Source organism: Micromys minutus (genome assembly GCF_963924665.1).
Source record: "Micromys minutus genome assembly, chromosome: 24".
Taxonomy (NCBI): Eukaryota; Metazoa; Chordata; class Mammalia; order Rodentia; family Muridae; genus Micromys; species Micromys minutus.
Genome location: NC_137959.1, coordinates 13016423 through 13088293, shown reverse-complemented (window position 1 = coordinate 13088293; position 71871 = coordinate 13016423). Strand labels below are relative to the sequence as shown.

Here is a 71871-nt window from a genome sequence, read left to right as displayed (position 1 = left end):
ACAGGAGCTGTGAGGCACCAGCACAGAGGGGCTCATGTGCTGAGGCAAAGCCATAGCCCCAAACCTACCCACACCTCCCTTAGATTACTGTCTCCGAGGGGCCAGAAAGACAGAACTTTATACCATAGCCCATTTTTCTTCCCTACATCAGTCACTGCCCCTACATTTTTGCCTTTTGTGACCAGACTATGAAGAGATTTTGGGGGATGGAAAGATGGCTCAGTGGTTAAGAACACTCTTAAGAACACTGCTCTTCCAGAGGTCCTGAGTTCAATTCCCAGCAACCACGTGATGGCTCACAACCATCATAATGAGATCCGATGCCCTCTTCTGGTGTGTCTGAAAACAGAAACAGTGGACTCGCATACATAAAATAAATAAAATCTTTGAGAGAGAGAGAGAATAAAGGAGAAAATGATCTTTCTTAAATTTCTATCTTTTGTTAACCTATTTGCATCATCCATAGTTTTGTTTTTTGATTGGTTAGATTTTGGATGAACCTCTTAAAAGGAAATTCTAGGACCCAAGGAAACAGATCAAGTAAAAACGCTTGCTGTACAAGACTGATATCCTGAGTTTGGGTTCCTGAAACACATGTAAAAGTCAGATACAAGTATACAATCACAACGTTGACATGCTCACACTGGGATGGAAGGCACACACTAGAGAATCTCTGGGAAGCTTGTGTGCCAGCCAGCCTGGATGGACCACAGCACAGCAACAAAAATAAGTCCCTGCCTCCACACAAGGGAGAAGTTGAGAAATGACTGCCAAAAGTTGTTCTTCGACCACCAACACGCACTGCAGCACCCACGTGCACACCCACACCATACGCACATACACAAATACATACGAGTAAGTTGTAGACGTCATGCTACTTCAACATGTCAAAAAATTAAGCTATTTCCATTTCTGTTTTACATCCAGTAAACCGACACTAACTCTTTACTGTTATCTGGTACTCCATCCATACGCAATTCCCATTCGGTTCCAAAACTGTCTGTCATGGTTGATCTAACCAGAGACGAATCAACTGACCGTTTCGTGGTTTCATCTCATGCCTCAGGCCTCTGTCCTTCACACCAGCCTGAACTGGGGCTAAGTTGACTGAATTCCATGTCATCATCAAGAAACCTCACAGGTAAAGCATCTCATGCAAAGGCCCAGTTGGCCAAAGCCAGATGTGCTGATATACAATGGTACGTTTCCTTTCGTGAGCAGACTTTGAAACTAGCATCTTGACATTGTGTCCAAGTGTAATTCACCATCAGTCTTCTACCTGTTACTCCTAACACCATAATGACCTGGCCTGGGTCATTAATTTGATAGTAAAAAACAGTCAGTTTCTGACTGCCCCATCCCTTCATATAACAGCAGGGGCTTTCTTTACTACTGGGCCTACTCACCCCACAGAAAGGCAGATCCTAAAGAAAAAGCGGAACAAAAGCCAAAACGTAGTTCTCTGGTCAGAAAATTCAAAGCCAGAAGTGGGGCACGAACAGAGCTCAGTAAACTAACTGGACCAGTATCACGGAAGGGTGGAAGAGAGGCGTGGGCCCAGGTCCTTCGCTGATCAGTTTCAGCAGCTGAAGTTAAACACCTACTAGAATCAGAACCAGTCCCTGCTGCTTCTCTCTTGGTTTTGTTGTTGCTGCTTTGTTGTGTTGTGTTTGTTTTTTTGCTTTCACAGTAGCTCACAACCTAGGTCTTTCATCGCTGGAGTTTAGCCATTGCCGGTTTGTGTTAGCCTGTTGTCTCCATTTGGGAGAATTCTGGTTTCTCCAAACTCTGCAACCATACATTTTCCAACTGTACTTTGTCAAGCTTCTGTCGCTTTCCCTGTGCTGGGATCGACCCCCGAGCCTTGCACATGTAAAACACACATTCTACCGTTAGCCGTCACCCAGCCACTCCCTAATCAGCAACTCTGCAAAGTTTTCCTTGCTTGGGTTTGGTTGCTTTTGTTGTCCTGTTCCCTCTGGTTTTCGAGATAGAGTTTTCCTGTGTAGTCCTGGCTGTTCCTCCGACTGTCTCGGTGACTTCATAACACAATCATAGTTTTAAAACTGTCTGGTGCTAAGCAGAGCAGCAGAGATTAATACAGCGGAAATGGAAATTTTAACAGTATATTTGTAATCATTGGCTATTCTTTTTTTATTTTCTAGCTTTTTAAAGCTTATTTCAAGAACTGCCATCAACAGTATATTTGAAGTTTTAAATTACAAGTTCACTTAAACCTGATAGTCTTCTTTTCTAGGGTTAGCTATTTCTCACATTTTAATGACACATGTCTTTGTATTTAAGTTGTTTTCATAAAGAAAAGCAAGACTCCCAATGGTGGCAAAAGCATAGCCAGCCTCCTTATTGATCAGCCCTGAAAACAGCTCTAAGCACATTAAATGTTATCCTAAAACTGGAGTGAAAAGTAAAGAGGTGAGAAACTGTTACATAAATTAGGTCTCAAGTTCAGTTCGCATGTCCTGGCCTTAAGACCGTTCTCACACGACAGATGTCCACACAGCTGGACCAGGCTATGATTTCTGTTGGACAAATGTGGGTCAGCAAAGTGCCGAGACATTTATTCAACTCCCCTCTGTTCAGAAAGTAAAGTGACTACCACACAAAAATAGTTCAAAACCAGGGCTTACTAAAGGTGCCCTGCACACCTCAGAGAGGCCGGCCACAGCTCCCCATGCTTCTCCTGGGTCTATCCAGCTTGTGATACAGGCCAGGATAGCTCAGTGCTGGGATGCAGGCTCAGACACATTCAGGCACTTTAACTGTAATGAGGGGATTGATTATCACAAAACCTGAAGTGTGAGTGAGTTATCTGTCTACATGTCTGTCTGTCTGTCTGCCTGCCTACCTGCCTGCCTGCCTGTCTGTCTGTCTGTCTGTCTGTCTATCTGCCTGCCTATCTGTCTGCCTGTCTACATGCCTGTCTGTCTGCCTGCCTACCTGCCTGCCTGCCTGCCTACCTGCCTGCCTGCCTGCCTATCTGTCTGTCTGTCTGTCTGTCTGCCTGCCTGCCTGTCTGCCTATCTATCTATCTATCTATCTATCTATCTATCTATCTATCTATCTATCTATCTATCTATCTATCAACCTACCTACCTACCTATCTATCTATCTATCTATCTATCTATCTATCTATCTATCTATCAACCGATCTACCTACCTACTTACCCAACTCTCTCTTTCTCCTTGTCAGAATTCATCAGATTCCAGACTCCTTTCTGAACAGCTTCTAGCATGCTGTATCATGAGATGCTCTCCCTAGCCTTCCTTGCCATATTAATTCACCAACACCCCCCTTTTTGATTTATGAAATAAGAGCTCAGACTGAACTGGGACCCCATACAAATCTGCTGGTGATCTGCTAGTGAGAGCCGCATGAAGGTAGGAGAAGAATAATCCTTCTTGCCTATGACTGTCCTTCAAGCCAGTCACCATGGCAACAAGAGCACCAGGGTCCCAGCATCTCTCTGACCCAGCCCTAGAAATCCTTCTTTTATTCATTTTAAGTGTGTCAGAGAGAGAGAGAGAGAGAGAGAGAGAGAGAGAGAGAGAGAGAGAGAGAGAGAGAGAGAGAGCAGTGCCCTCATAAGCCAGGAGAGGGCATTAAATCCCCCGAGACTGGAATTATAGTCGGTTATGAACCATGCGGGTGCTGGGAATTGAAACGCAGTATTCTGCAAGAGTAACCAGTGTTCTTAACCACTGAGCCATCTGGTCCATCTCTCTAGCTTGCTCTCTTCCTGTGGAATAGAAACAGCAGCCTTCCCTGTGATAGATCAGAGACCAGAGAAGTACCGGAACAAAACTGTCGCCATGCAGTAGACACAGGCAGCAGCCCATGGGGAACAGTGAAGATGCACCTCTCTGTGAAGGCCCAAGGAGAGGAAAGAAAGGGTTACGGTGAGGACTGAAGATTTGGCACCACTGCCGAGCATCCTTGGAAATGCCAAAAATAAAAAATAAAAACAAAGTTAAGGCCAAAAAGGCAGAGACATTTCGTATACGAAAAGTACTCACCAATCGTTTCCTTGAACAAGTAACATTTTTCTCTGGGCCTCTCTAGTTCTCACATCTGTAAAATGGGATGATATTAAGGTTGCCTACATCAAGGGTCTGTTGGTGTAAGCTACTCCACTACCACCAGCTACTCCACTATCACCAGCTACTCCAGTATCATCAGCAACTCCACTATCACCGAAGTCACCTGAGCTTTGTGAGTGTTTGCACTGTGTGTACGGCAAGAGCTCAGGAAACATTGCATCCTTATGACTGATAGCCACCTCCACAGGCAGGGAAGTGGAGGGACCATCCAATCAGAGCCACCAAACTGGTAGAAGGATATCTAGTGACTTCTCATCCTGGTGAAGCTTGAGCACAACCAAAACACTTGTCATCTTCACAGCTGATGGGAAGCCTGGACACCATGTTCCTTAGGATCCCAACTAGTCTACTTGACATCCCTAGGTACACACTCAACAGAAAGTTACATGTGTGACCACAATAAAACATATATGAAAATGTCTAAAAAGAGTGGACTGGTAGATTGTGTGTGTGTGTGTGTGTGTGTGTGTGTGTGTGTGTGTGTGTGTGTGTTAGAGAGAGAGAGAGAGACAGACAGACATAGAGACAGAGAGAGACAGAGAAAAAGCACATTTCCTTAGTAGAGAGAATAAGCAAAGTAAAGCTACATGCAACCAATAAGACAGAAACCTCACACAGCGTTGAAAAAAGACCAACGGGAGAGATTGCTTACTGATGATTCCGGTTCCATAAAGTTCAAGTTCCCAACCAGATAAAACCAGTTTGTGCTTTTAGATGACAGGAAGGTCAGTCTTTAGAGAGACATAAGAAGAGCTCCTGGGGGACTGGTGGTGGCTCTTTCCAATGCTGAGGATGGAATTCAGTCCTTGCACATGCTCAGTCAGTGTTCCAACGTTAGGCTGTAGCCCAGGCCCTATGTTCTATTTCTGGGGCACAGTCTCTTGGTAAAAATTCACCACACGCTTACAGGTTGGTGTTATGCATCAATAATTTTTGATGGATGGAAATGGTGGTTCTTAATCTGTTCATCTTCGACCAATGTATTTGCTCCCCTGCCCCCAGCCCCATTAAATGCCAGACATAGCATTAAATTCGGAAAGGTCCTGTGGGCTCACACCATAGCCCTCATTCCTGATGACCTCAGATAGGGCCTCCAGACTCAGTCCAAGCTGTTCTCCCAGGAGCAGCAATATCAGAGCTGCTGGAGCTGACTTCTCGGGCCACAGACACCTCACTCCTTCCAGCCCTCCTCCCGGCACACAGGCTGTCAGCTCCTTCCGTTTGCCACCGTCTCCCACACCAGCTCTGACTTCCTGGGCCTCCTCTGAAAAGCTCTGTTCTAGCAGCCTGTAGAAGGGCTAGAAGCAGATGTGACTTTGTGGTCCAGGCTTTGCTCTGCACCATCCCTATGGCCTTGGGAACGTCATCCCATGTGAGAGACGTCTCATCTGTCCCTACCCCTCCATGTTGTTGGGAACCCAGAAAGGGTTACCAGCATCAGCACTGAGCTTGGCACAAAACCAGGGTAGCGACGACTGTCCAAATACCCTGAATATACAGAACCTTAAATTTCACTTGGAAATGTCTCAACCAGTCAGTCTCATGATGAGAAAAGTCATATTTAGAGAGTGAAAGAGACAGGTCCTTTGCGGCTCTCTGCTCTCTGTGAGAAACGCACTCGAGAACCTCAAGCAGACTATGTGACCACTCTTTGATTGATGGAGACATAGTCAGTGACACAGGGCACCCTGCGAGTTAGTACATGCACCCAAAGACCTACAGGTGTAGTATTTTCTTTTTGCAAATAAAGTTGTATTGGAACAAGCTGTGCATGCTTGTTCATACATGACCTACGGCTGCCTTTATTGAGCAACCAGAAAGCTAACAAGTTGTGGCAGTTGTGTGGCCCGTGAACAATACTTACTCTCTCACCCTTTACAGAAAGTATATTGGGACTGGAAAGTTAGCTCAGCAGTTAAGAGCACTTGCTATTCTTGGAGGGGACTCATGTTCAATTCCCAGCACCCACACGGCAGCTCACAGCAGCCATCTGTAACTCCAGTCCCAGGGGATCTGAAAGGCACCAGACGTACATATGATGAATGCAGTGGTTTGAATAAAATGCCCCACATTGATCCATAAGAAAGGGCGGCATTAGGAGGTATGGCCTTGTTAAGGTGGGTGTGGCTTTGTTGTCTCAGAAACTCAAACCAAGCCTAGTGGCTCACAGTTCCTTTCCTGCTGCCTGAAGACCCAGATGTAGGATGAGAGAGAGAGAGAGAGAGAGAGAGAGAGAGAGAGAGAGAGAGAGAGAGAGAGAGAGAGAGAGAACGGGAAGCAGGGGGCAGAAAAAAGTGTGCCAAGCCTTAATCCAGGAGAGAATTCTTTCTGCTTGCCTGCAGAAGGATTGCTCGTGGCTGCTCCATGGACAAGTCATGCATGTCTGGGGGATTAGTAACTTCAATGTAAGCAAATGCATCCCAGGGGATACAGTTTGCAGCAAAGAACCAGCTGCACACACAGCAAGCAGCATGTGTGGCACTCGAGAGCTCTAGGCTGAGAGACGGAGCAAAAGGAACCGTCTGAGTAGGCAGAGCTGACACTTGTGAGCCTGTCAGCTCTCTGAGGGTTGTTCATACCTAACTGTGTACTTGCTATTCTCACTGTACAGCTTGAGGGAAGAATCCATCCTTTTGGAAGACCTGGTGGCCCTGCCTGTGGCAGTAGGAGCATGTGGCGGTGACTGTTCATACACCAGGATACCAGGACACAGCACTCAGACAGAACCAGGGGCCCTCCTCAGCGGCCTGCCTTTACCAGATAAGCCCTGACTCACAATGGCTCTTCAACCTTCTAAAACATGTGCCAGCTTCTGAGGGGGAGGTGTTGGACAATCATTCAAGACACGGGCTAATGGGATCACTTCAGATTGAAATCATAACCAACCCATTTAGGTTTCTCATTTAGCCAACGCTATAAAGTAGGGTAAATTCCCCCAAAGATGGGGAAATAGAGTCACCAAGGCTGAGTAGCTTTTAGCAAGTGGCAGAGCTGGAATTTTGACCTCAGATGAGACTTCAACCTGTGCTCTTAACCATTACCCCAGACAGAAAACAGCTGATGGTCCTGGGTGCCCTGGAGATATCAACTCCAGTCTATACAGCTATAGCTCATGCATGCCCTCTTGGTACTTTGGTCCTGGGCTTTTTACCATCTTTGCTTAAGGGCTTTCTGACACCATATTGGCAGACAGCATCTTCTTTAGAGACACTGAGAAGCTTCCAGATTCTCCTAGCTCTTTAAGATCTAAAATCTTTAAGACCCCCAATTGCCATTCTGCCAGTACAGAAATACCCTCCTCCGTTTGTTTGTTTATTATAGCAAACAAGTTCAGAACACTCAGACTGGCAGCCATGATGTATCTGTGAACGGACTTCCTCAGTTCCCTTACTCAGCTGCAGCTGTACTCTGTGGTGAAACACCTTGCTTTGTGGGAAAACCTTGTTTGTAGTTCCCACCACGAGTCAGGACCACATAAACCTTCTACTCTTCACCTAAAGCATGAGGAACTACTTCGGTAGCAATGAGTTGCTTCTCATAGAAAGTACAAAGTTTGTGTTCAGCCCCACTTCAGTGAGTTTCTGACAGCTAGTTGCTAGGAAATGGGTATGCAGTTTCATCTTGACACAGCCAATTGCTTAGGAAACAACACACACACACCAAAAGCCATTTTTCATTTTTATTTTTTAAAGTGTATGGGGTGTTTTGCCTGCATGTACATATGTGTACCATACGCATGCAATGCCCAAGGAATCCAGAAGAGGGCACCAGATACCCCAGAACCAAGGTACTAGCAGTTAGTTGTGAGAGCCATGTGGGTGCTAGGAATTGAACCCCACTCCTCTTGGAGAGAAGCCATTGGCTCTTCACTATGGAGCTGTCTCTCTCCTTTCTGTTTGTCTTGTTTGTTAATGCTATCAGTGGCTGGCTGAGTCTGGAACTCCTGAATAAAATGGACCAACTTTTCCTTCCTTTGTATAAAACTGCATTTGCTAAGAAGGTAAGTCACGTGTGCATCTTATCACAATCCAAAGCATACATCCAGGGTGATGAAGTAACTCCATTGGTAGAGTGCTTGCCTGACATACGGGATGCCAGTGTTTATCACTGTATAAAAGCAGGTGCTGTGGAGACCATCTAAAACTTTAGCACTTGGGAGGTAGAGGCAGCAGGATCAGAAGTTCAAGGTCACCATCGGGTTTGTAGCAAGTTTGTGGTCAGCATGGGCTTTATGAGATCCTGTCTCAAGGAAATACATAGACACTGATTCACACCTATGTTCAAAGCCACACTGTGTATTTAAGGTTGTTTACCAAACGGACTGGAGATCAGAGAAAGGAGCAAGGGGGGTGTATAAGAAACAGGCAAATGGAAGTGACCGGAGACGAACCCCCATCTCCAGTCCAAGCAGGCTCTATTCTGTGCACCAGAATTCCATAATTTTCCAACTTCAAAAATCTCCAAGCTGAGCTCAGTGTCAGACTACTTGCCTAGCATGCAGGAGGGGTGGTACCTGGGTTTGATCCCTAACACTGTAGAAAGATAAAATAAAGAAAAACATAAAGTTACACTCACGATTTGAACATGGCTAGTCAGATAAAACCGGCCTGGCCTTAAATTCATTTTAAAATTAAAAAAAAAAAAATCTTAAAGATAATTCTGGAATTCCAAGTCCAACTCAGGGGGTCCAGTCCAAAGTTGACAGCAGCATGGCTAGTTTCATGCCTGGCCTCCTTCGGTTTCCTGTAGCCAGCAGCTCCATAGGTGTCCCTCCAGCTGCTAGCAAGGCTGGCCAGGGGCTGGCATCACGGACCCAGCCAGGCACCACAGGCTGGCTGCCTTATCACACCGGGCAGAAGAAACAGTGTGGGGCCTGACACGGGCCCTCCCATGGCCACAGCGGGGCAGCTGGATTTTTTTTTCCCTAACCATCTTTGAGCTGGAGATCAGACACAGGGAAAGATTAAAACAAATATGAATTTAATCAAGGGATTCTGCTGTCCTGGGGTGGAAACAGGAGCCTGCTGACATAAAGAGGGGCTGGAGCCCTGGGAAGCCAGGGTGGAATCAAAGCTGCTTGCTTACCACTAACCGCTCAGATGATCCATATCATAACAACAAAAAAGAAAAACAATTATTTATTCTTTTTGATGTTGCAGCTCAGCAGCAACTTGCTTTTTGAAGAGAGGCAAGGTCAGAACCAAGTTATTGTTTTTGCCTGAAACTTTGACAGGGACTCCAAGCTCTTCTATGTGACTCTCGGACAAGAGATGAGAGAGACCTGCAGATGTATTTCTTCCAGGCCATGAAGCAGCTCTTTTATGCTCTGTCCTGTCCCCCCCCCAACCCCCCACTCTCGGCCATTTCTCTCCCCCTTCTCTTCCTCAAGGGCCTAAGTGTACAAGGGCCACCAAGCAGAAGTTCTGCCTCAGAACAGAGAGAGTTCTCTAGATTCATACCTTCGTGAGGACTAGGGGGAAGTATGTTAGCCCTCTGATTTGCTCCCCAGACATTGACGATGCAGCCCAGGTGGGAGGTTTCATGACTGGTGTGTAACACAACCACCATCAGTCATGGCCCTAACCGGAAAGTCTATCGTGCATAGGAAAGGCACAATTACTAATTCGGGCCCATCCCAGCAAGCTCAGGCCATGACCAGGGCTTTAGGAGCACCTGCTGCACAGTAGTCACATTCAAGTGCCAGGGGAGGAAGTCTGTTGGGACAGAGGGAAGAGCCTGCGCAGAGTTAAGGTCCAGAAGTAAGAATGTCTTCCAAGATCCAGTAGTTTGATTATGCAGGTGGGAAAGGCTGTTGGAAAAGAGAAAGCAAATGGATCTGCTCCGGGGAAAGCTCCTGCTGGCTCTTGTTGAGCCACAAGAAGTCTAAGTCTCTCTTCACAACACAGAGAACAACCAGCAAGGCATTTCAAAGTCGGCTAGAACCGCAGAGTACCAGCACTGCAGGTGAGAGAGACCAGCAGGGACCAGAGAGGCGTCAGTTGCTGAAAAACTCTCGAGAAAGTTCACATTGGAACATCACAGACTTCTGTGCCACTGGGCATCAGCAGAGCAGAGGATCCTATCTGTGGAGAGTGGGTGTGGCGGCAGTCCAAAGATGGCGCTTGGGACTTCGGCCTAGTCTTGTGACTAGCACCTGACTTCCTCCTGCCCCCCCCCCCCACTCCAGATTAGCCACTCCCACCGTGAGAGCTGCGCAGGCATACGCATGATGTGAGATCAGGCCAAATGACGTGGACCTATGAACTGCAGCCTTGCAACATGGACTGAGGAGGTGGAGTTGAGAGAGGATAAAAGGGACTGCGCTTGGGGGCCAAGAGGGGAGAAAGAGAAACAGAAAGAGAGACAGAAAGGAGAGAAAGATTTTCACTGGCATGCTGTAAGGTTCTTGAATAAACCACTTTGAGAAGAACGCTGTGTCGTCGCTCCTTTTCTGCTGGTCGGAGACGGTAGCTACAAGTGGTGACCCGTACGGGGAAACTCCCCTTCGGCATTCAGAACTCATGGTGGTCAGGGTGACTAGTTGGTAAGCTCCCAGGTAAGTGGGACAATCAAGGTTCTCGGTTTGAGACTATAAAGCTCCCTGGTAAAGGGGACAAGGAAGGCTCTCGGTTTGAGATGATAAAGTTCCCAGTACAGGGACAAGTTGCACCCGGCACTATGGGAAACACAACATAAGTTCAGACAGTTCGCCAAGCTCTGAAGGATTTGCTGAAAGCAAAAGGAATCGGGCTAAGAAAGGAGACTGTAGAGAATTTTTTAAAAGCAGTGGACCAGGTAGCTTCCTGGTTCCCGGTATCTGGACATTTCACAATGTCTAGTTGGAAAAAATTAGGAAGGGATTTGCGGTTTGCCGAAGAGCAAGGGGTACTAGCTAAAGGAGTGCTGCTGGTATGGAAACTGGTGAAGAACTATATAGGAGATGAGGAATGGTGTAGTGCGGAGCAGAAGGGAAATGAGGCTCTGAATCAGGTTAGGGAAGAACGCTCCCAGAATTCAGAGGCGGGAGAAGTGTCTAGTGAGGGATAAATGTCGGAAGATGTTCTAGAGAGCATAGTCGACAGTTTGGAGAAAATGAAAGTACGGGTTGAACCATCGGCTCTGGGGCCGCCAACTCCTATATACCTGAGGGTAGCCACAGGAGAGGAACTAGCCAAGAACGGGAGGAATGACCATCTCACAAGGGGATGCCCAGGTTCAGGCTCGGCAGACAAAGGGTCAGATGTGCAGATTGGCTCCATTCTGCCTTTAGCACCTGCTTGCTGGCCTTTGGATTTTTACATTCTGTGATTTTTTTTTCCACCCAGCTATCAAAACTGATAAGTGCTTCATACTGTACCATACTTAAGGGGTGGGGGATGGGCCATAAGCCACAGAAAGGACATCTAGCACAGAAGACAAAAGGGCTGGCATGCTATGGCCCAGATTGGCTCTTGTCTTTCCCTTGCCTTACCACCATCCTTTTTTCTTATTGCTTTAAGAGAACGCCCAAGACTGGGCAACTTATCAGCCACAGAAGTTTATTAGCTCATAGCTCTGGAGAATGGAGCTTGGTGTTTGAATCCAGAGACAAAGAGACAAAGACACACACACGGAGGTGGGGGGTCCACTTTGGCCTCTCTTCCACTTTCCATAAAGCCACTCATGCCACCTTGTCCTGTGCCCTTATGCCGATGTTGAATCCGAAGGTTCACCTCCAAAGACTGTTAACACAGGAAGTCGGGGTTCAGTTCATAACATGGAGCAGGAAGAACCTGAAACCAGAGCAGAAATTCAGAAAGCAGCTCTCTGGGAACTAGGCCCCGAAGGAGCACAGGAGAGCGAGTCACAGGATGATAGAAGGTGCCAACTCTGCCTCCATGAAGAAGTTAGTATGTGGATGAGAAGTGTCTGCTTCTGTCCGGAAGATTTACCCACCATTTCCTGATGTTCAGCCTACAGGGTCATTCCCGTGTCTGGTACATCAAGCCTGTCCTGTGCAGGGCAGGCCACATGCCTATGTCCAGAAATGAGCTCAGACAACCCTGGTTCTTCATGTTAATGCCAGAGTCGGGAGCAGGAGGAAAGATGGTCAGAAAGCTACCAGTCATCAAGCTGTCAATGAATGAATGGAGTTGATTGTTTAAGGAAAACACAGCTGAGCGTAGTGGTACCCACCATGGTCCCAACACTGGAGGCTGAGGCAGGATGCTCCTGAGTTCCAAGCTACATAGAGACCAGTGACAAAACCCAAGTAAAGCATAACCATAGCCACAAAGAACATTGTCTCTGGAGCCCATGGGCCTTTAACCCTGCCAATCCCATCATAACATGACCCTCACTACCACCCTATCAGAGGCCAAACGGGAAAACTGAGCAGCCTGGAAGAAACCCACAAACCCAGAGAACAGCAAAATGGCATCTCCGTATTGAAGAAGCTTTCTCACTTCAGTGGGAGGCAGACCTGGTGGAGATTGTTATAAAAAGTTTAGAAGGAAGGAAGGAAGGTCTTGCCTGCTGCTGGCAACAACCCAAGGACCCCATTTCTTCCCACTTGGCCTGGCTTGCCAGCTAACCCCGAGGTCTCATTCTCTGACAAACACAGCCCCGGCCTAGACAGAAGCACCACATCAGCCAATTACCAACCGATGGGAAAGAGCCTCAGCCCCTGACATGTGGGGACTCAGCAAAGATTTGTAGTCCAGCCCCTGGATAAAATGGCACAGCCATTCATCCCTTTTATTCCCTCTAAGTATGAAGCTTCAGATGCTTACAGATGCTTGGATCAATTACACTCCCTTTCTGTCTTCCTCCCACCTCTTTCTTGCTTCCTGGTCTGTGCCAAAGCCAGCTAGTGCCAGTGCATGGAAACCATCTCTGCCTTGGGGACTGTGCCTAAAGACCCTTGTGCTGGAAGCTTGGTCTCTGTGTGGTGTCGTGGAGGTTTTAGAGCTTTTATGAAGTGCAGTCTGATTGAAGGCATTACATCATGGAGGCTCCACCCTCGGAAGATTAATGTTTGTCTGGTGGAGTTCTGGTGCATATAAAATGTTATTACCAAGGCCTGGGATTAGGGAGACGGCTCGGTGGGTAAATCATTAGTTATATGCAGCCATGAGAACCCAAATTTAGATCCCAGCACCCAGGAGTATCAGCACACACCTGGAACCCCAACCCTGGAGAAGCAGAGACAGTCCAGCCAGTCCAACTGAGAGAGAAAGCTCTAGGGTTAGCAAGAGACCTTGCCTCAAAACTAAGGCAAAGAACAATAGCAAAAGACAGCTACTTCAACCTCTGGCTTGCAAACAAGAAAGTACACACACACACACACACACACATGTATGCACATACACCTGGGCACAATCATGCACATGTGTAGATACCACCAATGCATACACACACACACACACACACACACACACACACACCTGATTCTTGAAGCTCTCCTGCTTCCCTTGTAACCATGTGATCGCCTCAGAAATCCCCTTGCAATTGCAACATTACCTTTCACAAGGCCCCCATCAGGGTTCAGACACATGGCAGCCACTTGAGGTAGACATTTCAGTCTCTGAAACCATAAACTAAACCAGCTTTTCCTTTCTAAAGCACCCAGCCTTGAATATTCTGCTATAGCCGCAGAAAACAGACTGGTGTGACACGCACATCTCTCCCAAGTCTTTATTCAGCTATCCCACACTAGTAGCTTAAGATCAAATGTGGTAGAAACATTTTTCATGAAAATGAGAAGACATTTTTAAAGAGCACGATTTCTCCCACTTTACCAGCACATCTCGGTTTGTTTTCCTAATCTCTAATCGCTGTTGCCTGGCATTACCTACCAAATAATTTAACTTGTAGAAGGCCTGATGGTTCAGGCCTGTGATCCTGGCTACTTGGAAAGCTGAGACAGGAGGATCATAAGTTCAAGGCCTGCCCTGTGCTACAGAATGAGTCTGAGGCCAGTACATGGAAAATAGTGAAGACCTGTCTTAAAATTAAACAAACAAAAAACGGGCAGAGGCCCGAGTTCAGTTCCCAGCACCCAAACCACAGAGCTTCCACCAACTCTAGAGAATTCAATACCTCCCTCCTTCTAGCCTCCATGGATACCTCCACATACATGCACACACACACACACACACACACACACACACACACACATACATACACATGCATGTGCACATGCATACATACACACAAATAACAAAAAAAAAAACATTTTATTTAATGTGAAAGCAGGTTGGAAAGATAGCTCAGTCTGTTATAAAGTTCTTGCCAAGAATATGTGAGGTACTTGGCTCAACCTAATTAACAAAAATTAAAAGTAATTAATTTGTTACATTAAAACTCTTGCTCAGAGTCAGCTCCTGGGTGTCACTAGCCCTCCAGGATGATGACCCTCTTCACCCTATTCTCTCTCTAGCCTCTTTTCCCACCAACCTGTCCCCTGGCCCTGATCCCTCCCCAACCCCAATCCACTTCCTAGTCTGCCACCTGGCCTGACACCTTTGGTGACAATCTTACTTACATCTATCATAGAGACTCCATCCTCAGAAGGGATCGATAGCGGTCTGGTAGAATTCTAGTAAGTACAAAATGTTATTTAAGAGACAAGGACTGGTCTCTTGAGAGCATATCCTCTTGGGAAGACAGCTCAGTCAGAAATTCAGCCTGAATGGAGCTTGCAGCTACTTAAGTACTCAGGAACAAAGTATTCTCTTGGGATTTGTTTCTCTCTCCCAACAGCAGGGAAACCGCCACCATTGAAGCATCTAGTTATGAGATTTGATAAGTCCACACTTACTGTAGAAATGGCTTCTCCCATAGGTCCAGTAACTGCTAGCATAATAATCACTCTTTTGGATATTTAGGCCTAGACATTTCTTTCTGCCATGCCGTTCCCTTTCCCATGAACACACGGGTGTGTGCACACAGATTTTCAGGCTGTGGCTGTGACCAGAATGGCCTCATGAGTCTCAGGACCTTTAACACCAAACTACAGAAACCTCAGTTCAGAGTCATTGCCACAGGCACCTGAACCCTCCAGTGAGAGGCCTGACTCAGAAGTTCCAATAATGGCCTCAGGCCTTGGTCTCACCTCTTCTCTACCACAGCTTACTTCTGCAGACTCTGATGTGCCTTGTAGAGGCCCCAGAGGTCCCAGCCTCACTTCCTGTCAGCCCCAGGCCCACTAGAACATAGAATTCCTTTTCCATAACTCATCCCACCAAAAGAGCCAACTGGACTGCATGGTCCAGGATATATGACCAGCATTGCAGCCAGCACTGACCTGGAAGGGTGGATCTACAGTTAGATCATTCTAGGGCCTGTGTAGGTGAGAAGTCAGTCCCACACAAGCAAACTGCCAGGGCTCAGGAAGTTCCTCAAGGAACATGGAGTGAGTTGTCCAAGAAGCAAGCTCAGCTAACACACAACAAACTCCTGTGATTCCCATCGGCCTCCAAGACCACCATGATGATGCACTTCAGTCTCCCACCTTAAGCATCTGAATGGTTTCAACTTTAAAAGAGAACTGTGCTGGAGAGGTTGGGAGAGCCAAAGTGCTTCCGGCACAGTGTGAGCACCTGAATGTGGTCCTCAACCCCCACCCCCACCCCCAGAGATGGAAATAGAGAACTGACTCCACAAAATTGTCCTCTGACCTCCAAATAGTCGTTGTGTCATGTGTGCCCACACATCATACACACACACAAGGACACATACACACAAAAATTTCTCTGTGGCACCCATTCTATGTCCAGACCATAGAATCCAAGGTGGATGAAACTCAATAGCCTCTTGCTCTAACTGAGAATTCTCCTGCTCCAGTCCCCTTTCTACCACTCAACTGCTGAGCATCTCAGCCAGACAATACTGGCTACTGTTTCCCCCACAAAGCTTTGAGTCTCTCTCCCTGGAGGGCATCTCTAGCCAGAGTTCCACCATTTGCTGAGAATGCTCACCTCTCCATTATTTCCCCATACCAGAACCCAGCTCAGCTCAGTGACTACCCCCTTAGGAGCACTCCATGCCACTGCGGCCATACCAATCACATTTCTGTCTGGCTGGTCCCATGTAAGCTCCTAGGTAAGAAAGGATTGGAAACAATGGAAACATGGGAGGGAGCACCCTCGGTCCCCAAGCCAGTCTCCATAGATCAGGACCCTTTGAACTTCAGTTTGCACCCCTTGATTGCTGTGATGGTTTGAATACACTTGGCCCAGGTGGTAGCAGTATTAGGTGTTGTGACCTTGTTGGAATAGATGTGACCCTGTTGGAAGAAGTATGTCACTGTGGGTGTGAGCTTTGAGACCCTCCTCCTAAACACATGGGAGCCAGTCTTTTCCTAACGGCCTTCAGATGAAAATGTAGAACTCTCAACTCCTCCTGCATCATGATTGCCTGGATGCCGCCATGCTCCTGCCTTGATTAATAATGGACTGACCCTCTGAACCTGTAAGCCAGCCCCAGTTAAATGTACTTACAAAAGTTGACTTGGTCATGGTGTCTGTCACAGCAGTAAAACCCTAAGACAATTGCAAGGGTGTTTGGATCTGCCAAGGGTATGAACAGAGGCATAGCTGCCTTTTCAATCATTCTTTTTCTTCCCCCATCTTATTTCCACCTTTCTTGTTGTTGTTGTTGTTGTTGTTGATGATGATGATGATGATGATAACTGGTCTCATTTGTTCCTGCTGCCAAAACTTCCTTTACAAAGATGAAGAAGGTGGCATCCCACTTATGTAGACTAGACAGGACTTGAACCCCAGATGCTCCTAGCTCTGCACTGAATGCTGAGATAACAGGTATGCACCTCCACACCAGCTTGGAAGTATATCTTCTCTAATACTGTGGGACCAAAATTTAGGAAGGATTCACTTGGCTCGGGACACAGGTCTTCCTGAGCCAATTATTGTGGGCTGAGGAATAAGGTCACATGGCCACAGCAGGCTCAGCCCCACATCAGAACGGCAGGACGGCCATAAAAGAGGGATGTATTGTCAGAGGGTAAGAAAGGGGAATGAAAGAGCCATTGTGGGACCCTCCCAACACTCAAGCCTGACTTGGTCATCTCCGGTGGCTCATGAGCCCTGTTCTGGATGACATCTCGAACCAAGAGCGCCACATCGAATCAGCTTTGGTTGCTGGGCTCCTATGTTCTGCTGTGGAACTCATTTAATCTCATGACATCTCTTAAGGTAAGTGCAATTGTTGGTCCCATTTTGTGGATGAGGAAAATGAGGAGTAAAGGGTGATTCGTGTCTTCAAAGTTCCCAGATAAGGAGCTGAGGAGCCAAGATTCAAGTCCCAGGAGACATTAGCAGAACCTACACCTTCCCACTGCACAGTACTGCCCTGCAAGGACTGCTTGATCAGGCCTCTGTGCCCTGTACAGACAGCCTAGCAGTGAGAATCTGCCTCCCCAGATGGTTACAACCTCCAGCCTGAAGTTCCCTCCACTGAAGCAGCCCAGGGCCCTGCCAAACTGGCTAGGACATCCAGATCTGTCCTCTGTCCCAAGGGAAGAGACCCGATACAAACCCAGCACTCGTGAACTCACAGTTCTCTCCCCTGAGCTGGCCTCAGTTCCTCTGTCACCCTGGGGGTGACCTCAGCTCCCCACCTAGTCATGGGTGCACTGATGAAGCATTGGAAGAGTTAGATCATGGGAAAGAGGCAATGCGCCTATGATCAAGGCACCTTGCAAAGTGGCAAGTGAGGAAGGGGACCCTCCATCTACCTCCTCTACTGGATACAAACTGATCCAACTTTACACAAAGCTCCCAACCCCCAGCATGAACGTGTCTTACTTTGTTCCAGAGCAGCTGCATGACCTTGATGAGCCCTTTTCCAGCCGGAGTTCAGTCTCAGTATCCACGATACAGCCCTGTGGGCAGGCAATCCTGGGACCAAGTGTTTCTCACCGACCTCCAGACCGGTGGTGCCCTGACAAGGATGCTCACACTCCAGTCCTGTCCACCTGACTTCCCCAGGAGGTCCTCTTCCTGTCCAGTCTCACCCCTCCTGCCTGCCCATCAAAACTTAGCTTTCTGGTCCCCTCAAGTCATGCCATGTTGGCTTTAAGACATTACTGTGTCAGAGCTGGAGAGAGCGTTCAGCAGATAAAAGCACAGACTGCTCTTGCAGAGGACCTGGGTTTGATTCTTAGCACCCACAAAATGACTAAAAACCACAGCAACTCCAATCCCAGGGAACTGACACCCCTTCTGGTCTGTTCCAGGTACTGCATGTACAAAGTGTACAGACAGACACAGACAAAACATCTGTACATGTTAAATGAATAAATTAGTAAACAAAATCTTAAAACAACAACAACAAAAAGCCCACTACATAACCCAGATGGACAGCCAGTAACTAAAACTGATGGTGTTCTTCTTCTCCCTCCCCCTTCCCAAGAACAAGAGGGAGGGCTGGGGTTGCAGGTCTGATGGGGCCTCTACACAAGGGCCTTGAAACCTTAAAGGCAGCAGAAAGGAGAGAGATCCACATTCCACTCACCTGTGACAGGGTATTGGCAGTCCCCAGGGAGCTCTTGGGCCCTTATGTGGCAGAGCGGCACAAGGCACATTATTCCTAGCCTGCATCCAATGTCAGTCACGTTGCCTGGTACCCCACCCTGTTCCCGAAAACCAAAGGCGCCCCTTCCAGAGAAAAAAGGAGACAGTCTCTTCATTAATAGCGCTGGCGGCAAGGTAAGGCCGGCCGCCCGCCCCAAGCCCGCGCCCCTAATTATGCCACGCGCCTTTCATCCCCACGCACACACGCGAAAAGTTTATTGTTGTATTTCGGCCTTTCTTCAGTCTCCTCTGTCTTTCATGCGAGGGAAGGGTGCTGAGGGGTCAAAGCTTCCTCCCCCAGCGCCTCTCCCTGCTTCAGTCCTTTAGAAAAACACCCAAAGCCATAATTTGTCTTAGAATTTCTTTTGAAACAGCTACAAGAAAGACTAACGACTGCTCTTTTCCCTCTGTTTCTGATTCCAGCCATCCCTTTATCTGGCTTTCATTAGAGCCTGGGCCGCGCGTCTTTTGTGGGAGAGACTTGAGGGAGCCGAGGCAGTTTCCCGCCGCTGTGATGTTGCTAAAGATTAAAAAGGAGCTTTGAAGTTGCACCAGCTCTGCCTGCGCCCCCTCGGAACAGGACCTCAGAAAGACCCGCGCCATCTGGCAAACCTGACATAAAGACAAAATAAAGTGATTGAAACAGTCTCTTCAAAGCCACAATGGCAGATTTGTTGATTTGGGCGTTATCTTTCATGCGAGGCCCTCAGAAGTCACCAGAACACCTAGATAACCTCCGGCAGACCTGACTGGAGTGGATACAGCCTTCCAGGCTGAAGCTTGCCCGTCACGACTGGCTGTAACTGGTGGGGGCTGAGAGACGGACTGACGGCCACTGGAGGTGGCTCCAGGTCACTCAACAATTGAATCTAGAGGCTCAGTCACTGGGATTCTTCCTCACTTGTGTGTTCCTGCAGGAAGAGCAGCTGATGCCTGCGGAAGTTAGAGCCCGGCAGGAAGCAGATACGGGGATGCATGTGGAGAACCGCAAGAGATGCAAAAGCCTTGCCCTGGTTGCAGCTGACAGCCTGTCAGCCGTGCCCTGACACTGTTGTCAGTGGCAATCCTGGCTGGGCAGGTGCCTCAAGGCTGGGTCCTACCAGAGAATCTCTCTCAGCCAACTGAACCCAGCAAAGATTTTGCCAAGGTCCTACTGACCTCCAGTAACACCCACTAGAGATGGAATTCAGCTCGGTGGGCGCATGAGCTTGGGCTCCTTCCGTAGAGAAATTGCTGTCTTGATCGGAGCTTACATTGTTAGGTGGCAGTGCAGGGCCTATAGCCTTGGATCGAGGATGTTCTGTTGAGCTAGTGGGGTAGCGTGTACTTGTGAACCCAGGGCTTGAAGGGTGGAGTTTGAAGAAATCAAGAGTTCAAGGTCCCTCTCAGCTACACAGCAATCTTGAACTAGAAAAGACCCCGTCTGATAAGAAAACAAAGGAACAAACGGTCGTGGTCAGCAGTCTAGAGAGGGCAACATAAACACCAGCTGAACAGACCCTTTTGCAGTATGCTTCAGGCCAGCGGTTCGGGGCTACCACCCACATACCCACTGCCTGTGCAACTTCTCCCAGTGAGAAATTGCGATGGCCAGAATGGGAAAATGAGCTTAGCAAGCACAACTTAAGGGGCTCAAGTGTAGTCTGGGGAACCGAGCAGCTGGCCCTCCCTTTTCCCTACCTCGACTAATTCAGCTTCATCTCCACACGAGACACCCAATTCAACCTCTCCCTTTAAGGTCTTGCTAATCAAACACGGTGCACAGCTTAAAAGGTAGGGAGTCTGGATGTCTCCAGTCCTTCCCCCTGACCCCTTAAACCCGGGATTCTAATCAGGCTGACGAACCTGATAAGTAATGAAGTACAGTCTACCTACCGTGTTTTAACAAAATTGTCAGTTCATGAAATCTGACCACTGCTCAACCTCCAAGGACCTGTCGAAGACCTACTGTGCACACCTATACAAACAAAAGTGATGCTCAACTGTCCTCAAATGCCAGGCACAGAAAAGAAACATAGAGCACACCAGCAGGAGGCATGATAAGTCACTTCTGCTTTCAGAGCAGGGGCAAGGGTCCTATCACACACATGAGCCCTCCAGACAACCTGCCGGCCCTGGCCAGATGTATTGCCAGTCTCAGCCCTCCCCACTCCCTTGTCTGTTTTACCGGAAGTTTCTCATCCCAGGTGGCCCACACCACCCTTCCTTTCTCCCAGAAACACAGCTGGTTTGGCATGGGGTGCCGGGAGGGGCTCACAACAGATTTCCTGGCATGAGATTAGGGTTCTATCTGTTTCCTCCCAGAGTGAAAAGAGACTCTTCTCCCCTAAGAGGCTGTAGGACTGAGAACTCAGGCAGAGGCAGCTCCCAGCCCACCAGTTCCTGCAGGGAACCTTCCAAAAATGTCGTTCACGCTCCTTTGCTGGCTTCCATACCTTCGTTGTCTGATAAACCTCTATTCATCGTTTAAAACCCATCGCTAATGACGCTCTACTGAAGCCTTTCTGAGCCTCCTTCTTCCTTGGCTCATATGTTACATCTCCATCTGTCTTGGGTGTCTCTGAATAAAGACTATCATATTTTTTTTTTCCAGAAAAAGTATGCCTGTCTGAAGTCAAAAGGGCTGAGACCTGATGTCAGCTCCCCTATCTGTCAGCTGTGACATTTGGGCAGGTCAGTTTGCCCCTCATCTATGGATGGAGAAAATAAATGTTCCTCCCAACTTGTTTTGGAGATTCAATATGGTGATGTGGGTCAGAGGGGACGGTGCAACTGGCAAGGACCTTACAGAGGACCTGGGGTCAGTTCCCACCAACTCACACTGTGGCTCATAACTGCCTCTCAACTCTGGTTACCAGAAGACTCAATGCCCTTTTCCGGCTTCTTCAGGGACTAGGCACCCAGTTAGTACACAGACATACATGTAGATAGAACATTAACGCATGTCAATAAGATAGTGTATGTGTAAGAGCACAAAATGGTACCTAGAGAACCAGGGATATGAACTCCACCCCTTCATTGGCAGAATGTGACTCCCTTAACAACTGGGCCCAGGTACAGTGACTATTTTAGAAGTTTGGTTTCTTAAAACAACAACAAAAATGGGAGCATTATAAGAATGATTTCGTTTTAATCCCAAATGTGGGATATGGGGCTGCTTCAGATTGTCCACAACAGCTGACCATGACTTGCCTCATGCTCTCGCAAGGGCATGATTTTACCAGCAGCCAATAGCCTCTGCGATTGTGTGACATGGAATTCTGGGGACGTTTCAGTGGGTATATCAATACTAGGGCCCTGTGAGGTGGGGTGGTGGCTAGTTGGTTACTGTTAGTTGTACAGCCATGGCTGTACACAAAGAAAGAAGAAAATTAGAGATCCTGACTGCAAAGGTCAAACTTGCCCCAAGGAACTCAACCCCCACTAATCATCAGGAAGTAGTCTAATAATAATGTCACCCCTCTCCCTTCTATCCTCTTTTCTCTCCTATGTAGTGTTAGGGGGTTGAAATGGTAGAAGAAAAGGGGGGAGGGAAAAGAGAAAAGATTCCACAAAGTATCGAACACTGGCTGTACCCAGGTACCCAGGTCTTCATTTACCCTGCAGTCACGTTACAGTGGTCCATCGGCCTGAGCTCCTACTGAGCTCTTCTTAGTGAGCTGGGTTACACAGCAGGTTTCAGTACAGATTGTGTCCCATGCCCAGCCATCCCTTAGCTGGTTCTTTTTCATGCAGCCTCGGCACCTGCTTTGACTGTCACTGTCCCCAAGTCCCCAAGCTTGCCAGAGCAAAGAAAGACAGGGTAGACAAATTGTCTCCAGGGCCTGGGAGTAGGACTATCTAAGGACAGATAGACACTATAGTTTTCTGTGTTGGAGCACATAGTAGGTGTTCACAGTTGAACCCTCCACCTGATAGGATGATCTGCAAACTTCTCCCTGAACTAAACACCTATTTTTCAGGTTGCATTGTTCTTACAAAGTATCTGAGTGGGGGAGGAGATGGAACTATTTGTTCTGCTTAGTTTCAGAAGATTCAATTTATGGTTGGTTCCACAGATTTTAGGCTAAGTAGAGTATCCCAGCAGAAGGCCATAGTGGACAGTTGTGACTGTAATGGCAGATAGGAGGCAGAGAACAAGAGGAGGTCCGGGACAAGACACACCCTTCAGAGATATGTCCCCAGAGACCACTTCCTCCCACCAGGACACATCTTCCAGTCAGCTATCTATTCCATGGATTAGCCATTGGGAATATGAGCATTCTCACAACCCAGACATCTGTTAGCATCAGCAGCAACTGGGGACCAAGCCTTTAACCATAAGTCTTTGGAAAGGACACTTTACAGCCGATCTAAAACAGCAGCCTTCAGGAACAGAGCCTCCTCTGATCACTCCGGAGAAGACAGAGAGGGACCACTATCCACTCTTTGAGGCTCCTGATCTGGTGCAGACAATGCTCAGCCCATCCCTGGGGAGGTTTTAAGCGTGATAGAAGAGACAGACACATCATTCTCAATTCTGAAACCTGACAATCATGGAACTGGGACTGTAGCACAAGAACCGCGTATTTGCCTGGCGTGCAGAAAGCCCTAGGTTCAATACCCAGTAGAGCATTTTTAAGAAGATGAAATAAAGGTTCTTGCTTTGATTAAACCCAGAGCTGAAATGCTTTTAATTTTTAAGAGAAAGAAAAAAGAAAGAGAAAGGAGAGATGGAAGGAAGGAAAGAAGAAAGGGAGGGAGGAAGAAACTGCTGATTTGTTGGAAGTGCCCCATTTTCCAGATTAGAGGAAGTTGCAGGTTTCATCCCTGACAGTGCTAACTTGTGACCTGGTGAGGAAGACATGGCTCCTGACTCCGCCCCCATTTCTCACTATGGGTTAAAGTGACCCTATCACAGGGGGACACGACTTCTGGTGATGGAGGTGGCCTGTACTCAGATAACTTGACACAGTCAGGTAGACATGTATGAGGGAAAAGCAATCCATCCTTCCCTCATCCCTCTGAGAAGCTGGGTGTACAGCATCTATGTGAGCTCAGAGAGATGTAGCACCCTAGTCCACACGCTGGACACAGGTGACCCAGGATCATGCCTCTCCCAGGCTCCCAGCCAAGTCCTCTCACTAGAAAAACAAGCCGAGGGAGCTGGCCTGGAGCCTCATCCCTGGCATCTCATGCCAGCCTAGCCAGGGGAGGCTTTCTCACGATCAGGGACATCTGGGCTGGCACAGCTCCCAGAGGCCACCGACATGAAAAGCAAGGGGCTTGGCGGAAACACCATCTGCACATCATAAAGCTGCTGGTGGTTCCCAGGGGCTGCCTCCAGCTGCGCTGGGCTGCCTGGAGAGAAGGGAGGAGGGGGTGCAGGGTGAGAACTGGACGGCTGGAGTACAGCAAGAGGGAACTCTCCCACCTGGTGCCCCAGCACATTAACAGTCAAATGCACCAGGCTTGTGGCCGGGGGAGGGGGAGTGTCCGGTCCAGAAGGTGGTCTGGTCATGCAAGGCAGAGAGCAGCAGTAGGTAGGCACTCCGTTCTAGGTTGCATTTCTTGACTCCATTCCTAGACCATTCCTTGGATAACTGGATTGACTTCTTCAGAGTTTACATGTGTGCTGATGGTATGCCCGGTGACTAAGGCTTCTTGCAGTGAGGATCCAAAGCAACATGAATGCTGAGCGCACTTAAAGCCAGAACAATGGTTATCACTCCATGGAACTCCATTACCAAAGAGGTCACGTGGATGTAAGGGGTGCTCCATCACTGTTGATTCTTATGACCTTCCTTGCTGCCCTCTTTCCCACCCTGAAGCTGCCAGTAAGCTAGCTCACAGGGCTCTCGTGTGTAACAAGCAATGGGAAGCTGATAAGAGATATTGAGGCTATCTGGCTGGACCAGCTACCCAAAGACGAAGACCACAGCAGATTGAACAAGAGCTTAGACTTGACTCAAGGGTTGTTCCCCTACTGGGAGCCCATTAGGTTTATTGGAGAGAACTTGAAAGGAGATCAGACACTCGAACTGATGATTCTATTAGGTCCTCTTTGGGCTCCCACATGAATTCTCTGTAGACAAGGCTGTACCGGGGAAAAAAGTCTCGCCAAGAAGCATAAACCCAAACACGTGTCCCTTACATCCACAGCCAATCACACTTACATATATGAACTCTTTCACTTCCTTTCCATCCCATACACGGAAGGACGGCTTCCAAAAGAGAGAACCCCAAGGGAGACTGACTGGTGTGAGGCTCAGAAGCCCAGAACAGGCTGAGCAGCTGTGGACAATGGGGTTTCTGAAGGGGTAGGAACGGCTGGCTGTAGAAGAAAAGGCACTGATGTGCAGCAAGATCCCACGAGGATTCTCCTAAAGCATCAGAAGAGAGGTGTGTGGTCCTTAGCGAGCGTCAAAACCTTATCACCTGCCACCTCTGGGCTTTGCTCTTCTGACTCTACCCCCCCCCCACCTCAAAGTGTTTACTCTTGACAGCTAATGAGAGAGAGATCAGGGTAATCACATAACCACAGACAAGAAAGGGAGTCACATGTCTTTGTCAGGGCTCCCATTTGGAAGTTATGAGTCAAGGACCTGAACACAGCAGTACACCCCCGCCCCTAGGAAATGACAACAGAACGTCTGCAGGAGGATGAAGACATGGGCCAGGGAGGATCTGGTACCAGCAAGGGTGGTACAGAGTATAGAATCTCTGTGGATGCAGATAGCCTAACCCCACAACGAATCTGGGAGGCCCAGGGTAGAACACGCATCTCAGAGGAAATGAGGTGCTCCCTCAACAGCCTCTGCTGCTCTTTAATTGAGGGAATCCTAGGGCTTAGACTAAGAACTCAGGTTTTTGGCCCAAGCATCCTCCTCTCTCTGCTGCTTCCCTGGCTACTCTACTCCCCAGTCGCACGAATGGACAGAACAGGCTCCAGCTGCCTGAGGGCACCCTCAGGCAGAGACCAAGGAAGAGCAGCTGGAAACAGAGTCAACATGAATGCAAACAGAAGGTGTCAAGGGGCCGCATGGGCCGCACGGGGCACAATCAGCAGCTGCCACAGAGCTAAACCTTATCCTATGTGTTCAGCCCTGGGCTAATTAATCAGGGGATGTGCTATATGTGGGTTGAATTGCTCAGGGAGTAGGATAGGAGAGCAAGATGATGGGAGGGTGTGATGGACCAGGTGTGTTCCTACAAGCCCAGGAAGTGGGTGGGCGGCTCCGGAAGAATAAGACGTACAATGACCACATGTTATTCTAAGCTAACTGGCTGGTGGGAAGATTGAGTTTGATTGACAGGAACACTTGCAGGACTGGCTCTGTAGCTCGGTGGTGGAGCATTTGTCGAACGTTCACATTTGGGGAGCCCGGGATTGAAACGCCAGCGCAGCAAAAACAAAATCAGATCCTGTCAACCGAACCCTTTGGCTGCCACTTGCCCTCATGGGAATTAGAAGGCATTGTCAGTGGCTCTCAGCCTTCCTACCCTGCAGCCTTTAGTACAGTCCCTCGTGCTGTGGGGACCTCCATTCATATTTTTATCACCTCTTTATAAATGTGATTTTGCTACTGTTATGAATCATAATGGAAATATCTGGTCTTAGTCGGCCCCTGTAAAAAGGTCATTTGATCATCCTAAAGGGTTGAAATTTGCTTAATTAAGTCTTAACATTGTGGCAGGATCTGAAGGCACTGAGACAAAGATGGCGGTGGCATGCTTTCTGGAAGCGGACATGATTCTCAAGCGTCTTGATTCTCATTTTGCCCGGTCTGTCCATGAGACAGAGCTGATTACAGAATGGACCCAGGGAAAAAAAAAAAAAAAAAAGCTAAGTTGCTAATGAAATTCCATTTCACTGTGGATTATAAAACTCATCCTGCTTTTAGAGTTACAAAATGTAAAAAGCAAAACAAGACAAGATGTATTTTTAGAATGTACGGATGATAGCTGGACTGTTAAAGTTTATATTTTAAAAAAAACAATCTCCATGGGTACCATCACATTTGCCGCTCACTGCAAACTTGCTGGAAGTCATATCACACAGGCACATCAGTAACCTGCCTGAGGTCAGTCAGCTCCTTGGTAGACAGAGTAGAGCTTAACATCACGGAGTCTCAGCCTCACTGTATACCTCTGGCTAGCTCCGCTCTCTCAGGACCCCTTTTCACCAACTCTGATCTCCTCCACATCTGCCCTTCTTCCAGCCCCAAACAGGGAGCTCACCCAGTACCCTGCCCTCTGCTCCTGCACGCTATGGGCTCACACTTGAGGTATTTCTCTTCCCTGGCAATCTCCCCCTTCCAGGAAAACCCATCCTCCTTTTTGTTTTTTTAGCAAGGTTGTTCATATCTCTCCTTCCCTTCCACCTCCATTCAAGGTTACTTGAGTCATCCTTAGAGATTGGTGAGGAGCTAGGCACACAGTCCTGGAAGTACTTTTACTTAACATTGCTTGGTAATGGTTGATACGGTAACCTCCTCACATATATGCCTAACTAATCCCAAACCGAGAGAGCTGAGAATCCCACCCATGCATGCCTGCGTAGATGCGTGTGTGTATGTGCGTGTGTGTAACTGCTGGCTGAACCCTGTTTCATATATGCTAGTCAAGTGTCCTCTCTACTGAGCTCTCTACCAGATCCTCTTTTTTTCCTAAAAAGAGATCTTATCATTTCTTTCAGTCATGTGGTGTGTGGATGTGAGTCCGGGTACCCACAGAGACTAGAAGAACAGACTCCCTGAAGAGTGATAGGTGATTGGGAACTGCCCAATGAGGGTGCTGGGAAGTGAACTACAGTCCTCTGCAAGAGCAGCAAGCATTCTTGCTTGCCATCTCTCCAGCACCCTTCTTTTTTGAGGGGGAGGGTGCTTTTTTGATTTTTTAAAACAAGGTCCCCCTCTGTAAGCCTGGCTGGCCCGGAGCTTACTTTGTATACCAGGCTGGCTTTGAACTCACAAAGATCCCTCCACCTTTCTCTCCCAGGTGCTGGGATTAAAGGCGTGCACTGCCACACCTGGCCACTTTCTATTTTGAGACAAGGTCTCACTCCAGTGCTCAGTCTGCCCTTGAAGTCACTCTGTAACCAGTCCTGCCCCAGCCTCCCTGTGCCACCAACCCTTGCTAAACTGTCAATCATTTTGAACAAGGGACATGCGCTTCCTATTTGACACTGGCTTCCAGTGATGTGCTGCATGAGACTGGTCCACAAGACATCTTTGCAAGGAGGTAGTCTCTGTTTCCCCTGTTATTAGCATGAGGGGCTGTGTGTCCTGGTCCCACTGCAGGCTCTGGATACGGTCATGCTTGGTTCTCTAGACAGACGATGCACTTAGTAAACACCAGGCGAAAGAATGAAAGGTGTACATATGTGTACACAGGTGCACATGGGGGTGGCACACACGCGTCACCCTAGCTTCAGTCATTGCAAAGGATGAAAGTCCAGTTCAAAGGGGCCAAACTTAGAAGAGGAGTCTATGGGTTCGCTGGATTGAAAAGATTAAGAGGTGAATAAACTTCAGGCTGGGTTTGATCCAAGGTGTTTTGGCTCTGTTTTCCAACGTGACTTCTGAAGGACCACATCCTCTGGAGCATCAGAAGCCCCAGGCTAACATACAGCCAGCTTAATCATTACAAGGCAAAGTGGCTAATGCAAAGACCCCACCAAGGCCAGCCTTGGTGCTCATCTCTGTCCCAGTAACCAAGCCAGAGGCCATAATGCTCTCATTAGCCAGACCTCAGTCACATGGCTACTCCTGGACCAGTCAGTCAAAGGCAGTCTGCTGCCCCACTAACCGGCTATGGGCAGAGGACATGATTCTGCTCTTAGAGGAAGAGAAGACAGTGCTGGATGAGCTAGAGTGGGGAGTAGAACGGACAAACTGATATAGCCCAGGTATCTGAAGCAGGGACCAGAAAAACAGAATACAGCTCAGGCAGCTACTGCAGAGACTACACTGCAGTGTACTGTTTTCAAAAGAAAGAAACCTAGAGGCCATGGCCCACGTCTTTAATCCTAGCACCCTGGAGGCAGAGGCAGGCAGATCTCCTTCAGTTTGAGGCCAGCCTGATCTATAGAGAGAGAGTTCCAGGACAGCCTGGGCTACACAGAGAAACCCTGTCTTGAAAGAAAAAAGAAAGAAAGGAAGGAAGGAAGGAAGGAAGAAAGAAAGAAAGAAAGAAAGAAAGAAAGAAAGAAAGAAAGAAAGAAAAAAGGGAACAGAGGGAGGAAGGGAGGAAGAAAAGAAAGAAAGAAGAAAACAAAAAGAAAGGGAAGGAAGAACAAGAGGAGCACATGTTGTACCTCGATGGTTCATCGCCTGCTTAGCATGATAAGACCGAGATAACCACTGCCTTTCTGACACTACCATAGCCATTTTGAATAAAACTTACATTTTGAATAAGGGTTAAACAAAGTTTGAATTCCCAAGAGCTCCCTGGGTAATTGACATCCTGCTTTGCCGAAGGAGACATGTTACATGGGTAATTGACATCCAGGAACGCTAGGCAAGTCACCGCACCACAACCAATGGGAACAGGATCTAAATCGTGATTGGTGGGATAACTTGGCACAGATGTTTGTGGATTTCAGGCTTAAATCTCTGTAGCATTCTGGCATGGAGTCAGAGTCTCAGCTCCTGAGTCTGACCTGGGACCGTGACCCATCAGTCCCAAGGTGTGTGTTCAATACACTACCCTGTTTGACTGAGATCAGTGTCTGTGTGGCTTGTGAGGCAGTTCCTGGATGCCAACAATACAGGTCCAGCACAGCAAAAATAAAATAAAATAAGGACCAAAACATACAATGATGAGAAGCCAGAAGAGGACACACTTGAGCAGGTTCCAAGAGTACCTTCCTAAGACAGTAAAGGAGAAGAAGCTGGAGTTATAGAGTAGGAAAGCAGAATTCCAGAGTCTGGAACAGCATGTATAAAGGCTTCCCCAGTGGTCAAGGCTATTCAAGAGACTAAGAGGAGATAGAGTAAGTCTAATCATGGATGAGAAGTCAAGTAGATTATGACATCAGATGCTGTCAGAGGAGCCAGGCATGTGGTCATAGCATACAGAGCCTTGTGGACTATGGGTGGAACTTGGCCTGAGTCAGATGAGAGGCCTTCAAAGAGAGTCACCAGGAAATGGTGCGGTCTTCTCCAATTAATGTTTCAGGCCACTCTGACTGTGGTGGACAGAAAACACTGTCAGTGGGACAGGGTAGACCTCTTACTTCTCAATGACATGGTAGCTCTTACTAAGCCAACACCAAGTAGAGATGGGTATGATTTTCTCCCCATGAGTCATCAGGGACAGCTTTGAAGAGAGAGGAGAGAGTTGAGCTGGAAAGCCAGAATCAGCTTTCATTTTGGAGATCTTTCCTCCTGAGAAGTGGGGAGATTTCATCCCCCCCCCCTTTTCCCTTCTGTGACAGTTAAGCTTGTCATTTTGGCTGGATTAAGAATCGCCTATGGGATCGGTAGATCAGAGTGCAGGGTGTCTGTGAGGGTGTTTCCAGGAAGATCAGATCACAAAAATTTGGACCTAATTGATAATTGATCCTGTGATGGATTCAAACTCTGATGGTGTTATTGGCGGGTACTAAAAAAAGGGGGTAGAGCAATAGGTCACTGGGGACTAGTCCTCAGAACTCTCTGTCTCTCTGTCTCTCTGTCTCTGTCTCTGTCTCTCTCTCTCTCTCTCTCTCTCTCTCTCTCTCTCTCTCTCTCTCCTCTGTCTCTCTTTCTCTCCCTGTGTCCTTTCCTCTCTGCTTCCTTGCCTTCCATGAGGACATTCTTTCACCACAAGCTCTTGCTAAACACACAAGTTCAGGAGACCAAATAAATGGACCCTGTGAGACTGTGAACTGAAACCCTTGTTTCTCTTAGGTGTTCAGTCACAGAAGCAAGTAAGTGAAATAGCCTCAAAAGCTAGAAAGAGACCCTCACTCATCTGAGCCTTCCCAAATGCCCACCTATAGGGTAAACTGATTACAACAAGCCATCCAGTTACACGTGCCAATAACCCAATCATTTTGCCAACTTGGCCAAAACAGATCGGGATGAGCCAAAATAGATCAAGTTGACGATGCCAGCAACTCCCACTCTGGTCTCCTGGAGCCTCAAAAAGGCACAGCCACAGTGGAGGAAGAGTAAATGCCCCCATCGCACTCCCCTGTGCAACCTCTCTACCAGCTCTTCACTGATGACCTACCTCACGAAGAGCACTATAGTTAATGTCTCATCTCTTTATTGATTTAGTACAGAATCTCATGTCATCTAGGCCTGGATTCAAACTCATTATCTATCTGAGGCTGATACCTGTCAGGTCTCCTTTGGGTAGCACCGGGTACTCCTGGATCCCACTCATCTCTCCCATTGTTCCAGTGAAGATCTCCAAGAGATCATCCCCTCGGGGAAACAGAGAACTGGGTTTAGAAACTATTTTGGCTGTGGTTAGGTTTGGTTGTGCTGTCTTTGCAGCATCCATGCCTCGTTCATTGGAGGTCAGCATCCCTGTCTTGCTTTGTTTACTGGGACGCCCATCTAGTTCAGATGACATCTGCCTTGCCCAGGTTCTAGCACCTTTGATTTAGGTTTGGCTTATAACTAGATTCTATTTCCTTCACTCTGACCACCCTGCCAACCCTACTGTTACCTCTTAGTAATAATTGGTTCTAAGAAGGCATATGACCTTTTAATCAACCCCATGAGACAATCCCATGATTTTGATGGTCTTTGGGGGACAGAAACACTTGCTTCTCTGGACTGGGATTCATGAGGAGGTAGTGGAACTGTTAAAGAAGGGAGCAAGACCAAGAGGCAAAGAAAACAAGCCTGAGTCTTGTGACATTGGTTGAGCTGCTGGATACTGCCCTACCTGAAGCTCACATCATCAAGGATGAATTTCTGCCACATGGGGGCCACGAAATGCAAAGGCAAAAACCAGGTAAGTAAGCTGAATGGTGGTTTGTTTGTTGGTTCAGGAAAGGATCTCAGGCTGGGGGGATGGATTAGTAGGTAATAGCATTTGCCACTAAGCCTGACAGCCTGAGTTCAATACCTGGGGTCCACAGATGGGAATAAATGTAAGTAAGTAAGTAATTAAGTAAGTAAATAAATAAATAAATGTAATTGAAAGGAAGGAAGAAAGAAAGAAACAAAGAAAGGAAGGAAGGAAGGAAGGAAGAAGAAAGAAAGGCTGGAGAGATGGATCAGCAGTTAAGAACACTCACTGCTCTTCCAGAGGTCCTGACTTCAATTCCTAGCAACCACATGGTGGCTTACAACCATCTGTATGGGATCCAGTGCCCTCTTCTGGTGTGTCTGAAGACAGCTATAGCATAATCATATATAAAATAAATAAGTAATGGGGCAGGGGAGAATACCTCAGCATGTAGCCCAGAATTTTTGATTCTCTCGTGTCTACCATCCAAATGGTGGAATTGTGTGTATGCACCCCTATACCCAGCTGTCATCTTTTTTTAAGAAATCAGAAGCATTTTAAAATAAATGAAAAGGTGCTCTGGCTTTTCTCCATTCTTCCTTGAGCGGTTGGGTAAAACCAGTGGGCATCTGAGTCTGCTTGCCCTTCAGAGTCTCCTGTGTCCAGTTGCTTGGACTTTGCAGAGATTCTCTCCTTCTCTTGTTCAAGACAATGGAATCCAGGAGTGGCCAATGCTCTAGAGTGTTACTACCCGAACTTTAATACCTATGTGTGCCTTGCTATGGAATCTTATTGAAAACAGGACCCCAGTTCCACAACTCTGAAGTGGGCCCAGTTATTGCACAGTTCTCTGGAAGTGCAGACTTGCCCATGGACCCCACTTTGAGAAGCCAAGCTCTAGAATAATCCATAATGGAGCATTATGGATATATGACCAAGGTAGGAAAAGGAGAATCACTATCAAATTCTAGTGTGGGAAACCAGCTGGGAAGTCTCTGGAATGATATATCCCAAAATACTACAGAACGTGGTGAGGTTCTGAGCAATGTAAATGTTCCCCGTCACTCTTGACTGTATTTTCAAGTCTATAAGGACCGTGGACTGCTTAGGTATGAAATTTAAATCTGTTACAGATTGAGTCAAAAATGTCCCCCAGCTCATGTTTTGAATGAATGTTCCTCAGCTGGTAGAATTATTTTGGGAGGATATGAAAATCTTTAGGAGATAAGGCTAGGAGAAGGTGGTCAATGGGGGTGGGGCTTTGAAGGCTCCTATCTTGAGCTTCTCTCTGTGTCTCTCTGTCTGTCTCTGTCTCTCTCTCTCTCTCTCTCTCTCTCTCTCTCTCTCTCTCTCTCTCTCTCTCTCTGACATGAAGAGAATAATGTCCATCAAGGGCTCCCGTTGCTATGCTTTTCCCACTATTATGGACCCTGTGACACCATGAACCAAAGTCACCAATACAAAATCTAAATAACTAAATCAAGAAGGAAAAACTAAAAGTCACACCATTTTTTTCTTTTTTTTTGAGATAGAGTCACAGGCAGTCCAAGCGGGTCTTCATCCTGCTGTGTGGTCAAGGATGAACTCAAATGCCTAGTTGTCTTCCCTCTGCCTCCTGCATGCTAGGATTATAGGCATGTGCCGCTGGGCCTCGCTTACAAACTTCTTAAATAAAAACTTCTTTTTGAGACTGATAATGATCAGAAGCACGCTCTCACAAGCACCAGAGCTGGAAAACCAGCACCTGGCCCTCCTGCAGTGGAGATGGTCATATTGAGATCCAAAGAGGAAAGAGACACATGGAAACTTCACAGCTGGCTTGAGCAAAGCCCGAACTCTGACATTAGTAAGAGCGTCCCAGTCCCAGCCCAGAGCCACATCTGGCCACCTGCTAAGCACTTGCTGCAAAGGCTTTGGATCTGTCCTAGGAGGAGAACTCAAAGGAATGCCTTTAGGGCATGAGCCTGGGCCTACCAGAGCATTTCTGTGTTTCTGGCCATCTGTCCCTATGCAGGGCTCTTCAGCAATACCCAGACATCTCCAAAGGCCATACAATTGGGGTTTTCCCACTTTATACAATGAAGTGCATTCTGTACCACCCAGCTTCCAAGCCCTCAGACCCTTATGCTTCGAGTTCTCAATCCTCCACCACCCGGCCTCCTCCCTCAGTGCCCTGGCATACATGATGCCGTATGCTTGCACAAGTCCCCGAAGACTCTTAGAAGGCTTCCCATCTCCCTGAAACTTGGTCCCACTGTCTGAGTCCCCTTTCCGCCCCCTAACTGGTCTTCCTCAGCCTCCCTGGATGGTGCCTTGTACTTCTCTGACCTGTTAGCCTTGAAGCTCCCTGCAGTCCCTTCCCCTCTGGTCACTACTTACTGCAGTCTCATTCTCTCTTGAGGTCCTGAATTCTCTCTATGCTAGTCTGCTTGCACACCTGGCCTTTCCTCCAAGCATCACCTCTATAATCACCCCTTAACTCCGTCAAATGCCCCCCCTAAATGACTCTTAATTATCCCATAACACCAACTCATACACCCCACAATCTTCCCTTTGAAGCATAGCAACCTGGGTCCCTCGGCCACACCTCCTAAACCTACTCTAGGTATGCAGAAGCCAAAGCGCCATTCCTTAACTTGTGAAGCTGGACACTGGAGAGATGGCTCAGTGGTTAAGATCGCTGACTGCTCTTCCAGAGGCCCTGAGTTCAAATTCCCAGCAACCACATGGTGGCTCACAACCACCTGTAATGGGATCCGATGCCCTCTTCTGGTGTGTCTGAAGACAGCGACAGTGTACTCATGTACATAAAATAAAATCTAAAACAAAACAAAACTATGAAGCTGAACATGCATCCCCTTCTCCTGCCTTTTGTCAACAAAATCACACACGTGAGCCACGCCTCCTAGTCCTCTGCCTAGTCCCCTCTGGCCTCTTACACTGACCTCACACTCTTGTTCCGAGGCTGGTATCTTTCGCCTTGAGCAGAGGAGCCCTTTGCTGCTTGCTAGATGACCTTGCCACATGCCTCAAAGTTGCAGGACAGAGCCAGGAACTGGGAGTGTTGAGTGCTAAGAGTCAGTAGCCACCACTTTTTGCTGGAGAGTTGTCTGTCTATGGCAGATGACCCAGGGCAGATCACACTGTTGGCCTGGGGCTTGAGAAGCCAGTCCTGCCCCTTGAGGGGAAGATTAATCTCTGCATCCCAGCCCTGTGTCATCTTAGGACCAAGCCCCTCATTTCACGTTTCCTACCTTTGGTTTTCTCCTATTCCTCATCTCCTCTAAAGCAGTGTTTCTTGACCCCCCCTAAAGCTATGACCTAGAAGTACAGTTCCTCATGTCGTGGTGAGCCTGACCTGAAAACTATTTTCATTACTACTTTATAACTGTAATTTTGCTCCTGTCATGAATTGAAATGTATGTACTTTTGAAGATAGAGGTTTGTCAAAGGGATCATGGCCCACAGGTTAAAAACCGCTGCTCTCGGGCACTCCTAAGGCTCACAGCCATCTTCATGTCAAGAATGGCATGCTCAGGAGACCTTGCCAGAGCTCCAGGCTGGAATAAAATCCGATCCTAACCACTCTGTTTTCTTCATAAGAATTAGCACGGTGGCCGGTGTCATCACCTATGTGACAAGTGTCTCCCTCACATGGTTGCAAACTTCATGAAGCCAAAGCTCTGCCAGCCTCTTCATAGTTCCCAGGGACACCTGGCACATGGGAGATCTATAGTAAACACTAGGTGAAGTCACAGGGAGGAAGGGGAGAGACCGATGAAAATCCTTGGCTTGCCCTTTATGTTGGGTCCAAGGTTCCATGTTTATCTCTGTCTCGGTGGGAACTGAGACTGGCCGTGGCCTTTGGGTTGGCAGCAAGGGGCATGCGTGTGTGGCCTCGTGGCATGACCCCACCCCCAGCAACCCTGCTAAGAGCACACAGCTGAAGCGGCACAGGATCCCCATGTGGGGAGCTGCCACCTGCTGCGTTTTCTTCAAGCACTGAGAAGTAAGAGGAGGCTTGGATGCCGCAGCAGGGACTGAAAGCAGCCCGAGAGGCTGCAATGTCAGCTGCATGTGACCACATATCACCTCAGACTGGTGCATCTCCAAAGAGCTGCCCACTAACCACCCTCAGGCCCTATGCCTCATGGCATCTCCCAGCAGAGCTGGTAGGCCGGCACCAAGAAGACCCTGACACACTTACCCCATCAAACTGGGACACTTACTGTAACTGGAAGGGTCCTGGGCTTGGGAAAATGCTACTGTTCTCCCTCTCTGGGAGATAGAAGGACTCCCTAACAAAGTATGCACAAGAACCAGGCCTTCCCTACCCAACCTACCTTTTCGCATCTGGAAAGCGCCACACACTGTCACTCCTCTTCCGGTCCACTCTCATGTGGGTCACCCATTCCTCAGATGAGCAAACTGAGGTTAGATGGAGGAGAGGAGACATAGCTAGGAATGGAAACACCCAGTCCCTAGAGCTCCTCACTTGCCTTCCTGCTACAAGAGTGGGTTTTAAAGAGCAAGGTGAACAGAGGTGAAGAGGGTGAGCATGGTATTCAAGTGCTCCTGGATACCTGCCTGTGCATATGAAAACTTAAGAGGGCCCCACAGGATGTCCCAGAACCAAGCCATGGAGTTTAGCCCTCGATACAGGGAGTGGAGGTCACAGTCTACTCCAGGATCAGGTGGCCAGGACATCAGATGTGGCCTGAAGTGTGTCCTCTTTTCATAGGAGTACTGTGGGAACACTATGGTTAAAGCTCCTCAAGCCCCTGAACAGCAGTCGGTCCCTAGGGAGCAGGGCTCAGAGGGCAGAGGCTGAGCTGGGTACATTATCTGGAATGCCACTCCCCCCAGTGGCCACCTGCACAGTGCCGAGCTCCTCCACACACTCATCTGGGGGGGAGGGGGTTCCCAGAAAAAAAAAACCCACCCAGGCAAGGAAGAAGGGCTTCACAATCCTAACACACGGAGGCTCATTTAGTCATTCGGGTTTTTTTTTGTTTTGTTTTGTTTTTACAACAAAATGGCCTGTTTTCAACCCAGTCCTACAGAAGGTGCAGGGTCCCTGTCCTCAGGGTCCCTGTCCTCAGGATGTTGAAAGTCCAACAGAGCAGAGACAGTGCACCAGAAGCAAGTGAGGAGGTCAGTGTGCGGGGATGAGGCAACTTGGGAGAGGGACGATGGGTGGTTCGGGCCCTGAGAGCCCAGATGTGGATCTGGATTTGGCTAAGACAGGAATAATGAGACAGCATTGGTGCTACCTGAATCACAGTTTTTAAAGGACCACAAATATTTAAAATGTCGTGTTAGAAGCGACATTTTCCAAGCACTTTCTGCATATTAGTCAATGCCCTTGGCACATTGGTCTCATGTTCTTTTAGCCTTATACCCATTGTTAGGGAAAGTATCGGCTCAGGACACCCAAGACCAAGTTTTCGGCCCAAAGGAGATTTATTTGCCCCAGAGGAACAGAGGGCAGGGAACAGGAGACAAAGACAGAAGATAGAGGGCAAAGGAGAAGAGGAGGGGAACAGGGAGGGCAGGGGTATTTGTCCCAGAGGACAAAGGACTGCCTCTGATAGAGAGGAGACATCTGTGGCACATAGGAAAATGGCGGTTTATAAAAGTAAAGGAGGAATCCCTATGTTAGGATGAGGTGTTTAATTCTGATTGTGCATGTTTATTAGGTGAGCCAAAGGGGGCTTTTGACTACTGGACTTCAATACTTTGATAGCTAGACCTTGGTAGTCAGGCTCGGGAGGAAGAATTGCCCAGATAAGGGAATAGACCTTGGAGGCTAGCTTTAGGAAGAGAATCTAACTTTTCTTTTTTTTTTAAGGCAGAGGGAATGGGGAGAAGGGCACGGCCTGCCTGAGCCATGTTTGCTATGCTCAACCTGGACAGAGCCCCTTCACCCATTGTATTGTGGTACCAAGCCTGACTGGAGGAGACAGAGAGGTCCAGAGTGGAACAGCTCCTTAGGATGTACCCCAGGTCACAAAACTTGTAAGTATGATGCCTGGCCTTGTACAGCTCTGTCCCTCCCCTGAGCTACTTTAGGGTTTCCCTGGCCTGAGACTTAATTATAACTCACACCAACTAGCCAGGTAACCAATAACTGCTGCTCAGTACTTTTTCCCAGTACCGGGGTGAAGCTCAGGGCCTTATCCATACCGGACACCACTCTACTATAGAGCTGTAGCCTCAGCCCTGTTTGTCATAGTCACACAAGGTATTCTCAATACAGAGAACACCTGTAGTCAGTCCCAGCTATGGCTGTGCCCAGCCCCACCCTCTTCAAGATGGACATAGGTACTGTTCTCCTGTGTTGTGTGACAGAACTTTTCCTAGGGAGATATAACGTATACATCTACTCACCCCAGATAGGAAGCCCATGACAGATCAAAAGGTGGATACCACAAAAGTCCAACTTGGCGAACCAATGAGTTTAATTGGGGTTACTTACAGGAATGTGAATGAGGAGTTACTACAGGTGCAGAAATGACTCAAAGACAGTTGTATCACCAATGCCCACCCCAGCATGGGTGACAGCTCACAAAGCTGAGAATCTGGAACACAGCTTGCAGGCAGCTCAACAGGTTGGAGGGTGTCCTTTGTTACTAGTCTAAACATCTTCCAGACTTCTTGGCTGGTTAGTCTTCCAAGACTTCTTCTGAGTAGCCTTGTTTGGTGTCAGATCCTTCTTTGTAGTTTGGCTTTTTTGTATCTTTTTCCATCTTGGCCTTCTTTGGTCTGAACTGGACTCTCAGCTTTTATGGCTTACACTGACAGGAAGGAGCCTACTGAAACTAGTCAGTTTCAGGAACTTCCTGAAGCTATGCTTTGTTTACCTTTGTGTTTTAAGAGCTTCCCTGAAGAACAGAATGTTTCATATTTGGAGGGCACTGTTAAACAAATATGCTGGAGTTGCAGTAAGGACACTGAGCACAGTAGAGCCAAGATAGTGACTAGGAATCTGAACAGCTCAGATTACTGGAGTAAAGAAGGCAACCAATAAAAGCCTAGAGCCAGCCTGAGCCTCTCCCAGAGCTGTTCCCTTGGAGATAGTTCTCCATCTCTGCTCTCTACAGGAAGCTTCCTTTTTAAGCAGATTGAGGTCACAGATACCATAAGGTGTTACAAAACCTGACTCTCTGACATCACAGAATTATTCCAGTGAGTAAACAGTCACCTTCTTCTAGCACAAGTAACTTTGGCTATTGTCCTTGTCTATGAAACCAACAAGTCTAAATAGCAGCCACACCTTCTGCTCCTCACAGCACTTTCCACTGCTGTTTAGCAGGTGTACACTGCATATGCAGCCTCTTCCTGACCTCAATGGAGGCTGACTCTATTGCAAACCCATGGAACCCAAAGTGGCCCTGTCTGCAAAGACCCATGTGGTATATAGATTAGAAAGTAGAAGTTGGAGGGAAGGTGGGTATGACTCAAGTCTCAGACAATCAAGCTATGTGACCTGGGATAAGCCACCTGACTTACCAGGCCTCAGTGTTTCCACCTATTACAGAGAGATGAAATATTATTCCTCCTGCCAAGTCAGAATAAGAGTGGGAGGCAATCTTGTGTGCCACAATTCAGTGCATCCATATTCCTTTACCTTGTTTTGCAGATCCAGAGCGAGCATGGAGCGTCCCCATTGGGCATATAACTTTAACTGCCTATTACATAGTAAGTTATTCCAACCTTAGTGCCTTAAGTAAATATAAGTTTCTTTGAGTCTCGAGTCTAGACGCAGATAGGCTGGGTTCTCTGCCTGTTCAAGACTATGATTGGGAAATTGGCCACAGCTTAGGTATTATTTGAGAGTTCCAAGCAGAAAAAAATTCAATTTGATGCACAAATGGTATGTGCCAGGCACAGGGTTTGAGGTAGGAATTCTAAAGTTGATGTCTTGGGTTCTCGTAGTTTTGTGAGCAGTGACTGACTTCTGCTGCGTGCTCTTAGTTTCCTCTACAGCTCTGGAGGGTCGTTCTTAAAGGCAAAAGCTACTAACCCTGAAGTATAAATGAAGCAAGCAGGCCCTCTTCCTCCATCACAGGGCATACAGGAGTGAGGGAGGAGGAGAGGGAGAGAGAACTTTAAGAAGCCTTGAGAGAGTGGTGGTTGACTTACTGCATCTGTTCCAAGAGAACAAAATCACCCCTGCCCTTAGAGAGCACACAGGGCCAGGCACAGGCAGGAAAGCCGAGTCCAGCCTGGAGGAAGGAGGCATGCCACAGGCCAGTGGCTCAGTGACTTGTCTTCAAACAGAAAGAGTTGCACCCAACAGCTGAGAAGCTGACCTGAGTGCTCGTTAGAGCAGTGGTTCTCAACCTGTGGGTCTCCATCCTTTTGGGGGTTGAATGACCCTTCCACAGGGGTCACCTAAGAATATCAAAAAGACAGATATTTACATTACAAATTCATAACAGTAGCAAAATTACAGTTATGAGGTAGCAATGAAAATAATTTATGGTTGGGAGTCACCACAACATGGGGACCAGATTAAAGGATCACAGCATTAGGAAGGGCAGCTTTATAGGGTCAGGGGTGAAAATGCAGCTACCTTCGATAGAGGAGCCTTCCCTTCCCTGGCTCAGTCTGAGATTCTTTTCCTTTTGGCCACCAGGCTGAACCTGGTGCCTAGCCTGGATCAATCACCTACAAAATAGATGTCTCAAGTGAGCCAACCATGTCATTCCCTGAGATTTTTTTCCAGGTGAAGCTGAAATCTTTTCACCAGCTGTCAGAACACATAAATATCCTAGCGACAGCTGGTGATCATGTTTCCAACTATATAGGGTAGGGGTAGACAGAAGCTTGAGAAGGTACTGGGGGGACCAACAGCACCTTTGAGACAAGTAAACTGACAAATCCCCTTTTTATTGACTTGAAATAATTCACATTGGGTCTTTCTCTTTCTTCTTGTTCCTCCTTTTCTTCCTCTTCCTCATCCTACACCTTCTTTCTCTTCCTCCCCCTCCTCTTCCTCCTCCTGTATTGTTTTGTTTTGGTTTTGGTTTTGGTTTGTTTGTTTGTTTGGTTGGTTTTTTTTTTTTTTTTTTTAGACAGAGCAATAGCCCTGACTGTCCTGGAACACTTTGTAAGCCAGACTGGCCTCAAACTCACAAAGATCTGCCTGCCTCTGCCTCTACCTCTATGCCTCTGTCTCTCTGTCTCTGTCTCTGCCTCTCTGACTCTGCCTCTGCCTTTGTCTCTGCCTCCCAAGTACTAGGATTAAAGGTGTGAGCCCCAAGCCCAGCTCAGATTGGGTTTCCTATCACTTTCAAACGGCAGGGTCTTAAAATATTGGCCTGTCATCTGAACACTGGAACTCAAGACTAAGCTACAGGGCTAGGGGAGCTCAGCAACAGGCTATTTACCTTAAAATGCATTACCAAAAAGTGGCTGTGAAGGGACTCTGGTCAGCTCGAGCTGGGCATCCAGAGAGAGATAGGAGAACAGGAAGGGCACTAATGGGGGGGGGGGGTGAGAAGCAGACAGAGCAGCAGGCAGCCTGTGCCTCCCTGGGGAGCCAATAACTTCAACTTCAGCACCTTTTCGGAGGCAAGTTCTAACTAATTTCTAGACCCCCTAGCTTTCTTTTCTTTCCATTTACTTTAGCATATGAATTGTATTTTAAACAACAAAGAAATGCATAAAACTAAAAGAATCCACCCCCATACCGTCCTGGTCACCTGCAATAATCAAATTAAGCAGTGCTGTGTTTCCAGACTTTGAATCCAGACCACACCTTCACTTCGGGTCTCACTTTCCAACAGGACGGCTCCACACTTGGTGCGTGTTATTTAGTTAACTTCTTGGAGGCTTTACCCTATCATCAATAAGCCTTTGTTTTTGCTCTCGCCGTACGCATTTATTTATTTGTGTAAGGGATATAAATAGATGTAAACGTTAGAGGACAACTTTCAGGAGTTGATTCTCTCCATCACGTGGAACCTGGAGATCAAACGAAGATCATTAGGCTTGGCAGAACCAGTATTCTTGGGTCTGCCATATCCGGTACAGATGGAGTTCAATAATATTGCTAAAGACAAGAACAAAATCAAAGGAAAGTTAAAAGGACTCAGGAAAGAAGGGAAGAGTCAGGGATGAAAAAGTCATAGAGACAGGCCCCGCCTCCGAACCCGCCCTCAGACGCGGCCCCGCCCTCCATCACAGGCTGCAGCGCCGCCTCCGGCCGCAAGGGGCCGCCACGCGCCGCCTCCTACACCCGGTCCGCTAGGCGGCCTCTCTCTCCCGCCGGTGCGCCGGCCTCTCGCCCTCCCGCCACTGCTCTCGCGTTTCTGCCGCGTCTCGCGCGTGGTCTTCTCGTGTGGGACCTCGCGCCGCCGGGCGCGTGCCGTCCCCCTGCCTCGCGGCGCGGGGTCTCGCGGGCCCCGCTCCCGCCCTCCGCTCGCCTGGCCCGGACCGGAAGCGGCGCCGCACGGCCTGGGCCTGGCGCGGGGGGCGGGCTCTGGGGCCCGGTCGGACATGGGCAAGAAGCACAAGAAGCACAAGTCGGACCGACACTTCTACGAGGGTGAGGAACGGGCGGCCTGCCCGCGGAGCTGCGCCGCCCCTGCCCGCAAGACCCCGACCCGCGGAGATCCCCCGGCGGGGCTGCGTTCGACTCGGGCCTGCCGGCCCCGGCGGGTGTTCGTGGGGCGCTGGGAGGTGGGGCGCCCGCTCTTGGTCGGCCCCGAGTCAGCCCGCGCCCCGCTCTTGTTTCAGAGTACGTGGAGAAGCCCCTGAAGCTGGTCCTCAAAGTGGGAGGGAACGAAGTCACTGAGCTCTCCACGGGCAGCTCCGGGCACGACTCCAGCCTCTTCGAAGACAGAAGCGACCATGACAAACACAAGGACAGAAAACGGAAAAAGAGGAAGAAAGGAGAGAAGCAGGCTCCGGGGGAAGAGAAGGGGAGAAAACGGAGAAGAGTCAAGGTAAAGGTGGCTTTGTTGTTTATGGCCCCGTGTCCAGCTCCTTATCCTCTGTCCGTGGGACCCCAAGGGGCCTGGGAAGTCTGGCTTGTGGAGGCATAAGACAGACAGACAGACAGATCAGAAGCCTGACTCACCTGGGAGCTCAGCAGGTCTTGTCCTAACTATCCTCTCGAGCTCTCGCACTGTCCCCAAGCAACTGAGTCCTGGTCCTCAAGATAATTATCTTGGAAGGGTGAGAAGTTATTCACCACAAAGCCTGGGAGGTTTGTCCAGCGTAGCTGTTCTTCCGAAGTGAAGGCGATCTACAGGTGTCCACGTGCTCTTCTGAAATAAGTTATTTTAATGCCAAATCGAGCTGGCCCAGCTGAATGGCGAGTGCCTGCAAATCTCAGCATGCAGGAGACTGAGGCCAACCTTGTGCGCTGCTGCTTAAATGCAACTGTCTCAAAAAAAAAAAAAAAAAAAAAAAAAAAAAGCCAAGTTTGAGTCTGTTGAAGAGAGCCTGAAATAACTATAAACCAAGAGTAAAAATAAACAACCATTTCCATTAAATAGAAAAGAATAAGTAGCTGATGTCTTGATTCACCAGATATAGTGTGCATTAACATATTAACTTTCTTCTCAAAGGTGAGCCCTTCCAGATCTGAAGTTGTCCTAGAATTCTGCGCTTCCAAAATTTTAACTGCCTTCAAGTACCTTACTAAATTCATTAGTGCTTTTTGAAAATCATTCTTTCTGAAGCTTGGTTTTAGAACTTTTCTTTGCTTTATACAGTCATTAACGAGTAACCAAACCTTAGAAATTGTCTCTTTAAAATGTCTTAAATTATCAGGAAGGGAAAAAAGTTTTAAATTTACTCCTTTCTGCCCTGATTTTCATCACCTTTAGCTTTACTATGCCAATAGTCAGTCTTTGGTCAGGCTGGCTGGAGTTTTCTTTTCCTAAATGACAGGACCACACAGGCATGGATGTTTTTGTCTTACCTGAGCATTTGGGTAGTGAACACGTAAATTGTTTTACCTGTGACCTCAGGAAGTCTTGTCTTGATTATACCCATGGGCTCTCGAACGTCAGGTATGCAGCTGACCTAATCTATCATTCTGTTTTATCCTATTGCTTGGGTCATTGCCACCCCTGGCTTAGCCTAAGAAAAAATTTGAATAGGTGGATTTTGGTACACTTTCCACATTTAAAACTCTTTGCCCTAGTCTTCTCATATAGATACAGAGTTTGAGTCAGTATAAAAAATAAAATTGAAAGATATTTTCTCTCAGAATTTTAAAATTTAGTGCATGGGGTCAGGGTGCATGTAAGTACTTGTGGAGCCTAGAAGGGGGTGTCAAATTCCTTAGAGCTGGAGTTACAAGCAGTCCTAAACTGTCTAATATAGGCACCAGACCAGAACAAGAGCTCTGAATTGTTGAGCCATCTTCCCATTCCCCCTTCTCTCAGAATTTTAAAATTGAGAGTTAAGCAGACTTTACATCTTTTCTGGCTGCTGGTAAACGTCTTGATTTAGTCTATAACCAGTATTTGCTTTTTGGGAACATCAGGATTGGCTCTCCTCAGTTGTCATTGTCATTTTACAGTGGATGCTATGCTTTCTCCTCTGAGGTGTTGAGTGGAAGTACCTCTCTGATCACTTCCTTCCCTCTAATTTTTTTATTCTTTGACTTAGGTTTTGTGTGTGTGTGTGTGTGTGTGTTTTCTTTAATGAAGAACTAAACTTTTATCTTCTGAGCCAAGAATGTGCATCTTAAAAGTTTTCAGGTCACATGGGTATTGCTTTGATGGTCACTGCTTTGCAGTTTGTTCTCAGGCTCTACTTTGTACCTTTAGGTCAGTAACTCTGGAGACCCTGACTAGCCAGCCACCTGTGTTGTAACAAGGTCTTCAGATGATTCTAAGGTGTATGTCAGCTTAACCATAATAAGAAGCCACACATGATAACACACAGCACTGGAGAGACAGAGACGGGCAGACCTCTAAGTTCATGAGGCCAGCCTTGGCTACAGAACGAATTCCAGGACAGCCAGGGCTACAAGAGAGACCCTGTCTCAGAAAAGGAAAAAAAATGTCAGTAATTATCTTTTATGTGTTTCTGTATGTGTGTGTTATGATGTTTCTCTAAACTACATACAAAGAAAGGATTAGATGAGAACAGAGGAGACCTTTGGCAAGCTTTCAAGGTAATAATAACTGCTTTCCTAATTGTACCTACTCAACCACCTAAAACACTGGTTCCCAACCTCTGGGTCTCAACCCCTTTCAGGGTAGAATGACCCTTTCATGGAAGTCACCTAACAGTAACAGCAAAATTACAGTTATAAAATAGCAATGAAAATAATTTCATGGTTGGGGTCACCGTAGTATGAGGAACTGTATCAAGGGGTCACAGCATCAGGAAGGTTGAGAGGCACTGATGTAGAAAGTATCAGTATTTATTACTCCACAATGTTATAAAAACTTGTTCATACATTTACATTTTGCCATCAGAGAGATTTACCTTTCAAGTTTCTATTTTATATTTTAATGTGGATAGGTGTTTTGCTGCATGTATTTCTGTATGCCATTGCATGCCTGGTGCCCTTTAGAGGTAAAAAGAAGGCATTGGGTCCCCTGGGTCTGAATCTGTGAGACACCATATATGAACCAAATCCAGGCTCTCTGGAAGAGCACCAGTCCTCCTTAACTTCTGACGTACCCCTCTAGCCCTGTCTTTTAGTTTTTAAGTTTATAATTCCTGGGTTTCTGAGCCTGTGCTAGTTTTCATATCCATCCTTTCTGTGAGTTACTGTGATGTCATTTTCATTTGGTTCTTCTCTTTACATTGATTTGTAAACATTTATATCTATTTCTGTTCTTTCTTTCATGAGTAATGTGTTCCACATACTTCATTCCAGTCTGTAGTTTAGCTTGCTTTATTTATTTTATTGAGGCACCCAAGTTTATAAATGAAATTTTAGATTTGGACCAGAGAGACAGCTGTTAAGAACACTTGCCCTTCATATCATGCAGCTCACAACCTCCCGGACGCTAGTTCCAGGGTTTCGGATGCTCTCTTCTGGCCTTCACTGTATTCATGTGTACATGAGCACACCTTAGCACACACACATAAACTAATAAGTCTTTAAGTCAGGTTTGTTCTTTAAAAATCACTTGTTTTGCGTTTTCTTTATTTAAGGAAAAAACTCTCCTTCTGATTAGAATAATTTTTTATCTGAAGGTCTGAGGTTTTGTTTGGTACATTTAAGTCTTGGGAGTTTGTGTGTGTGTTGGTTTCTGGATTTAGTCTGTTCTGTTTGTCCCAATGTCCTTACAGCCATACTATGAAATGCTTAGTGCTGTAAGATTTATTGTCCTTTTTAGCTTTTGCTTCCTTGTTTCATTGCCTGTGGCACTGGAAAACAGGCCTTAGCCAAGCCTCTATTGTTGGGCAAATGCTTTTTCCTGGGAAGTGCATCCTCATTATCTGACTGTGACCTTTTTCAAGACTATTCTGTTTTTAGTCATTCACTCTTCAAGAAAAAATATATATGTGTTTTCTCAGATTTTGTGGAAAATGTTGCTGTACGGTTTTGAGAGGCATTATTTTGAGCCTGATGGCTGTGGAGAGAGCTGACTAACTTCACTAACATGGCATATCTCCTTGTTCAGGTCTTCTGCTATTTATTAGCTCACTAATGCTTTATGATTTTCCCCAGAAGGTTATGGGATCCTTTTAGATTTGCTTGAAGAATACTGTGTTTGTGAACAGTATTTTTCTAATCAGTTATTTCTGTCATAGGGAAATACACTTATTTTCTTTGATGAATGTATTCTTTTATCCAGTAGATGGCAGCAAAATACATTACAATTTCTTAATTTAGAATTTATTTTCAGTGATACCTTTTTGAAACTAAGATGATATATATTTAAAGATGTTGCCTATGAGATATTTCTAAATTGTTTCTCTTTGTTCTATTTAGGAGGATAGAAAGAAGCGGGATCGAGACCGTGTGGAGAATGAGGCAGACAAAGATCTCCAGTGTCATGTTCCTATAAGATTAGACATACCTCCTGAAAAGCCTCTCACAAGCTCCTTAGCTAAACAAGAAGGTTGGAATTACTCTGAGCTGTCTGAGTGAGGAAGAGTAAGCTGTAGGGAGAGAAAAGGATTGAACATTATTAGCTCAAGTTTCAACTTAAAGACTCGTAATGAGTTTACTATAAGTTCTCTCTCTTGCTGCATGAGAGCTCTAAGCTAGCTTCAGTGTTGAGCTAGCATTCTCAACCTTCAATACTTTTGTGATAAAATGAATTTCTGTGTGGAGTATTTAGTGAGGCATAGATGAGTTGTATAAATAGAAAACTGAAGTGCTAGATAATGCCTTTTTTAACACATGTTTCCTGTTTGCTTTAGAAGTAGAACAGACACCCCTTCAGGAAGCTTTGAATCAGCTCATGAGACAATTGCAAAGGTAAATGTTTTCCAGCTTTTTTTTTTTTAAAGATGGTAATTAAAAGGGTGATCCAAACCACATCTCTGCTTTTAGTTATCTAAAAATCATATTGTGTAGCGTAAACCCAAATATACTTGATTTTAAAGTAAATTATAAGTACTTTGCCTGGTAACAGAAGCAGTCCCAAGAGGGTGACGTGTACTCTTATTCAGTCTGTTTTAACTGGTAACTTGAAGGGCGTTATGAAATGGCAGGTTTCTCCTTTCTAAATTAGTTCCTCGTGTTCAAACTTGAAACTAGATGCCATAAAGTCAGGCTTACTTTTCCACTCATCTCTTTTCACTCAAGAAATTTTATGTAACTTCAAATGGAACATAAAGTACATAAACAGATCAAACATACAAACAAAAAAAGCATGGAATTTATTTTATCTATGTATCATTTGGCTTTGAGGCAGGGTCTCTATCCACAACCCAAGCTCACTGTAAAGCAGGCTGGCCTTAACTCAGAACCTCCTGTCTCTGCCTCTACCTCCAGAGCTCTGGGATTGAAGGTGTGCACTACCAGGCCTGGCTTGAAGCTTATTTTAAAACATTCTTTGGTGTGTGTATTTTTACTATTTATTAAAGGTAAAATGAACTTGCATACTAATGGCAGATGTGTGTTCTTACAAATCAACTGTGTCTTGGGTGGTTGACCTATGATGCAGGACATAGAGTATCTTCAGTGGTTTGCAGAGCTGACCCGCATTTTAATTTATAGTTGCCAGTGCTGAGGTTGCTGCTTCCTGGTGCACAAAAAGAAGTGATTGGGGCCAATCCAGAAATTGTTGTGATTTCAATCCTAACATCAAGCCAGAATTCATCTTAACACTTTGTGAAACTTAAAGCAACTCAGAGAGCAATTTTTAGAGTCATGCATTCTAAAAAGATCCACTGACCTGACAGCTGCCTGCTGAGGAACGGTGGGGAGACACTGTAGGAGTCTGTGAGCAAACCACTGTACTTCAGTAGAACTGGAAACCCTGCTTCTATAGTCACAAACAAAATGCTACAGGTAGTGTATGTGCAAGGACCAGACGACAGGAAATTTTGCCATACAACAGGAAATACTAACAAACACCTTGGATTCAGAGAAGTTTGATTTTGAGTTAGTTTTTGGTTGTTCCTTCAGAAACCTTTCTCTATTGCCAAATTTTTCTTGACACCTTCCCCACTCGAGGTTATATATAATACCATATTGATTCACACCCTGTAGTTTAAGAAGCTAGACTGTGGAGCATGACCCTGACAGTATTAAAAATACCATTGCCATGTATTCAAACCCTGATACCGCATTGAGCCTTGGCTACCCCAATGACTAGTGCCCATCTTCCTTAAGAGGGTCTTGATACAGTGAGGTTAAGGTGAGTCTTGCCTATGCCACTAGTTAATTTTTTGAAAGCTCCTCTTCTGATATACAACCAGAGTTGAGAGTGAACTTGTGATAGAAAGCACTGTTTTTTCTCATATAGGAGTCAGACTGAAGGCTTCTGGAATCATTGTGTACACATCTCAGTCACCCTTTCATTAAGTTAGTACTCCTCCCACATTTGTGCTTTGTGCAGAAGGTAGACAAGAAAGATTGGCTGGGCCTTTAGGCTAAGGCTCCAGAGTCACCACAAGGCTAACTTCCCAAGGCTGCTGCCTCTAGGTGGGTGCCTTTCTAGACAGAAAGATGGATAGCCAGAGGGTACTGCTACAGAGTGAGCCCAAGCAGGCTGTTGGGGCTTGGGAAAGGGAGCAGAGCAAAAGAACCAGACCCTCTGCCATTTCCTGTCCCTGTTCTCATGTCTAGTCCTAACCCTGTCCTGCAATGGTTGCCACCATGATTCAGTAGGATCTTTTAAACTGTCTGGGGGAGGGTCACATGTATATAATATTAAGTTATCGGTTGAGAAAATATGTATTATGAACCAGGAATGCACACCTATTAAATATAGAACCAGAAAGGTTGTGAGTATATATATTCATAGATAAAGCAAGCTGAAACAGTTGGTCTAGATTACTCACAGGAGGCTGCTCCTCTTAAGAGAGGCCCTGTGTCTTAAGAGTACTGCTGTTTAAAGTATCTGACCCTTATTATATTTTTTGGTCTTGAAAATCATTTCTATAATTTTTCAATGAAAAGCATATGCAGTTTTATATATGAGAGTTTGCATAGTCTGTCTTCTGCTTCTGTACCAGTAGGTTTTGGTAGAAATAAAATATAACATTACTTTTTATGTGTCTGCACAGAAAAGACCCAAGTGCTTTCTTTTCATTTCCTGTAACGGATTTTATTGCTCCTGGCTACTCCATGATTATTAAACACCCAATGGATTTTAGTACCATGAAAGAAAAGATCAAGAATAATGACTATCAGTCCATAGAAGAACTAAAGGTAATTGTACTTAGTAATTTTATTTTGTTGAATGAAATGATAAGATCTTGTTTACCTTACCCTGACCTTGAACTTCTGATTCTCCTGCCTCCACTTAAAAGATCTAGGATTAGTGAGCAACCAGGTCTGGCTCATTTGGTTTTTATTAAAGAAGTAGACTAAAATGTAATGCATTTAAACTGACAGTTAAACTCTTAGAATCTATGTAGAATAGAAAATCATGTTAAAAATATGCAAGTTTGTATCAGATTCTCAGGTTAACATGATGGAATCAGAGAACCAGCTCCATAGAGTTATCTCCTGACTTCCACATGTGCCATAGTGGGTAGTGGAACACACACACACAAGGTAGATAAATAAGGTGATTTTCTTAAAATGTATTTAGTTGTGGGGCATGATGATGTACATCTTTAATCCTGGCACTGGGGAAGCAGAGGCAAATGGATCTCTGTGAGTTCAAGGCCAGCCTGCCTGCACAATGAGTTCCAAGACAGACAGTACTGTATGGGAACCCTACCTCAATAAATAAGTAAATAAATTAATTTTGTTTAGTAATCTGCAAGTCTGAGCCACTGAGACGGCTAAGGCACTTGCCACGAAAGCCTGGTAGCCTAAATGCTTACTACACAAGAGCGAGGACAGTTGAGTTTGAATCCCTAACATCTACATAAAGCCAGGCAGCCTAACAGCAGGTATCAGTAGTCTCAGCACTTTGGGGAAGGGGCTGTGTAGAGACCAGCAGATCTCAAAGGCTTGTTGGCCAGCTAGTCTAGTTGAAATATAGCATTCCAGGTACAGTGAGAGACTGTCTCATAAGCTAAGGTGAGAAAAATACACTGACAGCTACCTGTGGCCTACACACACACACACACACACACACACACACACACACAATGCACACATGTGTATCAACTAAAATTTATGCAGACTAGCATCTAATCCTCTTATGTTGTAGTTATAGGATGTAGGTAGTAATCCACTTACTTGGAAAAATTTGAATTCCATTATTTTACTTAAAATGGACATTTTTTTTCCTGACATGTCTTTACCTAGTGAAAATTAGTCTGAAACTTTATTTTAGACTTTATTACTCAGTAGAAAAGAATTTTACCTGAGGGGTTTGTTTATTTGTGTGTTTGTCAGTCTTTCTCATGTGGTCTGTCTTAGTTAGGGTTTCTATTGGCTGTGAAGAGACACCATGACCACAGCAACTCTTAACAAAGGAAAATATTCAGTTGGGGCTGGCTTTAGAGTTTCAGAGGTTTAGTCCAGAGTGGTGTGCAGGCAAACATGGTGCTGGAGAAGGAGCTAAGAGTTCTCATATCTTGATCTGTAGATAGCAGAAGGAGATCGTGACACTAGGCCTAGCTTGAGCACGGAAAATCTCAAAGCCAGCCTCCACAGTGGCACACTTCCTCCAACAAGGACACACCTCCTAACAGTGCTTCTCCTTATGGGCCAAGCATCCAAACATGAGTCTGGGGGCCATTCCTACTCAAACCACCACACATTCACGGGAGTGGATAGAAGTTTGTTGCCTGAGTATGTTTCAGTCAAGGGGTTATTTTAGCCTTCTGGAGTTTTCCACAGGCAGAAAACTCAAGTGCCATTGCACAAAATACAGTAATGCCAACTTTCATCGCAGCTAAAATATAAAGATTCTTAAAGTTACCTTGGCCTGGGAGATAGCAGGTCCCTGGGTTTAAGTTCTAGCACCATGAGTTACTTTAACAGACAAGACATAGAATCATTAAAGTGATCTGCCAATTGATAAACTCACTATTGCCAGATATAGCCAAGTGTTAGTTTATTGAGTGTACACAAAGGTTTAATGTCTTACCTAGATGACATTCCTCTGTAGCTCACAAAGGATTCTGAGAAGTCGAATTTAGCAACCAGAGCTAAGTGTTCACATATATTTCCATCTGGTTTTAACTTGATCTATTTTTATTTTGTTTTAAGTGTTCCAAAGTGTCATCACTACTAACCAGTGAGATTTGAATGGTTTTGTTTAGGATTTGGAGGTTTGTGGGTCATTTCTTTCTTTTTTAAATGTTTATTTATTTATTTTATGTATGTGAGTACACTGTAGCTGTCTTCAGACACACCAGAAGAGGGTTCCCATTACACATGGTTGTGAGCCACTATGTGATTGCTGGGAATTGAACTCAGGACCTCTGGAAGAGTAGTCAGTGCTTTTAACCACTGAGCCGTCTCTCCAGCCCGGGTCATTTCTTTCTAGTTATATTCCCCCATTTTAACAGTGAGACAGTGGCATGATTACACATGCTTACAGATATGAAAATGTCTTACCAGGAAAAAGGCTCATGCTTAGGATATACACATCTTTGAAATATGAGCCCCAGTGTAATTCTGATAATTTGGCTACTCCACTTACATGTTGTAATTCCTTGTGGATATGTGTGGTTTTTTGTGGGTTTTTGTTTTCCTTCATTGGATATTTTATTTTCATTTCAAATATTACCCCTTTCCTGGTTTCCCCTCTGCAAACCCCCTATCCCATCCCCCTCCCTTTGATTCTGTAAGGGTGCTTACCAACCCACTCCCACCTTACTGCCTTGGCATTCCCCTGCACTAGAGCATTGAGCCTTCACAGGACCAAGGGCCTTTACTCTCATTGATGCCAGATAAGGCCATCCTCTGCTACATATGCAGCTGGAGCCATGGATCTCCCCATGTGTACTCTTTGGTTGGTGGTTTAGTCCCTGGGAGCTCTGGGGGTGTCTGGTTGGTTGATATTGCTCTTCCTATGGGGTTGCAAACGCCTTCAGCTCCTTCAGTCCTTTTCCTAACTCCTCTATTGGAGTCCCTGTGCTTGGTCCAATATTTGGCTGCAATCATCCACATAGTTTTATGTTTGCAAATTGTGTTTAATTTATGGTAGTGTCTAAACACTTTAAAGTAGTGTAAATATTTTAACATTTTTATCAGTTTATTTGGGTTTGGCAGGAAAAAGTTTTGTTATTTTACTCTGGTTTCAGTTTTTAATTAAAATTTGAAGTGAAATATTTAATTCATAAATAGAAGCAAAATTATATTAAAAACTAAGGATAATATTTCTAATCAAGAGCCATCCAGCTTGAATTATTTGAGAGAAGTATTTTCTAATTTTTTGTGTATATGAATTTTTTATTTTTTGGGAGACAGGGTTTCTTTGTATAGCCTTGGCTGTCTTGGAACTCGTTCTGTAAAACAGGCTGGCCTAGAACTCAGAGATCCACCTGCCTTTGCCTCTCGAGTACTAGGCTTAAAGGCATGTGTGGCCACCGCCTAGATGTTATTTAGTAAATGGTGACAGAGAAAGATGTCTTCTTTCTTTCTTTAGTTTGTTTTTTTCCAAGTTTTTACAGGGCCTATATGATTTTAGACAAAGAATTAAGAGTTTGTTTCTAATGCCTTTTTCCTCTTACTATTCCCTTTGTAGGATAACTTCAAGTTAATGTGTACTAATGCAATGATTTACAATAAGCCAGAGACCATTTATTACAAAGCTGCAAAGAAGCTGTTGCACTCAGGAATGAAAATTCTCAGTCAGGTAAAGAAACTCTCACAAAATAATGAATACTACCAAACTATATCTGCTAGTTACACGTTCCTTGTTGGCAAATCATATTAAAGTAGTGAGAAATAGGAGAAATTTTATATCAAGAAAAGCTAGGAAGCTGCTCATATGGTCATTTATTTTTCAAAAGTTATATTATTATGCTTTTGTGTGTGTGTGTGTGTTTGTGTGTGTGTGTACGTGTGTACACATATGCACACCTGCTTACCCACCTGCCACTGTATGACTGTAGAGTCAGGACAAAATGTAGGGAGTCCATTCTTTTCTGATGTGTGGATCCCAAGAATTAAACTCAGATTGTCAGCCTTGGTAGCAAGTGCTTAACCTGCTGAACCGTCTCACCAGCCTGCCTTTTTGTTTTTAAAAACAAGGTTTTATATAGCCAGGACTAGCCCTGAATAAACTACTTAGCCAAGGATGGTAATTCTCGTGCCTTCGCCTCCTAAGAACTGAGGTTAGGCATATGCCACCACTCCCAGTTTTATTCAATGCTGGAACTCAAACCTGGGGCTTCGTGCATGTGAGGCAAACACTCTGACACCTGAGCTACGGCCCCAGCCACTCCTTGTATTTATTACCCTTTAGGTTCTTGACAGATTTATTTTGTTTTGGGAGAAACAACAGACTTTCAGAATAAAAGTGGCTGAAGTATGAGTTCTTTTAGGAGAAAAGTGCTGTTTCCCTTAGTGATGGAATATAGTGTTCTGAAGAAACAAAATAAACACAGATGAGGAATAATTTGAAATTTCTTAAAGCTGCTTCTACAAGAGCAGTTCCTTGAAGGGTGATAATTAATGCAAAGATAAAGAATGTAAGCCACTGGATGGGAGGCAGAGGCAGGCAGATCTCAAGTTCAAGGCTAGTGAGTCTGCACAGTGAGTTCTAGGACAGCTGGGGCTGCAGCACATGGGAATCCTGCTGCAGGAGAGAGCTTAAACTATGCTGCACATAAATTGTAACAAAGAGTATGAGTCTACCCATAAGAAGGGAGGGGGACCTTAATCTTAGTCTCCAAAGTGACTTGTAGCATGACTTCCAGTTCCAGATAAGAGTGAAAATAGGGAAGACAGTGGAATGAGTAGCCAGATCAGGAGGGAATCATACAGAGAAGAAAGGAGTCAGTGTGACACAGATACTGTAGGAGAAAGGAATCAGAGTGGAGAGCTTAAGCTCATGCTTGGGGCAATTAAAGGATGGCAGAATCTGTCATATGTATTCACTTATGTTTTTTGAATCACCTGTATTAAATTTCTACAGTTGACAAAAATATTGATGTGCAGATGTCTGGGTGTCTGTGGGCTTGGCTCTGAGAAATTCATTTGAATTGATGATTAACCTTGCAGTCCTAATATTTAGACAACATCAAGTCCCACTCCCATATCTTTAGCAAAATTTGTGAAGGAGAATGTAACATGTTTTGTTTCTTATAGAAAGACTCCCAGAAGTTAAAACAGACTGTGTTGTAAAAGTACATTGTGCAAATCCAGTCTTCATTCACTCCATAATACATATGAGATATGGAGGGGTAGTGTGGAGAGAGGAGAGAGTATGTGCTTTGTTGTGCTTTGTTTAGTGGCAGATCTCTCTGTGTGGCTGGAACTTGCAATGTAAACTAGGATGACTTTGAACTCATAGAGATCTGCCTGCCTATTCCTTCCCAGTGCTGGGATTAAAGGAGAGTGCCACCACACCCAGTGAGCAATGGATTTTCAAGGAAAAGTCTAGTGGTGTTTGTTAGGGTTTGTTTTTTTCCTTTTCTTTTAATCAGTTCAGATTTGCCACTATTTTCTCTAAATAATATAATCAGCATAACATGTAAAACACTTCAGTGTCCTCCAAAATGGCAGTAGGGAGATTAGCCTGTCCCTTCTCTTCTCTCTCCTTGCCTTGCTTTTTTAAGATGTCTTGGAGCTCTAACCCTTCTCTGTTCCAGCCCCCTTTTTGACTTCCACTCTAAATGGAAGGGATCCAGTACAGTAGTGGTTATGAATCTTTAAATTTAGACTTTGTGAGTTAACACTGCTTAGTCTAGATTGTAGACTCCCAAAAGAGACTAGAGTCTGCACTCCTTTCCATGAAGGGTATGTGTGAGCACTCACTGAAGAAATGGCAACAGTCGTCACTTTTTCCATTACACCCACATATTAGTACTTAATACATGTGCTATTTTTATAAAGAAAGAATTGATAGCCAGGCATAGGAATATAATCTCAACACTTGGGAGATGGAGGGAGGATCAGTAGTTTGAGGCCAGTGTGGGCTACTCAGTGAGGTACTTGTCTCTTAAAACAGCAACAGAAAGCAAAAGGCAAGTAAATACTTGTAGAATGCTATATTCTGGTACTCAGAGCAGTGTTTGTAGTATGTCGACCTTGGAATCAGATTAGTGAAGTGTCTGTTCCTGCTGTTTAGAAACTGGGTGACCTTTCTCAGCTCTTCTGTAGATGAATGGGGTTGGTGCTGAACTCAGAGTTGTCTGGTACAGAGAAAAGCACTATGAAGTGATAGGACTCTTAGACAGAAGGTGGCTGGAAAGATTATGTAAACAGCATGCTTATGTGGAGACATGGCTTCAAAAGACGAAAAGAAAATGCATTGCTTTCAAAGTAAAATTCTATTTTTTTCTGTGGCATTTCTAAATTTAGAAATTTTTTCTTGATTATACTTTAGTATTAGGCACACTGTATTTACCAATATCTCTAAATGTTTTTTATTATATTTGGTGCTTTCCAAATTGTGGAATGGAAGTTTAAAACTTACTGTGAGAATATTATGATCTAAGTCATTATAGCTGTTTATCAAGTACTAAGGATCTTCGGATAAATAGATATGACCTCAGTGATGTATATAATGAATAGCCAATTTTACTTTTTTTTTTGAGTGAAATAGCAGTTTTTAAAAGCATATTAAGTAGGGTTTTTCTGTTTTAATGATACTGTTCAGTCTGGCACTGATTGAGAAAAATTGTCAAATACTTGTACAAACTGATGAAGGCTTTCTGAAAGACAGTTTGGCAGTTCGCATCCCTTTACCCTCCACTGTAGGAATTTGCTGTAAAGGAATAAATAAGAGGCTCCAAGAGAGGCTTATTGACAGTGTCTATTGGGAACCAGTCTAAATATCTAGTTGTATGTTTTTAGTTGACTAACTATTACATATTGTGATTATTACAAAGCATCTTAAAGACTATATAAGGATATGGAGGACAAATATGTATAACTTTCTAATAATTTATTAAAATTTATTTCCCAAATATTGAGTATGCACTCCATTTGCTCAGAGGAAGTTTGAATTGCTATCTGCGAGCACTGCTCTCTGGAAGATAGGAGCAAGTTTGTACTTGGCCCATCGTGTCATCATGGATTTATACTCTGACCCATCACACCATAGTTTCACAGTTACTTTAAAAGCCAAATTAAGGGGCTGGAGGCAGCTCATTTGGCTCAGTATTTTGCAAAGCATGCACTAAGCCCTCCGTTCAATCCCCCCAGTACTGCATAAAACAGGAAGGCAGGAGAGGCAGGAAGATTAAGATCACCTTCAGTTACATGCTGAGTTTGGGGCCACCCTGAACTATATGAGACCCTATTTTACCCTAGTAAACAGCAGGCGTCATTCTCTAAGCTATCTCTCATTGGCTGTACCACTCACTGTACAGTGAGGAAAAGCCTGGGGGTTAGGCATTATTTCTCTGGCCTTAGGGAATCACTCATTTCTGGACTGTGTTGTTATTATTAGACTCATTCCTTTCCGGTCTCTGTTATTCCACCAAAGCTTTCCATGCTGCTATAGTGCAGAACTCTGAAGATTGTACTTGTGGTTTATTTGGTGGGAACTCTCAGAGTTAAAAGGCAGAGCAGTCTGTAGGAACGAATTTGTCTTCTTTAAAATATGCCTAGACACCTCAAACCCTTAGCAAATGAAAATTTCACAGCACATTATTGCAGTGGGAAAGTAAGCATATGAGCCAATAGGAGTTTTTTTGTTTTTGTTTTTGTTTTGTTTTTTTGTTTGTTTGTTTGTTTGTTTGTTTTTTTCTGGTTAGCAAGAACGTAATGGCTCAGCAGTTAAGAGCACTGATCTCCCAAAGGTCCTGAGTTCAAATCCCAGCAACCACATGGTGGCTCACAGCCATCTGTAATGGGATCTGATGCCCTCTTCTGGTGTGTCTGAAGATAGCTAGCTACAGTGTACTTATATATAATAAATAAATAAAATTAAAAATAAAAAGAACATTATGCACTATGAAAAAGAAAGTATGCTAGCAACTTTCCCCCCCATTGCATTTTTTGTTTTACACAGAAAAATACTAATCTTGGCGATTCCCCATAGATTCCAGAATATAAAGGTCTTTTATGTGTTTCAGACTTTTAAGTTGATCACTCTTAGCCTTCAAAAGATAAGTTTGTAGGATTTCTTAGTCCAAATCATACTTTGTTCCCTGTTAACTTTTTCACGATATACTATAGTTATAAAGCCTCCTCTCAGATTGGAGGTTTAAGTTTGTCTGAATTAAATGAACTTTATCTTCCTGATGTCTTTGGTGTACTTACCCTTGTTTTTTTTCCCTCCTTAATATTGCAGGCACAGCCGTATAGTTAATATTTTTTAATATTTTTAGGAGAGAATTCAGAGCCTGAAGCAGAGTATAGACTTCATGTCAGACTTGCAGAAAACGCGGAAGCAGAAAGACAGAACAGATACCTGTCAAAGTGGGGAGGACAGTGGCTGCTGGCAGAGAGAGAGGGAAGACTCTGGAGATGCTGAAACACAAGCCTTCAAAAGCCCCTCTAAGGACAATAAAAAGTAATGTGTTTTGAAATATGAGTTATGTTATTTTAAACAAGACAGGAATATTGATTCAAGTTTGACTTGTGATACCTAGTCTTCATGAGTCAGTGCTGCCTTTCTTAACGTCAGAGTGCATTTTAATACTCTAATACCCTGTTGTCATATAGAGCACTATGTAGAATTGACCAGACACCTCATAGATCAGTTCTGAATGTACATTATTAGTGTTAAGACAGCAGATTAAGAAGTTACAGTATCAGGGAGTTTGTTTCGATAGAACTATTGTATAGCTATAATATAAACAGTGTTTTATATAACTTCATCCCATAAAAACTGAGGGGTTTGTAGGTAGATGGGCTGGCACTGAGGTGTGCACGCATTTTCCACTGAAAAGCTGCTGGTCCTGGTGTCTGGGCAGGCCTCTGGCATGGCTGGACACCAGTACACTATGGCCTGTGCTACCCACTTACACCACTGTTACCTGGCACCTCACTGCCACCCATACTGGAGAGTTAGAATTAACAGTTTGGGTTTCTGCTCTCATAGTGCAAAGAAAGTTTAACTTCAAAATAGTATTTGAATTAAAATTTATTTTCATGATTATACCCAGAAAAAAAAATGTAAGACAAGTAATAGTAGGGCTCTTTGTGAGGTCGCTGAGGAGTGATACTTTAATGGGATGCTTTTTAATATTTTCCATCTTATTTAGCTACTTCTTTTTAACTTTGTATTAACATATATGTCAGGAAAGACAAAGATGTGCTTGAAGACAAATGGAGAAGCAGCACCTCAGAAAGGGAACATGAGCAGATTGAGCGCGTTGTCCAGGAGTCGGGAGGCAAGTTAACGCGGCGACTGGCCAACAGTCAGGTGAGGGCCTTCCTTCCTTCCACCCACTAGCTGTGCCTCTTAAACCAGTAGCTTTTTGATTCTTGTGTACTGATTGTATCTGCTATGCAGCTTTCCCTCACTACAGCACGCACAGAAGAGTGAGTGAAGTATGACTGGCCTGTTTTCTATTACTGGGTGCTTTTCTTCAAGGATAGAGAGAATAACTTTTTTTTTTTTTAAAGACCAAACTGGGGCTGGAGAGATAGATAGCTTAGTGGTTAGGAGCACTGACTGCTCTTCCAGAGGTACTGAGTTCAAATCCCAACAACTACATGGTGGCTCACAACCATCTGTAATGAGATCTGATGCTCTCTTCTGGTGTGTCTGAAGACAGCTTCAGTGTACTTATATATAATAAGTAAATAAATCTTTAAAAAAGATGAAAACCAGACTGACATTGAAGTCATTATGTAATTGTTATAATGCTGGAATTGCAAGTGTGCACTGTCATGCCTGGCAGCAGTCTTTAAACAATTTACATCTGGTCTTTGGAACTTACACTGTATTGATTACATTGATTTTATAACCAAATAGATTCATCCATGGGTACCACTTCCAATCCCCAGCAGTTTGTGAGTTTGTTATAGTAGACATAGCTATGAAAGTCAGTGTTCTGAATTAGTGATGCTAGCTTGTGGCATTCATTTGCTAGCTACTGTTCTGTATATATAAGATGTGTTAAAATTTATTCCACCTGATACTTTTGTCATTTCAGTGTGAATTTGAAAGAAGAAAACCAGATGGAACAACAACACTGGGGCTTCTCCATCCTGTGGACCCCATTGTGGGAGGTAGGCCCACAGTTTAAGACTGCGAACCTGATACTGTTTGCAAAGGACAGGGAAACTGGCGTGGTTAGTCAGACTTTACTTTTGACAGAATACTTCCCAGACAGCTCACAGGAAAAAGGACTTATTTCTTGGCTACACAATTTAAGAAGATTCTTGCCTCCATTGATTCTGAGCTTCTGCTGAGGTAGAATAGGTGGATGGAGCCTGTAGTAGCAGCTACTCCCCTAATGGGAAATAGGAGGGCAAGGACAAGATCTTCCCAAGGACTTGACCTACTTCAAGTTTCTAGATCTTCCGAGAGGAAATGTGTGCAGCCCTTTAGTATAGCAGCAACACAAGGCTCATGTTTTAAAGCAACCTGAATACTAATAAATCCAACTATTAAATACTAAGAACTTGGGTGCTGTGTGTTTTGTGTTAACAACTAGCTTAGCTTCTACATAGGTTAATTTGTTTAATAAATAATGCATCTTCATGCTGTCATGAGAATAGTAGGAAAATAGAAATGGAGAATAGCAGAATCCCTACATTTAGAAGTACTGTTTATTAGTCATTGTTCGCTATTGTTAAATCACTGTCTTTGGGGGGGCAATATAATTAAGCAAGACATATAAAAGGAAGCAAATGAGACAAGTCCCTTCCCCTAATACTCTGTGTAGTAAGGGAGTAAGGACACAGGAAACAGCACAGAGAGAGATGTCTGCCATGACTTGAGTACTACTTATATGTCTGTCTGCGATCAGAGGGCTAGCTCAGCCATAATTGTATCTAAGGGAGGGTGTGGCTGCCTAGCATTATGAAGGGAGGTCTTCCTTGAGATGTTTAGGTTGATGTTATAAGGGAGCAGCTAAAGATTAGAGTAATAGCAGTGGTACCCCTGATGAGAAACCTTGAAGCAAAGGAAGAGTTTGAAGCATTTGGAAATGGAAAAGGTAAGCCTACATTCAGTGACCAGGACTAGCTCAGTCAATAGAGTACTTACTGGGTTGCCATGCCCAGTACCATAGGAAATGTACTATGGGGCAAATGTCTCTAATTGCAGCATGTAGAATATAGAAATAGAAAATCAAGAGTTTAAGGTCAATTCTAGCTATACAGTAGTTTCAAAGCCAACCTGGGCTATCTGAGATCCTAACTTAAAGAGCCTCAGCTGTTTTAGTGTTGGGGCTGTAGGTGCATCCAGTGTGTTGAGGCTTTTTATTTTTATTTTTAGAAGTTTAATGTGATGATTATACCACAAGGCAATGCATTATAATGAAGAGGAAGTACCTCCATCATTGTGCTCAGGGTTTTCTTTCCATCTTAGAGCCAGGCTACTGCCCTGTAAGACTGGGGATGACAACTGGAAGACTGCAGTCTGGAGTGAACACCCTGCAGGGGTTCAAAGAGGATAAAAGGAACAGAGTAACCCCAGGTGAGGCTCCTTCCTGTTCCAGGGAGTTGGGAAGAGAAACAGTGATTATTATTCATTGTTTCACTCACTGGCTTTCTTGATGGTGTTTTTGCAATAAATATTCATCACCAGCTTCAAAAGAAACTGGAAAATTGGCTATTAGTATGCAGAGTTTCTTCCTCCTCTATAGTAGCATTCGCTTGTGTCTGTGTTCGTCTGTGCAGGTATCCCTCTGAATCCAACCTTAACATACTCATTCACACAGATCAGGAAAGGATAGAATGACACACGCTTTCTTTTAAACATAGCAGTATAGCAGTTACTTAATATCACACTGGATTCCAGAAGTTGCCTAAATATGATGTGATATGTAATGGAGGACATCTGTGGGAGTAGAGGCTACAGTTAGTCCCCAAGTAGACTGAGGGATGGTTGGTTGGTTGTACCTGTTGGGAGTGTTTTTAGATTTATCATACAGTTCAGTGAAGTTAGAGGGCATTATCTCTTAATAAAACCAAGATGTACATTGACGATTTTAAGTGATACTATAGTATTTAATTTTTTTTAAACAGTATTATACTTGAATTATGGACCCTACAGTTCTTATGCCCCACATTATGACTCTACATTTGCCAATATCAGCAAAGATGATTCTGATTTAATCTACTCAACATATGGGGAAGACTCTGACCTTCCAAACAATTTCAGGTAAGGTTCCAATTAATACCCTGAACATTCCTGTTTCTTAAATATTAATGTATAATGTGTGGTTTGTAGATACACTTATAAAGTTATCTAAATGATGGAAAATGTGTTCAGTAGTCTTTTAGAGAGAACATATCTTCTTGAAATTGGCCTCCATAATATTTTCTAATAGAATACCTTTTTTTTTTCAGATTTATTTATTTTATTATGTGTATGAGTGTTTTGCCTGCATGTATACATACCAGCCTATTGCTGGAATTGTGTTGCAGGACTTTTAATCATACTGAACACCAAGACTGTTATTTACTGGGGGAGAAAGCTGTTTCTAGTTATGGGTGTGGCTCAGCTCTTAGCACACACCTTTAATCCCTCTAGCTGGAATACCAACAAGCCCTTAATATAAGCACATCTTTAATCCCAAACAGTGAAGATAAAGTTAGTTGGTAGAAGGAAGTAGCCATGTTTAAAAATGATGTCTAATTGAGAGGCAGGCAAACTGACAAATCAGAGATTTGACAGGATAGAAAGAAGATGCCCAACTCTCACAAAAAGAGAAGAAAGGGGAGCACTTAAGAGAACAGTGTAGGCAGAGAAGAGGAAAAAGAAAGAAGAAGGAGGGTCAGTCTTCCCAGTAGTTTTACCGAGACAGGTTGAAGAGACAAGCTAGACATGGGTGAAGACAGAACAAACTAGAGAATGAGAAGGAGCCAGAAGATTAGAACAGATGGCCAGAGTTAGTATGAGGCCAAGCAGAGCAATTCAGGAGAATCCAAGAGAGGTTGAATCAGTGTGTAGAACAGTTGAGCCAGAACAACTAAGTTGAATCAGCCTGCCAGAGCTCAGAAAGAATAAGAAGGGATGAGTTTATTCAGCAGTGATGCTCAGAGGCTGAAAACATTCTAGGCCTAATTTGATTGTATGGAGGCTAGAAGCTTTCAGGACTAAACCTAGGCTAGCAGACAGGAAGTGAGCCTCCAAGATGAAAAGTACTACAGGAGACTAAAAGATCCATCTATAGAGTTGGACAGAAAAGGGTATCGGTCTCTTGGGACTGGAGTTACAGATACTTGTCACCTGCATTGTGGGTCAAATTGGGGTTCTCAAGTGTTCTTAACTACTGAGCTAATTCTCCAATCTCAAAAATACCCCCCTTCTTTTTTTTTTTTTTTTTTTTTTTTGCAGGGGGTAGGGGATATGGGTAGTGTTGGAGGGGATATTCATTGTTGTTTTTTTATTAAAACTGTTTTACTGTAGCCTTGGCTACACATTTTGTAGACCAAGTTGGCCTAAAACCCAGAGATCTGGTTGCCTCTGCCTCCAGAGTGCTAAGATTGAAGGCATGCACCACTGCACCTGGCTACAGAAAAACCTTTTTAAAGGTGTTCCTGATACTCAAGTTCAGGAGCTTCTTATATCAGAACCTACTCTGCTATAAGACATTGCATGTCAGTTTTGTTTCAGTCTTGATTTATTTAAGAAAACACAAAGCATTTTCCCTAAGTCATGAAATGTAGAACATGATGGGTTAATTTCTAAAGCATCCCACATACAAGACAGTTTGACTATAATGTACCAACCAAACCATAGTAGTTACTTCCAGCTATTCCTTTTACACATCTCAGAAGGTCTGTATTCCTCTTCAGATACTTTGTATCTGCTCAGTTTGATGAGATACTGTCTCAGTTTACTAGGACTGTGGCCTAGGATGGGACATTGAGCCTGAAATTTCTCTTCTTGGCATTGGTACCTTCCTAACTGTTACTGTGCTCAAGAATTTCATCCAGTAGATTAACCAGTCCCCTGATTTGGGGGTTTTGTTGGTTTTGAGTTTTGTTTATTCATATTGGGAAGGGACAAATTTAACTCTGATCTCACACATGTTATATGTTATTGTGTTGTTTCCTGATGGAGTTCCCTAAGTTAGAGACTGGCTGTGGTTTCAGATTAAGGAGTTGTTATCCTTAGACTGTACAAAATGGGACACATTGCTTCTAGATTACTCATTGAGGCAATCCACAAATCAGCATTGTATACCTCTATATGCCAGACATTGTTCCCGACACTACAAATTCCATAATGGCACCATACCCTCCTGTCAGACAGTGACAGAGCTTTGGAGCAAGGGCCAGGGAAAAATAATGCTGGGGTCAGGAAAGTGACAGGAGAGGGAACCAGCAGGGCTCTCTGAAAGGGCATCCTGGCTCTGAAATCGCTAAGCAAGGGACCTGAATTAAGAGCTGTCCTGACCCAGCCAAGAGCATCAGGAAGAGCTGTAAGGAGTAGAATGGGTTGGATGGGAAAGCAGTGGTCACAAGAGTCACTATGGGAAGATTGCTGTGAGGACTTGGTGTGCTTGGTGGATCAGGAGCTGGTCGATAGCACACAGAGTAGTTACCCAATCTGGCTTGTGATTCTGAAGTGAACACTCTGGTAGCTATACAAAGCTTGGGCTATTAGGGCAGAAACCAGGACATGAGCAAGTAGACCAGGGAATCGGTCATTGTGGTTGGTAATTAGTAGGTTGCTGGCTTTTAAGTGGAGGGTAAGAGAAGTTGGAATAATATCAGGGTTTCCAGTTTACTGAAAGGAGAATGATTTTAGAACAGTACTTGGGGAAAGTAGCTTGTGAGGCCTGTTCATGCAAACAAGGGTGTGAGTTTTGGAAGTTTTGATACATATGAAAATCCTGAGGTGAATGAGATTATTAAAGGGAACTGGCCAGAAGGTCCATTGCTGACATCCTTGCTTCCTCACAGGATCCTCAGGAACATTTCACTTTTGTTCCATTGTGTGTGCATGCGTGTGTGTGTGTGTGTGTGTGTGTGTGTGTGTGTGTGTGTGTGTGTGTGTTCTTTCATGATGATAAATTAATCACTGGTAAGTATTCAGGTGTCGTGTTGTTTCTGAACAGTGTGGTCTGTAAACCAAGGGCATCTATTGTAAAGAGTTGGCTGTAGTAGGGACAAGCCATGAAGACTACTTCTATAGAAGTGATTTTTCCAACTCTTTTTTTCAGCATCTCTGAGTTTTTGGCCACATGTCAAGAATACCCGTATGTTATGGCAGATAGTTTACTGGATGTTCTAACAAAAGGAGGACATTCCAGGAGCCTGCAGGACTTGGACATGGTAAGCACACTGCTCAAGAAACAGGCAGTTTATAAATGTCTTTGAAGTGCTAGGCTTTCAGTGTTATGAGACCAGGGATTAGCCAGTATGACAGCTGAGCTCCATTCCCCGGGAAGGACAGCCTGCCGTGGGTGGAGAACAATGAAAGGAAAGAAATAAGTCAGCTATCAGGATCCAAGAGAGCTAGAACATGGCCATTCTCTACTAATTTTGGTAAGATTGAATTCCTGAGCTAGGAATGACGCTGGCTGACCGGATGGAGAATGTGCTTTTTCTTGTTGTGCATGAGAGCAATACATTGGGAGCCTCAATACTTGTGGACTTTCTTGTCCCGTTTAGGACCATTTATAATCTGGAATCATTCAGATGAGACTAGTACCAAGAAACATTTCCCACTGATGTAGAGGAATTCTGGTGTCTAAAATGTTCTGTGATTAAATTAGAGGAGTCTTAGAAATCATTTTTTTTAAGTATATGAATGTGTTTTGCCTGCATGCATGCATGTGCAGCGCACGTACACCTGCTGGATCCCCTGGAGTTGCATTTATAGATGGTTGTAAGCTGCTATGTGAGGGCCAGTGATCAGACCTAGGGTCTCTGCAGGAGCAAGTACTCTTAGACAGCCCTGGAAGTCATAACTCTTCATGGTGGCTGTAACCCCGATGCCTTATCTCTGTAACTGCACTACTGCTGATATAGTTCCTTGGGTGACCTAGAAAGCCGAGTCAATGGCTTCTGCTTCAGAATTCTACCACATGAACTACTTATTGAACCTAAAAGATACTTTTTCATCCACTCAAAATTAAACGTGCTTAGTTCTTCTAAAGTCAAATTGCTTTGATTTGGTGACTGTAGTAATATATTTAAAATATGGTCTTTCTGTCCTTTGAATTAGCAGTTTCTCTTCTCAAAATACATCTTACAGTAAGACAGGAGTTACAAATATAAAAATGTATGGCTTATAATTTTTAGAAATTGGAAATTATTTAAATCAGAGTATAATCCTTCAAAAAATAGATAACACTTTTATTGATGTCTACGGTGTTTCTTCTCCCTCCTGCGCCTGCACAAGATTTCTCTGTGTAACAGTCCTGAAACTCGCTCTATAGACCTGGCTCTGCCTCCAGAGTGCTGGGATTGAAGTGCGCTTCAGCGCCACCTGGCTAGATGTATTCTGCTCATGTGTGAATTACATTACACTAATGTACATAAAATCATGGGGATCATCTACATTGTATGGTGTGTTTATTTTGCAGTAAACCTCTACTGTCAGAGAACATTGCTTTAGTTTTTTTCTATCCTTTTTGAAGATTTGGTGTGTTTAAAAGACTATATATTTCAGCATTTATAAACTATTTGCCAAATATCTTAAATATATAACAGTATTCTTTTAAAAATATTTTTTTTGGAGAGTGGGTCTGTGTAGCGCAAGCTAACCTCACTCAAACTCATACTTCTGGCTGAGCCTCCAATTGCTAGTTTATAGGCATATACTACTACAGGCACGAATCTTAGCAACTCACAAAAACTCAAAATACTAATAATTATATTAATTTTGGTTTAAAAATATATTGGGGGCTGGAAAGATGGCTCAGCAGTTAAGAGCACTGGCTGCTCTTCCAGAGGACCCAGGTTCAATTCCCATTACCCACATGGAACCTTACAATTATCTAACTACAGCTCCAAGTGATTCAACACTTCACCCTGACATATATACAGGCAAAACACTAATGCACTTAAAATTAAAATAAATCATTTAAAATACATGTATCCTTATTTTCCATATACTTTGGTATACTTTCTTTTCTCTTGCCACAAAGTTGTGTATTTACCTTGATATTTGCATATACTGTTTGCATAAAAACGTTTTCCTTTATCCATACAGTCATCACCTGAAGATGAAGGCCAGATGAGAGCATTGGACACTGCAAAAGAGGCAGAGGTGCTTACAATTTATTCTTTAAATGAAGAATAAGTTTAAGAGACCTAAATGATTGGGCAGCATTAATTGGGGTTGTTGAGATGAGATGGCTCAGCAGGTAAAGATGTTTGTCACATAAGCCTGGGGATAGCTTAATCCTGGAGTCTATAGGTCTTAATTGGGGTTTCCATGGCTGTGAAGAGACACCACGACCAAGGCAACTCTTAAAAAGGCAGACCTTTACTTGGAACTGGCTTATATTTTCAGAAGTTTAGTTCATTATCATGTTGGGAAGCATGGCAGCCTGCTGGCAGGAGACATCAAAGTCCCACTTCGACAGTGCCACACTTCCTCTAGCAAGGGCACACCTCCTAATAATGCTACTCCCCTTGGGCCAGGCATTCAAAACCATGAGTGTATGGGGACCAAGCCTGTTTAAATCACCACACTATAGAGAAGTGGAAGAAGAGAAATGACTCCACAGAAATTCTCTGTATTTCCAGATAGCATATGTGCTGTGTACCACACACACACACACACACACACACACACACAGATTGTTTTTATAGAAAATTTATTGAATATCATCTGCAGTAAAAGAAGTAATCTGAGAAGTTTATAAGTAGCTCATGTAGTAGACAAGAACTTACAAGGAGCCCAAGTCATCACCACAGTGTAACTGCCTAGCATGCATGCTCAAGTTTGGGAAGCTCATTTCTCTCAGTAGCAAAAACAAACCTGACGAGATGAAGAGACATACTTAATTTTCTAGCAGGTGGGCACATGCTTAGTGAGCTCAGAAAGCGGGTGGCTCGGGGTTTTCAAAAAGACAGCAAGATTAAATAGGTGGGAACCCAGTGATGTACAGTGCTAAAAAGCCAAAATGTTTCCTGGAAGGTAAAGGGTGGGCTGCCGTGATAGGTTATGAAGAGCGGGGCATTAAAACGCTGTAGGATGCATGTATTAATAAACAGTGATGCATGCCTTTGGAGACAGAGGTAAGTGGATCTCTGTGAGGGCAAGGTCAGCTTGGTCTACAGAGAGTTCTAGGTTGGACAGAGAGGGCTACATAAACCCTGGTTTTGTTCGTTGTTTGTAGGAGGGTTGATTAGCTTGGTTTGTTTTTTTTTTTTTTTTTTTCAGACCAAGTTTCTCTGCTCCTGGCTGTCCTAGAACTCACTCTGTAGACCAGGCTGGCCTTGACTCATACAGATCTGCCTGCCTCTGCCTCAGATCTGCCTGCCTCTGCCTTTAATCCCAGAGAGCTGGGATTAAAGATGTGCACCACCACTCCTGGCTGTTGTTTTGTTTAAGAAAAAGGCTGTGGCACTTGTCTTAAGCAAAAAATAACAGCCTATCAACATAAAGGAAGAGAATCTGACTTGGGGAAATAAACTAGAAGAAAAGGTTCCTCAGCATTGCACAAGAAAGACAATAAAACAATTGGCAAGACCTGGTGGGTGAGGTAGGTGATGTGATAGTGTTAGTAGCTCTCGTAGAATGTGAGGGAAAGGGGCGTACTTCTGAGAGGAGAGACCCCGAGTTTTTGTTTTGGCAAGTGTTTGGGGGACTTTACTGGAGGTATGGGCCTGAAAGTCCAAAGTCTCAGTGTGAATCTGACATGTGTGATACAAAATTAATTTTATTTCAGCCATGCAAGTGAGATTCTGCAGGGATAACATGGAAAAGGTTGAAGGATAGAACCTTTAAAGAAATCCAAAGTTGAATAATGTATGAGTCCCAAGAAAGGATGGTTAGCAGAAATGGAACAGGTTTGGCAAGATTGGAAGTTGCAGATAAGCCCAGTGAGGGGCCTTGGGAAGTGTCAGTCAAAGCCCTGATCATAGCAATCTCAGTAAAATGGTAGGGACAAAGGGTGAACCTCAGTGAGTTTCAAAACTTGAGGACACCTGTCTGTGTAGGGATGTTTATGATAGGACAAACTCAAACCAAGCTTTAACTGATAGAAGGAAAACGTGTGATACAAGTTCCAGATAAAGTAGGTGAGTCTTAGGTAGACATACCATCTTCAGGAAAAGAGGATCCAAACAAGACCTTGTTTTTAGTGAAAGAAAAGGAAAGGAAATCTAATATGAAAGACTATTAAATAGAGTTGTAGGGGTTCCGCTGCAATGGTAAATGACAGGTCCACACTTTCTGTACTGCATGCTCTTCAGCCACGTGAACACAGTGAGGTACTGTCAGGACCCAAGTAGAAATGGAACCATGGACTTTTAGTTACTTGTTAATTAGGTGGTGCATTCCTTAAAAGTTGTGTTGAAGTTATGGAAATTCTGAGTCCTGTGGTTCCAAAAATAAGACTCTTAAGACTTTGTTGTCTTGTGCAGCAGTACTGATGGCTGAGCTTTGGGGCTTGAAGAAGGCCAGGGAGCTACTAATGCTGTAATCTACAGACGTGCAGATGGCAAGTGCAGGATGGGCTGAAACATTTACCTCTGAAACAGCCATTGCCATGGTCACCAAATCAAGTAACAGTTTAGGCAGTGTCAGGCTCTTAGTACTTCATCTTCAGGATGGTTGGCATGTGAATCTCGTGATGCAGATTGCATAAGCTGTCGTGTCATTACAGAGAAGTGTGGACTTACGGACGATTTTTTGGCCAAGATTTGAGAACAGCATTTTAAAAGAGTTCTTGGAAGACATAACCAAAATTATGGCTGTAAGGTGACTAGGTGGAATGATTTTGCTTGTAAGCCAAGCCATCATACTGGTTTTTACTTGGCACTGTCATGGTTTAGCAAATTCAAATAAGCTAACGTTTTTTTCCTGTTGAAGCAGATTACACAAATAGAGCCAACAGGGCGTTTGGAGTCCAGCAGTCAGGACAGGCTCACAGCACTGCAAGCAGTAACAAACTTTGGTGTTCCAGCTGAAGTCTTTGACTCCGAAGGTGAGTGTCTAGGACCACTAGAAACTGTCCACCACAGACAGGTAGACTTGCTGCCAAGTCAACACTAATTAACCTAATGTTTGCTCCAGGAAAATCTTCGCTAGCTTGGTTCAGAGAATAGTAGCACATAGCTGTACTGTTGGCCTCAACTGAAGTAGAAGCTAACCATAGCAGAACCTGAACCACAGATCCAACACAGGTTGCTTTGGTTTTCTTCAGTGTCTTTTTCTTACCACACAGAGGCTGAGGTGTTCCAGAGGAAGCTTGATGAGACGACACGATTGCTCAGGGAGCTCCAGGATGCACAGAATGAGCGGCTGAGCACTAGGCCTCCTCCCAATATGATCTGTCTCTTGGGTCCTTCTTACAGAGAAATGTACCTTGGTATGTTCATCCCAGAGATGGGGAGTAGAGCAGGGCTGGGTATGTGAAAGAAAGACTTCAGGAAGTGACAGTACTGTAAAGTAAGGGTGGTGAATACCACACCATGGATGTAGTATTTCTGCATTTATACATTTACACTTCTTGAGGATTTTTTTTTCCTTTTAATTATCAAGGGCTAGGTAGTGGCTGTCAGTAAAGTGTTTGCCGTGAAAATATGAGAGCCTGAATTCAGATCCCTGTGTGTGAAAGTATAGCATGCATCTCTAACCTCAGTGAGAGGGTGGGAATAGGCAGATCCCTGAAGCCCACTGCCCAGGCTAGCTAAGTTAGTGGGAGACCCTGCCTCACAAAATAACTCTCCTTGACTTTAGTCATATACATGTGCATGTGCTCACAAACATACATATACCATAGATACACCATATACATGCACACATCTAGGTGGCATACAGCCCTTATGGGGCTGAAGCAGAATTGCTGTGAATCCACAGCCAGCCAGAGCTACATAACAAGACTCTTTAAAGAAGAAAAACGTTGCTGGTGGTGGTGGCTTTTGATCCCAGTGCTTTAGAGGTAGAGGCAGGTGGGTCTCTGAGTTCAACGACAGCCAGGGCTACACAGAAAAACCCTGTCTTTAAAAAGACTACAGTAACCACTTCGCTACGTTGAGCTTTTCCCGCTTTTCCTAGCTGAACAAGTGACCAACAACCTTAAAGAACTCACACAGCAAGTGACTCCAGGCGATGTTGTGAGCATACACGGAGTCCGGAAAGCGATGGGGATTTCTATTCCTTCTCCCATCGTGGGAAACAGTTTCGTAGATTTGACAGAAGGTAGGTGCCCTATTTCTGTGGGTGAGAGACTTTTGTGAATAAAAGGGAAATCACCCCTTTTCCTTAAGATAACATTGAGAACTTGTCTGGTTTGGTTTGTTTTATTTAACTTTTGAGGTTAGCATACAAAGTAATGGGTTTTATCTTGGTATCTTTTAGTTTTCTTTCCATCTTGTTTAAAGAATGAATAGATTTGATACATTTGTCAAAGCTGCCGTGATGATTTAATGCAAGGCCTCTCCTTAGCTGTGAATGTGGCATGAAAGGCTGGCAGCAGTGGTTCTCCTGGATGCTAGCACAGTGGGACAAAATGCTGAGTGCTGTCTTCTTCCTTCAGAGTGTGAAGAGCCCAAGGAGACCAGCTCTGCTGAGTGTGGGCCGGCCGCAAGCTGAACTAGCCTGGTATTGATTATATTATGTACATATTTTTTCATTTTGAACTTGGAGGTGCTTTCAGAAGATATTAACTATTTGTAAATTGTGTTTTAATTAAGCTTTGGGACAGTTCCTTTTAATGTTCCAAAGATTGGACTTGTATTAGGAAATAAAGCTAAACCTGGAACTGTGAGGCTCGCTGGCGTGTCAGCTGAATTGCCCTTTGCCTTTCTCTGACTTAGTGCTGAGGATGGATGCCTAGGACACACATCAGCCTTTTTCATGATCATCTTTCAAAGGAGCAGGTCCTCAAAACAAATTAGTTCCCCCATTGTTCATATTTACCAGTCATTAGAGCAATTATAAGCAGCTGATTGTAAGATCTGCCTTACCAGAGCTCATCTGAATGGCATTCAGAAAGTAGCCTTACAAGCATGCCATGCTGATGCCCTCTCAGACTGCACTGATGGTCTGCCTTTTATTGCTATACTGTTGTTGAATATGTATTGTGTGAATATCAGTACATGCATGTAGTCCCCCCTTTTTGTTTTTTTTGGGGGGGGTTACTGTTGTTTTTTGAGACAGGGTTTCTCTGTGTAGCCCTGGCTGTCCTGAAACTAGCTCTGAAGACCAGGCTGACCTCAAGCTAAGAGATCTGCCTGCCTCTGCCTCCTGAATCCTAGGATTAAAGGTGTGCACTACCTAGCTCAGGACAACTGTTA

The 71871-nt window shown here is 44.8% G+C and overlaps 1 protein-coding gene across 2 annotated transcripts; it reads left to right on the top strand.

Annotated features, from left to right (window-relative positions):
* Positions 1-41893: 41893 nt before the first annotated feature.
* On the top strand, positions 41894-71342 carry BRD7 (bromodomain containing 7). 2 transcript variants are annotated; one of them, XM_080936606.1, is made up of 17 exons: positions 41894-42180; positions 42372-42580; positions 46549-46678; positions 46983-47040; positions 49299-49443; positions 52889-52999; positions 57648-57832; positions 58564-58687; positions 59424-59499; positions 60806-60913; positions 61465-61600; positions 64614-64725; positions 66611-66667; positions 69446-69557; positions 69798-69941; positions 70631-70774; positions 71112-71342. In XM_080936606.1, the coding sequence occupies exons 1-17, from the start codon at positions 42132-42134 to the stop codon at positions 71165-71167; spliced, it is 1956 nt and encodes a 651-aa protein (XP_080792732.1). In that variant the 5' UTR covers positions 41894-42131; the 3' UTR covers positions 71168-71342. The 2 variants fall into 2 exon arrangements, with proteins under 2 accessions (XP_080792732.1, XP_080792733.1); XM_080936607.1 differs by lacking the exon at positions 66611-66667.
* The last annotated feature ends 529 nt before the right edge of the window (positions 71343-71871 follow it).

Excerpts from the sequence above, each read along its gene's own strand:
- BRD7 (XM_080936606.1), top strand. The coding sequence starts at position 42,132 with ATGGGCAAGAAGCACAAGAAGCACAAGTCGGACCGACACTTCTACGAG. Across the intron at positions 53,000-57,647 it reads GAATGAAAATTCTCAGTCAG|GAGAGAATTCAGAGCCTGAA; the intron begins GTAAAGAAACTC and ends TAATATTTTTAG. Across the intron at positions 59,500-60,805 it reads TGTGGACCCCATTGTGGGAG|AGCCAGGCTACTGCCCTGTA; the intron begins GTAGGCCCACAG and ends TTTCCATCTTAG.